Source organism: Convolutriloba macropyga, chromosome 2 (genome assembly GCF_964194025.1).
Source record: "Convolutriloba macropyga chromosome 2, txConMacr16.3, whole genome shotgun sequence".
Taxonomy (NCBI): Eukaryota; Metazoa; Xenacoelomorpha; order Acoela; family Convolutidae; genus Convolutriloba; species Convolutriloba macropyga.
Window position 1 is genome coordinate 48,308,713 of NC_134469.1, and position 72,089 is coordinate 48,380,801.

Consider the following 72,089-nt stretch of genomic DNA (forward strand, 5'->3'; position numbering starts at 1 on the left):
CTTCTAGTAGTTATCTACTGTAAACATTCTGCCATCTCCGCAATTTTTTTTGTATGAGCCTGAAAAAAAAGTGGTTATCAACAAGGAAGACAACTGGAACTGCAATTTGTTTATTGAGCCAAATTCCTGCTAAAAAATGAATGCGAAAAATTCCCAACTGTACAAATTTCTTCTTCTTAAGAGCTTTTTAAAATCCATGGGCAAAATTGATGGGCAAAATAATTGTCAACAATTATAAAGTAGCTTGTCAGTTTTTGAATTCATTCGAATTTACGGTGTTTCACTGGAACAAAACTTCTTCAATTGAAAAAATGTTCAAAAATTTTTTAATTGAAAACCAATTTTTGATTTTGCCTTCACAATCCATGTGATATCTGATTGTGGAATCTACAGCACATCGTCATGGAAAATTACAACACACATGATTCCGTTGAGCGCTGTTTTGATGCAATTCTGGAAATTTGAAAAGGAATTCTTCAATTTTTCTTGTAGTTAGTTCAATTTTCATAATCAGTTTGATGTGTTAATTGAACATATATGTTCCGCTTCTTCGCCAAGCTCAATTTGATAGCAAGTATCTGAGAAAATAATTTCGACAAAGAAAGAGACCTCTTGCAGAATTTGGATTTTATTCTTCGTGTTTTCTATTGGGTAGTCTTCATTCGCGCTCGACTTTGCTATTGATATGAATTTCAAGTGCGCTCAAAGACTCAGTTCTGCTCACTTTTCATTTGTGACTAGATCCGCAGAGGTTCAGCGATGGTCTACTTGATGATCTTTTCCAGGTTCTCTTCGACCAAGTCATGAAGAGATAAAAGTATTTCCTTGGCTTTGCTAATTATTGGCTGTGATCCTAGTATTAAATTAACATTAGCTTTCTAACCCTTAATAGCGCACGCAAATGTTCTGTTCTGGGTCTCCTTACACAAGGCCTGGTTTGAAGTCCGTCCAAATTCTTTATCAGTCTGAATATCTGTTTGTTGCTTTAGTGTATATCGTCTTTGTTCTAATAAATAGGTCACTAAAGGGTGATCCCAGAAGCGTTAATTGATGTCAATCACTATCTCGGAGCTATCCTGTTTTAATATTTAAAAAGTTTACCATATCTATTTCATTATAAAACCATTGTATTATTGTTGAACCCATTTCCCGTTAGAAATGTAACCTATTTTGCCCAATTACACAAATTTGATCGTTTTTAAAGGCTTTGAAAGGCCATCTACCCTTGGGCAAAAAATAATTAGACAATTTCAACTTGTCCTTAGTCAATTTGCGGACTCATTCAAAATTATCGGGTTTCAACGGAACAAAAACTCTTCAACTAAAAAGTTGTTCAGAGGTTTTAAAATTGAAAAATTTTTTGATTTGGCGTTACCTTTCCTCCGATATCTTTTGACGGCCTTTACGGCAGGTTGTGTTGAAACATCAGAACACACATAATACATTTGAGCGTTGATTTGATGCATTTCAGGCCAAGCTAGAAAAAGTTCTTCAACTTTTCATCATCATCATTGAATATGTTTCCGCTGCTTTTTTTGTCAAACGCAGTTTGATAGTAAGCATCTGAGATGTAAATTTCATAAAGATAGAGGCCTTTAGAAACTTTTTGATTGCTGTTGCCATATCTGATATTAGGTAGTTCTCGTCTTGACTTTGCCAGTGATATGCACTTCTGAACCTGCTGGAAAACTCATCTGCCACATCCCTGGTGATTTTTTTGAGATCAATCTGGCTGCAGAAGTTTCAAAATGCTGTTGTTGACTATCTGGACCAAGTGAAGAGGTAAATATTTTTTCCTGGCTGAGCAGATTTTTTCCTGGCGTGATCCTGTTACTCCTAATTTTGCTTGAGTATTGTTCGCATTCATAGAAGGCACATAATTGTTGGCGATGCTCTTCACACAGTGCTTGGGTTGGACTTTTTCCTCCAAAAACTCCAACTTTTCTATGACTGAACAGCTGCTTGTTGTTTTTTGTGTTCCCTCTGCCGTTTCTTTAAACGTCACAAGTACTTGATCCCGGAAGCGTTAATTGATGACTGCCAACAGCTCTGAGATATTCATTGTTAACATCAAAAAGAGATTTACCAAGCGCAGTTTTATTTTAATGTAGTATTACTATGCTGTTTGTATAAAAATCAGACTTTTTGCTTCACAGTTATGTACTCATGTTCTTAGCAAGCTGAAGGTTTGTTCTTCAAGTGTAGAGCATTCCCAACTGAGATCCTGGAGATGTTTACTATAGGAAAGCATTCTGGAGATGCTTGCTCTATTTTTTTCTTCACAAAAGTGAATTTGGTTTTTATAATTCATTGAAATTGGTTGAGTCTCCTTCTTTTCTTTCTTTGAGAAGTGTTTCGTTTTTTTCCTAAAAGTCGTTGTATTCCTCACTTAGTGCTGGAGAAGGAGTACTAAAATGAGGTTTTTCCTCAACATCTAGGGCACAAGGTTTTGCTTTTGTTAGCTGTGTAAATTTGGCTTAAACTTCAATATTTCCTTTTGAGTTTCTACCCAACTTCGCCAGTTTCAGTAAAAAGTTACCAGTTAAAACGTTGATCACAGCTCTCTATTTGATTAACTGCACATGCAACCGAAAACAGTGATTGTAATTTGATAAGTCGAATACTAGATGCGACGTTGCAGAATATGCTGTTGTTAAAAATTTGCCATCTGTGTCCTCTTTTTTGTACAAACAAATTATTCAAAGAAAAATTTTTCTTTGAGCACCAACAGAACTTCAAAATTTATTGCATAACAAAAGACAAGTTATGATTTTTGGGGTATCTTTTTTTTAAAATTGTAAGTTGAATCTCGGGCTTTGCTTTCGATACCGACGGAAATTTTGGTCTCAGTTTAAAAGCAAAAACAGATCTTTTTCGAACAAATCGAATACTGGATGAGAAGTTTCGTAATATGCTGCTGTTAACACTTTGCCTTCTGAGTCATTTTTGCTGTCCGAACAAAAAAATGAACGAAAAGTTTTTTTTTGAATGCCAATAGAACTTCATTTTTACTGCGTAATATTTGAGGCATGGTTTTTGAGGCATGTTTATGAAAAATTGAAAGTTCATTCTCAATTTTTGCTTTCGATACCGACGGAAATTCTGGTCTCAGTTTACAAGCAACAATAGATCTCTTTGGAACAAATCTGTGTATTGGATGGGCTTTATCAATGTCCATAATTTCGACAAAATTGCGTAGATAACTTTTCTTGATATGTTGCATGATAGGTTCAAAATATTATAGTCAATAATGCTAATTCTAACTGTATTTTTTCGACAAATACCCAGTTCTTTAGGAGATATACAGCATAACCGCAACAAATACAAACAATTGGTCACGACATTTGTAACTAGACTTAGATGCAAAAACGAAAATACAATTATTGAATATCTTAGTCTTTTTAGGCGCAAGGAATGCTAAAAACAAATGGTAACTCGTTGTTTCGTGGTTTCACCGAATTTATATGTAACTTGAAGGTAAATTTTCATCAAATATAACAAAGAATTTTGACTTTTTAACTTTTCGTTTTTGCTATATTAGGATCTCCTGTCATGGTAATACTGATTATCAGTTCTTTTGTTTAAGTTTTTCTGAGCATCAGATTAGTTTCTAGAAACATCTCAGAAATAATTCTCAACTTGATTTGCACAATCTTTTCTGCTTACAAAGCCGAGATTTTTAGGTGGATTACTGTCATTGTAGGCAAAGACTTGATACTCAAGTTTAAATGCCACATCCTCTAGTATATGCGGCTTTGTACGCTGAACATGGGCGGATACGAAACAGTGCATTGGGGGACTCTTTAGTCCTATTTAAAAATGTTACCATTGTGATGTTATTGAGCAAAATTCCTGTTAAAGCTATAACCAAACCTTTTTTCAATTTAACAAATTTCATCTTTTTTTAAACGCATGGTAGACAGTTTTATGTTTGGACAGAAAACAAGTAAACAATTTGAACTCATTCACCATTTGAACTTCAATTTGCCGATTCTTTCAAATTTATGGGGTTTCACTGGAACAGAAAGTTTTCAATTCAAAATTGTTTAGAAATTTCTCAATTGAAAGTCCATTTTGGTTTTGCTATTACCAACCCTCTGATATCTTCTGACAATTTTTTCAGCACATCGTCCCAAAATATCAAACACCTATTTCGTTTGAAGGTTGTTATGATGCAATTATGGACGAATGAGAAAAACCTCTTCAATTTTTGAGGTAATTGGTACGTTTTCATCATCCATTTGATTTGTTAACTGAGCATATGTCTTTTGCATCTTCGACAGGCTCAATTTGATAGCAAGCATCTAAGGGATGAATTTAGACCAAGAAGGAGGCCCCTTGCAGAATTTGGATTGTCTACTCTGTGTCTTCTATTGGGTATTCGTCATCCTCGACTTTGCTCTTAATGTGCACTATCGAGTCCACTCAGAAACTCAGTTCTCCACTCTTCCTCTCTGCCTCAACACTGTTGATGTAGTTGTGGCTCAGGCTGCGGAGGCTCCGGGATGGTCTGCTTGATTGTCTTGTCCAGTTTCTCTGCGGCCAAGTCAAAAAGAGATAATGGCATTTCCCTTGTTTTGCTGAACATTGTCTATGATCCAAGGATAAATTTTACATTAGCTTTGTAACCTTTCATAGCAAGCAAGTGTTTAGTTCTTGGTCTCTTCACATAGTGCTTGGTAGGAAGTCTCCTTCAACTAGTCCAAGTTCTTTATCAGACTGAAAGTCTGTTAGTTGCTTTAATGCGTACTTTCTTTCTTCTACTAAAGGTAACCAATTTTTTAAACGCTTTTTAGGACAATTTATCCTCAGACGAAAAGTAGGTTGAACACTTGAACTTGTATTTAGTCAATTTTCGGAGTCATTCAATTTTTTTGAGGATTCTTTGGAACAAAAAGTCTTCATTTAAAAATTTAGTCTTTGGTTTTAAAATTGAAAATCTTTTTTGATTTTGCCGTTACCAATTCTCCGATATCCTTTGACGGCATCTACAGCAGGTTGTGTTGAAATATCAGAACACACATAATACATTTGATTGTTGATTTGATGCATTTCAGGCCAAGCTAGAAAAAGTTCTTCAACTTTTCATCATCTCTTTGAATATGTTTCCGCTGCTTTTTTTGTCAAACGCAGTTTGATAGTAAGCATCTGAGATGTAAATTTCATAAAGATAGAGGCCTTTAGAAACTTTTTGATTGCTGTTGCCATATCTGATATTAGGTAGCTCTCGTCTTGACTTTGCCAGTGATATGCACTTCTGAACCTGCTGGAAAACTCATCTGCCACATCCCTGGTGATTTTTTTGAGATCAATCTGGCTGCAGAAGTTTCAAAATGCTGTTGTTGACTATCTGGACCAAGTGAAGAGGTAAAAATAATTTCCAGGCTGAACAGAAAATTGGCCGTGATCCTGGCGGTTATAACTTTGCTTGAGTGTTGTTCTCGTTCATAGAAGGCACATGCCTGTTAGCGATGCTCTTCACGCCGTTCTTCGGTTGGACGTTTTCCTCCAAATCATACTGAACAACTGCCTGATGTTTCTGTGTGTTCTTTTTTCTGTCTCACTTTACTCCACATGTACTTCATCCGAGAAGCGTTAATTTATGACTGTCGATTGCTCGGAGATATACAATTCTAACATCTAAAATAGATGTGCCACGCTCAGTTTATTTTTAGTGTAATATCACTATGCTATTTGTATATAAATCAGCCTTTTCACTTTGCAACTATCCATTGATAAGTGTTCTCATTTTCCTGACAAGCTGAAATTCTGTTTTTATTTAGTGTAGAGCTTGTCCAACTCAGATTCTGGAGATGCTCACTCTAAGAAAATTTCCTAGAGATGCTTGCTCTTTTTTCTTCTTCACAAAAAGGAATTTGGTGTTTGTACCTAATTGAGTTTGGTTGGGGTTCTCTTCTACACTTTCTTTTAGAAGTTTTCCGTTTTTTTTTCAGAGTCGTTGTATTTCTCACTAAGCGCTGGAGAAGGTATACTAGGATGGGGTCTTTTCTCCTCACCTAGTGCTCAAGGTGTTGTTTTTTAGCTGTAAATTTGGCCTGGACTTCGATATTTGTATCCAATGTGTACCCAATTTCTTCAGTGTCAGTAAGAAGTTACCATTTAAAAAAACGTCAGCATTCTCTATTTGGTTATTTGCACATGCAACCGAAAACAGTAATTGTGACTTGATTAATCGAATACTAGATGCGACGTTGCAGAATATGCTGCTGTTATCAATTTGCCATCTGTGCCCTCTTTTTGTACGATCAAAATTTTGAAAGAAAAATTTTTCTTTGAGTACTAAAAGACCTTAATTCTTTATCGCTTAACAATAGACGAATTATGACTTTTTGGGCATCTTTTTTAAAAAATTGAATGTTTATTCTCGGGTTTTGCTTTCGATACCGAAGGAAGTTTTGGTCTCATTTTACAAGCGAAAACCGATCATTTTTGAACAAATATGTGTATTTGAAGGGCTTTATCAATGTCAATAATTTCGACAAAAATGTGTAGATCACTTTTCTTGACATGTTGCGTGATAGGTTTGAAATAGTCAATAATGCCATTTTTATTGGCCTCTTTGAGACAACCGTACAGTTCGTCAGGAGATATATGGCAGTACCACCGCAAACACTACAACAGTTTATCACGACACTTGTAACTAGCTTTTGATGCAAAAACGAAAGTTCAATTATTGAATATCCTAGTCTTTTTAGGCGTGATGAAAGCTAAATACCACTTGTAATCAGTAGTTTCGGATCTATTCTGTTTCCCCCCCCATTGTTTTTTATGACCCCCAGTTACAAATTGTATCTTGTTATGTAGCACGTTACTATGTAGGAAAATAGCACGTGAGCCTGGGGGTAATAAAAAATTTATGCTCACTAAGCTGGGGGGGGGGGGGGGGGGGCGAAACACAATAGATCCGTTGCTTCACCGAATTCATATGTTATTAAAAGTAAGTTTTCATCAAATATAAAAAATTTTGACTTTTTTTTTTAACTTTTTCCATTTCTGCCAATTTAGGATCTCCTTTCTTGGTAATACTGATAATTAGTTTTTTCGTTTTAGTTTTCTTGAGCATCAGATTAGTTTCTAAAAGCGTCTCACGGATAACTCACAACTTGATCGGCACCATCATAGTTGTTGTTGTTATTGTTGCTGTTGGGGATTTTCAGGTTGTCATGAGAAGATTTTTCCCTGTTGTTGTATTAGAATCTTGACTACTGATCTTTGCACAGATGGCCGTCACATGCCAGCTGCCAAGAACACACGTTTCGCTCTGAGAAGTTGTTTACCAAACCGGGAGTTTGAGGTGGATTATTGTCAGCGTAGGCAGTGACTTGGCACTCAATTTTAAATGTCACATCCTCTAGTATATGCCACTTTGATACGCTGAACATGGGTGGACGCAAAACAGCGCCTTGGGAGACTCCTATGTTGTTTAACTGAGTGCTTGATTTAACACTTTTTAGCATTGTAAAGTCTTGTCGATGAACCAGTCATCAGCCAGAAAAACTGTCTGGATCTGCTATTTTTTTACCGAACCAAGTATCTAATAGGAAATATAAGCAAATATTTTCCACCTGTACAATCTTCAGCAATTTTAAACGCCTCTCCAGATAATTTGTCCATGGGCGAATTACAAGTACAATTAGAACTCGTAGTTAATCATTTTGTGGATTCATTCAAGTTAACGGGGTTTCGTTGGCTCAGGAAATTTTAAACTGAAAATTACTTTGGTTTCGCCTTCAACGACCATCTCATTTTCTTTAACGGGATTTTTCGAATCTCGATTGGATCGCTTCCAAATCTATCTGTTACACACTGGCATTGGGACGATGGCTGGGTGCTAATTTTTCCATGAAAGGTGGACTGTTTGTTGTAATCAGGATTGGCGTACGGATGCGTCTTTTATTATTAGCCGAGTTTCTGAAATTTCCAGGACGTCGAGCTTGCACGAATTTTTGTCTGATTTGAGACCCATGAAACTGATAACTTCATCAAGAAACTTCGTATCAGAATCATTTTGAATTTGCAATTTCCGACCACCGTTAATAAGAATATGCATCGCCTCATTAGCCGTTTTGTTCCCTTTTTACTTTCTTATTCGTTCCCTCAGCATCACCAAATGATGGCAAAGTATTTTTTGGAAATTTTGACTTTTTTAGTTATAGTAACCGTCAATGCAAGCTCTCAGAATTGAAGTACCGATGCTAGCAGACAATGCAGCATTGTTTCGGGACTTAGTCAACTTAGCTTCGGAAAGGAAAACTGATCACTATAAAATGCATCAAAAATCCTTAAAGATTTCATCGTTACGAGCCCTTCCACGTCGCCAACTGATAGAGATACAGATGGAACGTGGAACCGAAGCCCTCGCATAAGACTGCCGATTTGTTTTTGTCTTTGATGTTTGGTTTAGAGACACTGAAGGTGCAAGTGTTCGCCTAGCGTGAAATTGGATGAAACTATTCAATAAAACCATTACACAATAATTCAATAGTAAAACTTATTGCACAACAGTTCAACGGCCTCTCTCTGTCTCATTTCCAACTAACCGTTTCCTTTTCACGTACAAATTTTTATTCTAGATTTTGAAGAACGTTTATTTTTTGATAAAATATTTATACCAAAACATCCATAAGCATGCCCGAAGTTGAAATCAATTGGAAATTCCCAACAATTTGATTAAATGTGTAATGTGCGGACAACACGAAGCTGAAACCCTAATTATAGCCCCCTGATAAATATCAGGAAGAAGTTGAAGTTAAGGTTATGATGAAAAATTTTGTAGCACTCAAAGCGTCTTCCATCTGGAACAAAAGCGTCCTAAGCCTCTTCAAGCGAACCGCCGGAAGAGATTTTGTTTGGAAGCGAACTCCACAGTTTCAAACCAGCTATCCATAATCAACCATGAGCGACGATGTTGACTGCGTGTCTCATTGAACCTGTTGTCTATTGCATCTGATTTTGTACCGATAAATTGGCTTGTCCCTGGCAAAAGGCAGAGACGAAAAATATTGGCAATGGAAGGTCATAAAAACGCGGAAAAATGAAGCAAAGAATCTGATATACAATCCGTTTATTAAAATGTACCAATGTAGTTCACTCAGTAGTAGGGAAGATGAGGTGTTTTTGTCATAAAAAGTTGAGTCTGGCTACTTTGTTTGGGACTCATTGAAGTTGTGGGACTCAATATATAACCCGGAACACCACATAAATTCGAGTTACATTGATCCAATCTGTTTATTAAAAAAATTAGTACGAGCAATATCGTGGCCCTGGATGAAATATGCTTTGGAATTGAATGAATTCTATTGAGATGATAGCAACAGCGTGAACAGACTGATATGACACGAAAAGCCGAGCTGCTTGTCCAATACATAACTAAGCAGTTTCACTTTTTTGACTACGGGAATACTGCAGCTATCAATTGTAATATCCAACCTGTGATTAGAACTGAGAAAGCACTACCGAATTTTGTTTCAGAACCTGCAAATTTCCTACCTTCCGACATTGATTTCTTCGACACGTCAAATTTCAAACAATGACTATTATCTTTCTGGAACTTTTACCACAACATGTATGATTACAGCAATCCCTTCACGTGGCGGTACGCGTGCAACTGTCAGACATGCCGATAACTGGAGCCATTGGAATATATAGGGAGCGATGCTAGCGGCAAATCACTCGAAAGTCATAATTAACAACCAATCAAACGCTACTTCTCAAATCCCGAATTTTTGTATCGAATGTTCGAATTTTCACCTTTTTAATATCACAAATTTTTCGCAATTTTTCGGATAAAACTATCCGAAAACAATCATCAGCGACGATGTTGACTGCTTGTCTCAATGAACCTGCTCTGTTTGTTGCATCTGATTTTGTACCGATCAATTAGCTTGTCCCTGGCAAAAGGCAGAGACGAAAAATATTGGTAATGGAAGATCATAGGAAAGTGACGCATGAAGCAAAGAATCTGATATACAATCCGTTTATTAAAATGTACCAATGTAGTTCACTCAGTAGTAGGGAAGATGAGGTGTTTTTGTCATAAAAAGTTGAGTCTGGCTACTTTGTTTGGGACTCATTGAAGTTGTGGGACTCAATATATAACCCGGAACACCACATAAATTCGAGTTACATTGATCCAATCTGTTTATTAAAAAAAATAGTACGAGCAATATCGTGGCCCTCGATGAAATATGCTTTGGAATTGAATGAATTCTTTTGAGATGATAGCAACAGCGTGAACAGACTGATATGACACGAAAAGCCGAGCTGCTTATCCAATACATAACCAAGCAGTTTCACTTTTTTGACTACGGGAATACTGCAGCTATCAATTGTAATATCCAACCTGTGATTAGAACTGAGAAAGCACTACCGAATTTTGTTTCAGAAACTGCAAATTTCCTACCTTCCGACGTTGATTTCTTCGACACGTCAAATTTAAAACAATGACTATTATCTTTCTGGAACTTTTACCACAACATGTATGATTACAGCAATCTCTTCACGTGGCGGTACGCGTGCAACTGCCAGACATGCCGATAACTGGAGCCATTGGAATATATAGGGAGCGATGCTAGCGGCAAATCTCTTGAAAGTCATAAATAACAACCAATCAAACGCTACTTCTCAAATCCCGAATTTTTGTATCGAATGTTCGAATTTTCAACTTTTTAATATCACAAATTTTAGCAATTTTTCGGATAAAACTATCCGAAAACAATCATCAGCGATGATGTTGACTGCTTGTCTCAATGAACTTGCTCTGTTTGTTGCATCTGATTTTGTACCGATCAATTAGCTTGTCCCTGGCAAAAGGCAGAGACGAAAAATATTGGTAATGGAAGATCATAGGAAAGTGACGCATGAAGCAAAGAATCTGATATACAATCCGTTTATTAAAATGAACCAATGTATTTCACTCAGTAGTAGGAAAGATGAGGTGGTTTTGTCACAAAGAGTTGAGTCTGGCTACTTTGTTTGGGACTAATTGAAGTTGTGGGATTCAGTATATGACCCGGAATACCACATAAATTCGAGTTACATTGATCCAATCTGTTTACAAGAAAAAAATTAGTACCAACAATATCGTGGCCCTCGATGAAATATGCTTTGGAGTTGATTGAATTCTATTGAGATGATAGCAACAGAGTGAACAGACTGATATGACGCGAAGAACTGAACCGCTTATCCAATACATAACCGAGCAGTTTCAGTTTTTCGACTACGGGAATACTGCAGCTATCAATTGTGATATCCAACCCCAACCTGTAATTAGAACTGAGAAAGCACTACCGAATTTTGTTTCAGAAACTGCAAATTTCCTACCTTCCGACGTTGATTTCTTCGACACGTCAAATTTAAAACAATGACTATTATCTTTCTGGAACTTTTACCACAACATGTATGATTACAGCAATCCCTTCACGTGGCGGTACGCGTGCAACTGCCAGACATGCCGATAACTGGAGCCATTGGAATATATAGGGAGCGATGCTAGCGGCAAATCACTGGAAAGTCATAAATAACAACCAATCAAACGCTACTTCTCAAATCCCGAATTTTTGTATCAAATGTTCGAATTTTCAACTTTTTAATATCACAAATTTTAGCAATTTTTCGGATAAAACTATTCGAAAACAATCATCAGCGATGATGTTGACTGCTTGTCTCAATGAACCTGCTCTGTTTGTTGCATCTGATTTTGTACCGATCAATTAGCTTGTCCCTGGCAAAAGGCAGAGACGAAAAATATTGGTAATGGAAGATCATAGGAAAGTGACGCATGAAGCAAAGAATCTGATATACAATCCGTTTATTAAAATGTACCAATGTATTTCACTCAGTAGTAGGAAAGATGAGGTGGTTTTGTCACAAAAAGTTGAGTCTGGCTACTTTGTTTGGGACTAATTGAAGTTGTGGGATTCAGTATATGACCCGGAATACCACATAAATTCGAGTTACATTGATCCAATCTTTATAAGAAAAAAATTAGTACGAGCAATATCGTGGCCCTCGATGAAATATGCTTTGGAATTGATTGAATTCTATTGAGATGATAGCAACAGAGTGAACAGACTGATATGACGCGAAGAACTGAACCGCTTATCCAATACATAAACGAGCAGTTTCAGTTTTTCGACTACGGGAATACTGCAGCTATCAATTGTGATATCCAACCCCAACCTGTAATTAGAACTGAGAAAGCACTACCGAATTTTGTTTCAGAAACTGCAAATTTCCTACCTTCCGACGTTGATTTCTTCGACACGTCAAATTTAAAACAATGACTATTATCTTTCTGGAACTTTTACCACAACATGTATGATTACAGCAATCCCTTCACGTGGCGGTACGCGTGCAACTGCCAGACATGCCGATAACTGGAGCCATTGGAATATATAGGGAGCGATGCTAGCGGCAAATCACTGGAAAGTCATAAATAACAACCAATCAAACGCTACTTCTCAAATCCCGAATTTTTGTATCGAATGTTCGAAATTTCAACTTTTTAATATCACAAATTTTAGCAATTTTTCGGATAAAACTATCCGAAAACAATCATCAGCGATGATGTTGACTGCTTGTCTCAATGAACCTGCTCTGTTTGTTGCATCTGATTTTGTACCGATCAATTAGCTTGTCCCTGGCAAAAGGCAGAGACGAAAAATATTGGTAATGGAAGATCATAGGAAAGTGACGCATGAAGCAAAGAATCTGATATACAATCCGTTTATTAAAATGTACCAATGTATTTCACTCAGTAGTAGGAAAGATGAGGTGGTTTTGTCACAAAGTTGAGTCTGGCTACTTTGTTTGGGACTAATTGAAGTTGTGGGATTCAGTATATGACCCGGAATACCACATAAATTCGAGTTACATTGATCCAATCTTTATAAGAAAAAAATTAGTACGAGCAATATCGTGGCCCTCGATGAAATATGCTTTGGAATTGATTGAATTCTATTGAGATGATAGCAACAGAGTGAACAGACTGATATGACGCGAAGAACTGAACCGCTTATCCAATACATAACCGAGCAGTTTCAGTTTTTCGACTACGGGAATACTGCAGCTATCAATTGTGATATCCAACACCAACCTGTAATTAGAACTGAGAAAGCACTCGAATTTGTTTCAGAACCTGCAAATTTCCTACCTTCCGACGTTGATTTCTTCGACACGTCAAATTTAAAACAATGACTATTATCTTTCTGGAACTTTTACCACAACATGTATGATTACAGCAATCCCTTCACGTGGCGGTACGCGTGCAACTGTCAGACATGCCGATAACTGGAGCCATTGGAATATATAGGGAGCGATGCTAGCGGCAATTCACTCGAAAGTCATAAATAAACACCAATCAAACGCTACTTCTCAAATCCCGAATTTTTGTATCGAATGTTCGAATTTTCAACTTTTTAATATCACAAATTTTAGCAATTTTTCGGATAAAACTATCCGAAAATAATCATCAGCGACGATGTTGACTGCTTGTCTCAATGAACCTGCTCTGTTTGTTGCATCTGATTTTGTAACGATCAATTAGCTTGTCCCTGGCAAAAGGCAGAGACGAAAAATATTGGTAATGGAAGATCATAGGAAAGTGACGCATGAAGCAAAGAATCTGATATACAAACCGTTTATTAAAATGTACCAATGTAGTTCACTCAGTAGTAGGGAAGATGAGGTGTTTTTGTCATAAAAAGTTGAGTCTGGCTACTTTGTTTGGGACTCATTGAAGTTGTGGGACTCAATAGATAACCCGGGACACCACATAAATTCGAGTTACATTGATCCAATCTGTTTATAAAAAAAATTAGTACGAGCAATATCGTGGCCCTCGATGAAATATGCTTTGGAATCGAATGAATTCTATTGAGATGATAGCAACAGCGTGAACAGACTGATATGACACGAAAAGCCGAGCTGCTTATCCAATACATAACTAAGCAGTTTCTTTTTTTGACTACGGGAATACTGCAGCTATCAATTGTGATATCAAACCCCAACCTGTAATTAGAACTGAGAAAGCACTCGAATTTGTTTCAGAACCTGCAAATTTCCTAACTTCCGACATTGATTTCTTCGACACGTCAAATTTGAAGCAACGACTATCATCTTTCTGGAACTTTTACAACGACAAGTATGATTACAGCAATCCCTTCACGTGGCGGGTAGAGTGCGACTGTCAGACATGCCGATAACTGGAGTCATTGGAGTATATAGGGAGCGATGCTAGCGGCAAATCACTCGAAATTCATAAATAACAACAAATCAAACGTACTTCTCAGGTTCCCATTTTTTGTATCGAAAGTTCGAATTTTCTTCTTTTTAATGTCACAAATTTTAACACTTTTCTAGGTAAAACTTGCAATTTTTAATTTTTTCAATGAAAATGTTTGTCATTTTTTATAGGTTTTTTCAGCCTCAAGGGCCCTCCTTTAGGGTATGATATTAGGTTGCTGTATAGTTTTTAGATGTAATGGAATGTTTTTCAAGATTTAAACATCACGAATTTTAGCATTTTTTGACAGAACTTGTAATTTTTTCTCATTTTTTTGACATTTATTGTCTTTTTTAAAGGTTTCTTCAGCTTCAGGGGTCAGAAAATCTCCTTAGGGTTTTGATAATAAATACTGAAAAAATTTTCGGCCATGGAATAGTTTTCAACTTCTAATATTACAAATTTTAGCGTTTTTCTCGAGTAATTATTTCAAGTGTTTTGAATTTTTTCGTTTTTTTGAATGTAATTTCCGACAACTTGGGCGCATGGAGCTCCCTCAAGGTTTGATAGTGAGCTGCTGCATAGTTTATAGTGTTAATTGATTGGTTATCATTTTTAATGACTTGAGATATAGATATTTTTTAACTTTAATTTTTTTTCAAATTTCAAAAGTTATTATCGTCTTTCAATTTTTTGGATCTTTTTGAGCCAATGGAACTATTCAAGGCTTGAAATAGGGATGCTGGATGGTCTCTTGAGACAATGAAATGTTCTGAAGTTTTTAATATGAATATTCGCAAGATTATGTTAAAATTTGCAATTGTTTTTTGAAAATTTTTGAATATTTTTGTACTTTTCTGAGTTTAACGATCGTTACTGGCCGAATCTTTTAAAGCCTTGCAGATGAGTTAAATGACAGAATTCAAGAAACAAAGAATGGTTTTGAACGTTTTCACTGCGAAATGTGGAAACTTTTCACTTTTCAGTTTTTCTTGCTTGTTCACGTTTTGTCGCTCGCAGTCTCTCTTTCTTTCCTTTACTTTTTCATTGGTTCTGGACTTCAGCAGCTATGTGGCGTGATGTCATCATCTATTACTCTCACCTGACGCCCCTTCATTTACCGTGGCTAGCTACTGACGAAGCCAACTGCGCGACGGTCGTTTGAGAGGAATACGCCTGACGGTGGTCGGTTATGTTCATTTCTTTTGGTAGATATTGCAAAACGTAAATTTTTCAATCTTATGTCTTGACATTTTTGGAAAGATTGGAAACGAAATAAAAATTTTTCAGTATAAGGATGTTATTCTAACTCAATTTTTAGAAATAGATAATTTGGCCAAAGACCATATCGTTTTGTTCATTTGTATATCAATTTTAACTTCAACTTACGGGCAAGGAGTACTATCAAAACTTTCTTAAAAACGCAGAGAATTCATTTTTGTTAAGATCTTTCATTAAGTTTAATTTTCCTATTATTCGATTTGCTTTAGAACTTTTAAGAAAAAGAAATTCGGAACGATGATGGAAATTATGTTCGAAAACTCACAGTTTTCAGTAAATTTGTCATTTGAATGTTCACTTTTAGTAAAGTGGGGACCGGGTTCGGAAATATATACATTTTTTAAAATTAGTCGATGCAATTGTTCGATTGACGTGATTTCAACGCGCAATTATATTAGTCTAACTGCTCTTGTTTTATGCACTGTTTTGTACTACTGGTTTTTGGTCTGATGGTTTTCCTGACTTCTGTTCTTGTGAAACAGGATAAACTGGCTATCCACAGCGCATTAAGTCATTGAGCCGGTCTCGTAGAGTCCTAACAGTTAATATGCGAATCAGTGAGACTAAATTAAACTATCGAGGAGGCAGGTTCAGTGTGAGGATCGAAAAGTGACACTCTCCTCCTGTTAATGCCCCCACTGCATATTCTCGCTCCCACCTCACCAGTGAATTTAGGTTCCTCAGCATGAGCTCCCGAATATCAAAGCCAACTCATCGACAATCTTGAGAGCTTTTTGTCGACGTGAGACGGTTTCGTCAATTGATTGAAAATGGATTAATTGGATTGACATAAGTGAACAAAAAGTGGGTCGTTCCCATTACAGTACCCTCTTAGTGGCCATATAACTTATAGCCCCCCCCCCAATCGGGTTAAGTCAACAGCACTTGAACACTGACTTGAGGTTTCGTTCTCTGGAATCATTTGGAAACGAGCAATCAAACAGTACCTTGGCTATGCTTTTCAAAAAAATTTTTAAATTATCAATTAATTAATTTAATTGATTGTTTGAAATCAAATCAATTATTGTCGAAGAAATACCAGTTATTTAGGAATCTATCATTGGTTAACATTGGCAACTCGATGGGGTAGTAAACAAAATGGTAGCTTTACGCACTATTGATTCTATTTTTTTCAGAGACGCTGTGTATTTATCTATTTATTCGTGTACCCTGCGTTCACTGAAGATAGCCACCGAGGAAACAGTTCTTCGTCAATAAATATACACAATCACTGTCATCTAACCAAAGGTTTATGCCGGTTCCGAAAACCAAAATTGGTAAGATGACTACCTTTAATTTTTTTCCTATTATTAATTGTGTATTTAGTTAAGTGTGAGCGTTTATGTACGAGGTGCTGTAACACAACGTGTACTTTTTATGGACTATTTGTTATCTTTTCAAGTAGCACACAAGGGCATATGTCCATCTAAACGAGTTCAATCAAAAGAAAAAAACGAATTCAAGTGTAGTTATTGCTCCAGTTTTAGCCTAAACATCAAATGCTGTGGTTCGATTTTACGTACATTTAATACGCTTAGCTAAATTTCAAGTTACGGCTTCTTGGATTGTCAAAATTTATATAATTCGAGGAATTATATATTTGGGAACGGTAAGAATTTGTACCTTGGAAGAACTCTCGAACTACAGTTAGGTCCAAATTGGAAAAGTTCTATCTTGTGCTCTGCGGTCTACTTATTATTCTCTAACAAAAAAGGAGGCATGATCCACCCAATGGACGGAACATTGGGCGCACACTATGGAGCATCACAGCAGCGTTAATGCTGTTGCGGTGGTGGTTCAGATGAATTTACACGCATTTTTCTCAATATTTGACAATGCTACGCGTTTCTCGAGATGCTGAGCGTGCCAGAACACTCATTTCATTAAAATCCAATAAAGTAAAAATTGAATAAAATAGGATTTGAGAATACAAGCTGTTTAAATCATATTTTAATCATACTTTCCATGTGCATGTGATCTCATGTTTGGTTTTAATAGTTTCAAGGCAAATCCCAACGTCCTTGAGGCATCACTCGTACGAATACATGCTAAATTAATTGGCGTATTTATAATAGTCACGGCTAAAATAAATCCCAAGGATCATACCATTAATATGAATGGTTATCTGTTCTCCAGATCAAAGAGAAGATGAATTTGGCACTTGGTATATCCGCATGTGAGTTTGTCGAATAATTTTATTTGAAGAAATCGTTTTATAGATGAGCTAACTAACATAAATGCGTCCAAAATTCCGAAGCGCACTTTTTAAACCTGAAGCTGAGGCAATTCACATATTTCGGGATGCGTGCTCCCATTATCTGTTATCGAGACATGTGTACGCCTGTCAATATCAAATTTCACCGAACCAATATTAGCGAACAACAAATCCCTCGCAGTTCAAGCTATAACATAGCAGCAACATCCAGGATTGATAAAAGAGTCCTCGTAAGGCTGACTCTGCCTAGAGAAAACAGTTGATGCCTTTTATGCATGAGCTCCAGCAAAGATAGGTCTGCTTTTTGTTCCGACCCACTTTAGTGAGGGGAGGAACTATATACTCAAATAGGATTTTTTGTTCAGTCAATTTTGGCCAATCGATATATTCCTCGCAGAGTTCTGATTGGTAGCATTAGGAAGCCCATACGGCGTAGAATATGGAATTAAAAAGAGTTTTTAATAGCCGCCCTCATCTTCTCAGCCGGCTATTATAGCGCTCCTATTTTTTTTTACAATTCAAAGAATTTGAATTGTATTGGGGAGCTGTCTTTTTTTTTTAAGATCTGTTCACACATTTTCATGATTTTTGAAGTCAAATTGGAGTAGTGATTTTGGTCACGCCGAAAGAGGAAATGGAGCGAAAAAGCGAGTGGTTTTGCGGCGTGAATTTTTTTCGCTCTAATTTTAAAGTAGAGTGCGAAAATGGTGTTTGAACAAAAATTCGGTTTCTCGGTAGTGGTTTTTTGTTCACATGCGGCAATTTCACTCTGATTTTTACTGTTTTTTCGATTTTTTGGATCGGATTTTTTTCTAAATGGTTTTCCCAATCCATTCACAGCTCATTCTAGGCCTAGTTTTTTGTTTCAATTAAATTTTCGTTTCTCGCTAGTGGTTTTTTTGTTCACATGCGGCATTTTGACATTGATTTTTTGTTTTTTTTTTCTTATTTTTTGATCTGATTTTTTTAAAATTGTTTTCTCAATTCACTCATAGTCCATTCTAGGTCTAGTTTTTCTGTTTAGTCAATGAAAATTCTTTGAATTCTACGTCAGGACTTGTCCTGCTATGTTTTTTTACTTCGTCGAATAAAAAAATGTTTCGCTTTACCTCATTTTGCCGCCTTTTCAACATTTTGCGTGAAATCTTTTTGACTTCTCTAGGCTAGTTTCTCTCTTCTCTCATTCTGCTAAAAGTGAATTTGAACATCAGTTGCTCAGCAAAGCAATTCAAAATGAACAGTCAGTATAAAAAATTGAAGTCAGAAATAGAAACGGGATAAACCCATAAAGCCCAATTTTAGATGCCCGCTATTTGAACGTCGGTCCTATAAGTATTAGTTACCTCTCTCTAATGCTTATTGTTATTGATAGTAGCCCCTGTAGCCTCTCTCTAAGAAACAGAAGTATGTTCAACTACGAAATGCCATCAAAATAAATCGGACTTAAAAAAATGTTTTTGTACGAAAATCTTTTTTTTTCAATATCTTCTTTATTTCAATCCCAGTCATGCTTATTGGAATCAACGGCTGCTAATTTCCGGCAATCTGCCGGGTATGTTCTGAGTATCGCCTTTTCTAGGCATTTATCAAGGTTCAAAGATTTGTGAACATTGTAAAGATATCTGTTGTTTTTGTTCGCATTTAAGGAAATTTTTGCTCAATTTTTCGATAATTTTGCTAAAATTTGTTAATGTTGTTAACAATGATGCTATTGGTTTTGCCTAAAGACCCGGAAGAGGGTTTCTGATTCTTTTAATCCGACATTTTTGGCTTAAAAGCTTAAAAATTGATGATTGTTTTTAATCATTATTGCTTTTTTTCTCATCAAAAATGCCCCAAATGATTCTTAGGCCCAATTTTTTTTTCAAATTTGCCAGACGTACAGAACGCAAACTGCTGACAGACGTTTGAGTCAACTCAATGGAAGCTAGTTCTACTTCCGTTTCTTTTAAGAGTGTTCTCAAATAAAAGTTTTGCCGGTTTTTTGCTAACTTAAAACAATCATTATGCAAAATGAATTTTCCAATTTTTATATAGACATTTTGCTGCCAAAACATCTGTTTTATTTACCAATTGCATAATTAGCTATAATAATAGAACGAGTCGTGTTATCTAGGTTAGCTTTGGTATCGTCGTGGGTTTTGAAAATCAAAAATTATGAGTCCATTGAGGATTTCTTAAAAGTAATTTAGTTTTTTTTTTGCGTGTTTATACAGACAAAACTGACCAGACAAAACTGCAATCAAATTTCCACTTTACGCACTGCGTTTTTTGTCAATATGAGGCGCCATAATCATATTATGTTTTAAGAGAGAGTTTCATGGTTTCTATGCCTTCAACAAAGTGTTTTAAATTTGAATGAAATTCTTGTTTTGCCTGCATTTATTGTCCTTTTGCAGTCTCATGACTGAATATCAATAAATAAAGATCAAGTTGGCTTCCCTTAATAGTAAACTTGAACCTATTTATTGATTTCAGTTGACATCTAATGCCTCATATATAAAATATATTTTAAGAAATCTGTTTACTTGCCTCGTATTATTTCGAAATTCTGTCAACCTGTTGTTTAGTCTTAGTAAGCGCAAATGGCATCTTCTGTCTGGTTAGGGAATATAAAGACTTTCTAGAGGTTATTGTTTATTTTTTTTTATTGGCTTCATTGCTACGATACCGCGGGTTCTATTTATTTTTTTTTTTGACTTGGACATTTGCGAATTTTGGAAGTTGTTTTTGTTGCTTTGTACGATTATCATTCCAACAACAGGTTACATTACGTTTGAAAGGAAAGTGAAAATTGGCCTTACGTGAAGTTGATTTTTCAAAACTTAAGTTGAAAATGTAGGTTTTCTAGAGCTTTTGAAAATATCCGGTTTGAAAAAATTAATTTTTGAGTTTCGGCGATTTTTTTAAGAGTCTTAGTTTTGTTTCTCCTCATTTTGTAGACAATTAAATCAAAAATTTGAGCTGGTTTGGAAAATTATGTGCGAACGCACATTATGATTATAATAATAAGCTATTCTAATGGTAATCGTCGTATTTTCTAGGTTAGTTTTGGTATCTTCGTGGTTTTTGAAAATCAAAAATTATGTTTCCCTTGAGGCAATGTCTGAAAAGAAATTTAGCGGTATTTTTTCCTGGTTCCGGAGACCAGAAAAATTTTCAATCAAAATTCCACTACTACGCACTACGTTTTTTGTCAATATGAGGCGCCATGATCATATATTATGCTTTCAGAGAGATTTTCATGGTTTCTATGCCTTCAACAGTTTTAATTTTTAACGAAATTCTTTTTTGCCCGCGTTTATTGTCCTTTTTCAGTCTCATGACTGAGTATAATTTAAAAAAGATCCAGTTTGCTTACCTAAATAGTATACTTGAACCTATACAATGATTTCAGTTGACATCTAATGCCTCTTATTTAAAGTTTATTTTAAGAAATTTGTTTACTTGCCGCGTTTTTCGAAATTTTGTCAATCTGTTGTTTAGTCTCTGTAAGCACAAATAGTACCCTTTTTCTAGTGAGTGAATATAAGGAATTTCTAGAGGTTATTCTCTATTCTTTTTTATTGGCTTCATTGCAAACGATACCGCGGGTTCTAAATATTTTTTTTTACTTTCGACATTTGCCAATTTTGGAAGTTGTCTTTGTTGCTTTGTCCGATTATCATTTCAACAACAGGTCACATTACGTATTGCTACGATACTGCGGGTTCTAAATACTTTCTGTTGACATTTGGACATTTGCCAATTTTAAAGTGGTTTTTGTTGCTTTGTCCGATTATCATTTCAACAACAGGTCTTATTACTTTTGAAAGGAAACGTTAAATTGTACTTCCTTGAAGTTGATTTTTTTAAAACTTAAGTTGAAATTGTAGGTTTTCTATAGTTTTTGAAAATATTTGGTTTTAAAAAATTAATTTTTGAATTTCGGCGATTTAAAAGTCTTAGTTTTGTTTCTCCTCATTTTGTAAACAATGAAGTCAAAAATATAAGCGGGTTTTTAAAATTATGTGCGAACGCACATAATGAATTGAATAATTAGTTATTCTAATGGAAAGCGTAGTATTATCTAGGTTAGTTTTGGTATCTTTGTGGTTTTTGAAAATCAAAAATTATGTTTCCATTGAGGCAATGTCTTAAAAGTAATTTTGCAAATATATTTTTTTCCTGGTTATGGAGACCAGAAAAGTTTACAATCGAAATTCCACTACTACGCACTACGTTTTTTGTCAATATGAGGCGCCTTGATCATATTATGCTTTCAGAGAGATTTTCAAGGTTTCTATTCTTTCAACAAAGTGTTTTAAATTTGAATGAAATATTCGCTCTACCGCATTTGTCTTTTGTGCAGTCTCATGACTGAATATCAATAAAAAAGATGCAGCTGGCTTCCCTAAATAGTATACTTGAACCTATATAATGTTTTCAATTGACATCTAATGCCTCCTTTTTAAAATATATTAAGAAATCTGTTTACTTGCGGTGTAATGTTTCAAAGTCTGTCAACCAGTTGTTTAATCTCAGTAAGCACAAATGGCACCGTTTTTTCTAGTGAGTGAATATAAAGACTTTCTAGAGGTTATTCTTTATTCTTTTTATTGGCTGCATTGCTTCGATACCACGGGTTCTAAATTTTTTTTTTGACTTTTGGACATTTGCCAATTTTGGAAGTTGTTTTTGTTGCTTTGTACGATTAGGATTCCAACAGCAGGTTACATTGCGTTTGAAAGGAAACGTAAAATTGGCCTCCAATGAAGTTAAGTTTTTCTACTTAGGTTGAAAATGAGGTTTTTCTAGAGCTTTTAAAAATATTTGTTTTAAAATATTAATTTTTGAATTTCGGCGATTTTTTTAAAGTCTTAGTTTTGTTTCTCCTCGTTTTGTAAACATTTATGTCAAAATTATGAGCGGGTTTGGAATTTTATGTGCGAATGCGCATTTTAAATTGAATAATTAGCTATTATAATAGAACGCGTCGTATTATCCAGGTTAGTTTTCGTGTCTTCGTGGTTTTAGAAAATCAAATATTATGATTCCATTGAGGCAATGTCTTAAAAGTAATTTAGCAATTTTTTTCCTGTTTATGCAGACCAGAAAAAAATGCAATTGAAATTCCACCACTAAGTTGTACGTTTTTGTCAATATGAGGCGCCATGATCATATTATGTTTTCAGAGAGAATTTCATGGTTTCTATGCCTTCAACAAAGTGTTTCAAATTTGAATGAAATATTCGTTCTACCGCATTTGTCTTTTGTGCAGTCTCATGACTGAATATCAATAAAAAAGATGCAGATGGCTTCCCTAAATAGTATACTTGAACCTATATAATGTTTTCAGTTGACATCTAATGCCTCCTTTTTAAAATATATTACGAAATCTGTTTACTTGCGGTGTAATGTTTCAAATTCTGTCAACCTGTTGTTTAGTCTCAGTAAGCACAAATGCAACCTTTTTTCTAGTGAGTGAATATAAGGACTTTCTAGAGGTTATTCTTTATTCTTTTATTGGCTGCATAGCTTCTATATTGGAATTTTTTTTGTTTCTTTGTCCGATTATTAATTCTTTAATAGGCACGTTACGTTTGAAAGGAAACGTAAAGTTGGACTCCCATAAAGTTAATTTTTTTATTGATTTGATAATGTAGGTTTTCTAGAGCTTTGGAAAATATTTATTTTAAAAAATTAGTTTCTGAATTTTGGCGATTTGTTTAAAGTCTTAGTTTTGTTTCTCCTCATTTTGTAAACCATTAAGTCAAAAATATGAGCGGGTTTGGAATATGCGGGAATGCACATTTTAAATCTATTAATTAGCTATTATAATAGAACGCGTCGTATAATCCAGGTTAGTTTTGGTATCTTCGTGGCTTTAGAAAATCGAAAATAATTAAAGATGCAGTTGGCTTCCCTAAATAGAATGTTTTTGTTGCTTTGTCCTATTATCATTTCCATGATAGGCACATTACGTTTGGAAGGAAACGTAAAGTTGGGCTCCCATGAAGTTGGTTTTTTTTATTTGAGTTGATAATGTAGGTTTTTCTAGAGATTTTGAAAATATTTGGTTTTAGAAATTAGTTTTTGAATTTCGGCGATTTTTTGAAGTCTTAGTTTTGTTTCTCTACATTTCGTAAACAATTGTCAAAAGTATGAGTGGGTTCGGAATATTATATGCGAACGCACATTACCGCGCCTCCTTGTTTAGGCTTCCATTCCGAAGAAGCAGGCGATATGAGGCTTTATGTTCTGACCAATTTAGATTTTCGGAGTTAATGAGTCCTGCATTCTTCATGCAAACATTTTCAAATAATTAGCTGAGGATTTGGAAACATTTATAGTTTTGGATTTGCAGGGAAATATAATCCACACATAGCTTTGCATTATTGTAATTAATGTCAGTTTTGATAGCCATGGATCTTTTGTGTTAACGAGTTTAACAAAAATGCTCTTCCAGCCCTCAATAGAATTGCTTTCGTGGCAAGGCCTTTATGCGCTTGTATCAGTTCAAATGTTCATTTGGATATCGTGGCCAGTAGAATTGTATCGGCTAATTTAATTGTCCTCGAAAATCATTGAAAGTTGGCTCAGTCCTCGGGGCATGTTGACTGCTTATTTTTGCCTGCGTGGATTCCATAGTTTCAATTTGCGTAGATATTATTACCTCAATTGCCCTCTTTAAGCTTGACAATTGAAATAAAAAGTTTTCCTTGTTTCATAACTAGTGTTGCGTCCACTCGTAATAATTTGATAAATTGATTCAGATTAGCTTAATTGTTAAGTTAACTTGTGATAATTAATGCGTTAAGTTGCCGTCTCACTATTTGGGAGTGATCTGTGTTTTTGGACTGTTTTAACTGCTGGAATTGTTCAACACGTTTAGACCAAAATGAAAAAATTCAATTTTTAAGTTCCTCGGGAAGGCGTTCCAAACTGCAAATTCGGAATCGATTTTTGCTCATTTTGTCACTGTTTCCGGAAGCGAACTGAGGAGTTTTTATATACCTATTCTTATCAGGAAATGAAGCATACATGAGAGACGGGTTTACGCTGTCAACCGAAGCGTGAATTGCGTTGACCTGATAACGGAGTTCTTAAGAATGTCTCCTGGCAGAGTCAACCATCTGATTACTCGAGCAAATCAATGGCCGAGATCCGCGAGCTGATTATTTTTTTTCTCATCCAGAGGGTCTGAATCATAATACATGTTTTTGTTTTTCATTGTTCATGAATTAAATGGCTGATCAGTTTTTTTTCAATGTCTGCTGGATCTACTAAATGGCTAATAACTGTAATAACTTGTTCATTGCGATTTATTTATTGCGCAGTCTGTTTCTGCCATTGCATTGTGTAATACAACAGCGTCAAGATGGGCCATTTTCAATTTGACGGTGCCTTATTTAGCCATAGCTTTTAAAAGTGGGCAATTGTTGTTTTTGTCTGTATGAGTTCATAGTATCAATTTGCGTTATATTATTACGCCAATTGGCTTCCTTCATTTGCTTGTCAATTAAAATGAGAATTTTCATTGTATTTCAGAACTAGTTTTGTGTCCACTCCTCACTATCTTTGTTATTTGTTGGTAGTGTTTTGTGTTTTTGGGACTGTTTTAACTGGCGGAATTGTATATACTGAGGTTGTTTTGGCGCATACGGCTCTTTACTACTACTTTTTCAAATAAATAATAGAATAGCACGCGTTTTTCAATTTTTGTGCTCATTGAACTGCATCATATTGCTCTGTAGATTTAAGTTAAGTGCGGTTGTTTGGAGAAAAAGTAGCTGCCCAAATCAAATTGGTTAATTGCTCTTGAAAATGGTTAAGAGCTTGCTTGAAAGTTTGAGAGATTGGTTTAAAACGTTGAGAGCTTTGAGTATTGGCATGCAGATGTTGTACCTAAATATAATTTTTTGTGTGTTTAGGGAATTCTGATATTGAACTTGTTCATTGGCCTGTCCGAGAACGTCACAAGCGTAAATTCAAAAAGTTTCGCTCTATCACGCCACCTGAAGGCACTAAGCAGTCTATGTCGATTACCAAAACAGAACCTGGGGTAAACATAATCGAAGATCTGGGAAAAAACATACAACACTTGCCTTCCGAGCTAACAGCTTCCATTTGCCTTGCTTGCAGTCAATGTTTCTCATTTGAAGAAGAGCTGCAGATCCAAAATACGTTAGGAGACAGTGGATTTGGTTTATTAGAAACTAGAAGGAACATCAGCAGTAGCAGCAGACGTCAATCATCATCAAATCAGCTAAGATGTCTGGAATGGTCAATGTCAACTCGGAGGTCACAGACTCCTTCTATCGATACAAAATGCCTCGCATCATAGCAAAGGTGGAGGGAAAAGGGAATGGGATCAAAACAGTTATTGTGAATATGGTAGACATTGCTAAAGCCCTTACACGACCGCCAGCCTGTAAGTCACCTCAACGAACACTAGCTATGTTAATGAAAAACGTTTTATTGCAAATAAATTGTAAGTTGTTTTACTTACAGCTGATCGCTTAAATGAAAGCTAAAAAGAAAAAACTAATTAAAGTGGAAGTCACAACTATTGATAAATGCGAGTGTAAGAAAGAACCAGGGTGAAAATGGGTAGCTGTTTCTGTTCTTTAATAAGATTGTTTTTTCTTCAGATCCGTGCAAATATTTTGGATGCGAACTGGGTGCTCAAACTCAAATTGACAATAAGAACGAGCGCTATATTGTGAATGGGTCTCACGATGGAGCTAAGCTGCAGGAGTTGCTGGACGGGTTCATCAAGAAGTTCGTGCTGTGCCCGGAGTGTGACAACCCGGAGACGAATCTGATTCCGAACCAGAAGAAGAAGATAATCCAGCAGAGGTGTATGGCGTGTGGGTATGTAAACTCTACGGTTGACATGACGCACAAGGTGTGCACATACATTCTCAACCATCCGCCAGATACAAGCGAATCAGTGGCCAGTAACTATGAAAAGGAAAAGAAAAAGGTTAGCCGAAATTTGGACGCATGAAATTTAATTTTTATATCTGCGCCTGGAAGCAAGGATTTGTAAAGTTGCCTGGTGCTAACAAAGTTTTAGCATAATTAATTGATATGCCGTAATTTAAGCATGTTCAGGTCAAATAAAAACTGCGGCTTTTCTTATCCGATAGATAAGCCTCAATTTCTCAAGTGAAGGTTATGTTGCCTATATCAGATTATTCAAAGAATTTTTGTTGCATATAAAATATAGTTGATCATTTAGTCAGCTTAAGATTTTAGTAATCCAGTCTTTGTAGGTTCTACTGATTTTGATTGTTATATCAATGCCAAATCAGCCGAATTATTTTAGTACCCACTCATTTTGTCAGTATTTTTCAGCAAAATGTAGCCAATGAGGACGAGGAAGGGGGCATGCAGTTACCTGATGATGAATTTGGAGAGGGGGTTGTGTTGACTAACGGGAGTGGAGCGCATGGGGTTGAAGATGACAAGGAGTTTGACGACTGGTCCGAGGACACTAGTGCTGACGCTGTTGCCAGACGTCAACAGGATCTCAGCTCTGGAGTTATGGGTCTCACTATAACTGTGGAACTCGAGAAGACGCCACATGAGCGCCAAGAATTGTTCTACAATTTTATGGAGGTACTAATTATTAAGTTTTAAACCACTGACCTTTATATGATGTTTTCAGTTTCCTGTTTGTTGTGGGCTTTTTTGTTCAATAAATAGAGATGCGCTGGTCGACTAAAACTGAAATTTGAACTGTTCGTTTAATTTTTGACCTCTATACGATTGGTAGTGCCTTACAGGAGGTACGTGATAGCATGGGGAATACTTTTTCGATCTTCACTTATACGCGGATTTCGTCGTTTCTCGGTTTATTCTTATAATAGTTGAAATAGTAATTTTGGTTTCAGTTTGGGTATTGGTAACTACTTTTGTTTTGAAGGATGGAATCTAATTTTTCGCATTTCATCTGCGCTTTATCATTTTTACTTTTCATGAGTTTTTAAAGATGTTCTTTCTTCCTTTGTCGGCGCTTAGGGCTAAGGGTATTAAGGTTTTGTTATGTCAATGACTTAAACGTTCTTAAAATATATCATCGAATTTTTGACTGGCTGTTGCGTGATTTTTTGTTTTGTTACTTTGATGCCTACTGAGATTCCGAAAGGTTGTCTTCTTGCAGCAATCTATTGAGACAAGTTTTTTTAATTGCTCTCAAACGAAGTTTGTGGCAATTATATTAGTCCTGTCGGTCTTTTAATGCGATTTGTCGCCTGACCGATTTTTCGTCTGACGCTTTTGACTTTTCGCCCTCAAAAACGGGATAAACAGGTAGTGCCCAGCGGGCATTAAGTGATCTGAGAGCCTTTCAGCTCTGTTTTAGTTCAAACTGTTTTGGAGACTTATACTTAAGGTTTGAAGGGCGGTTCTAAGAGGTTGAAGACACCCCCGCTGTTGACCCCCCCACTATTGCCCCCACAGCGCGGTTGCTCCCCACCCCAGTGTTGCCCACACCACATCACTTTTGCGCCCCATCAACCCTCGGTACCCCCTCCCCCTCGCTCCCCCTCGTATCTAGCTACTGACGAACAACGGCTCGCTAGAAAAGAATGCAAATTTTGCATTTTTTTCAAGCTTTTTCGAAAGTTTTCGCCTTTTTTTTCAGCCCTAGTATGAAGGAACCTCATCTAAGTTTTAATAATAGGTCACTGCATCGTTTCTAGTGTTAATGGAATGGTTTCAACATTTTAACATCACGAATTTTAATTTTTTTTTGACAAAACGTGCATTTTTTCAAATTTTTTGACATTTTTCCTTATTCAAGTCTTTCCACACCCAGGGGTCAGACAACATCCTAGGGGTTTCATAATAAGTTACTGACAATTTTTTTATTCCCAGGAATAGTTTTTCAGTTTTTTAATGTCAAATTTTAGCAAGTTTTTGATAAAACTTAATTTTCAAGTTTTAATTTTTTTTTCTCGTTTAGGTTTTTTTTGCCGCAAGAGCCAAGGAACCTCCTCTAAGATTTGGAAATATGTTACTGTATAATGTCTAGATGTAATGGAGTGTCCTGCAAGATTTTAACATCACGAATTGTAGCATTTTTTTGACAGTTTTTGCCATTCTTTCAATTTTTTGACATTTATAGTCATTATTCAGGTATTTTGAGCCTCAAGGGTCACAACACCTCCGTCAGGCTTTGATAATAAGTTACTGGAAAACTTTTGTTGGCCATGGATTGATTTTTTTTTTAATATCCCAAATTTTAACAATTTTTTAACATAAATTGCAATTTTAGTTTTTTCTAATTTTTTGTCATTTTTTTTAGGTTTCTCTAGCCTGAAGAGCCAAGGAACTTCCTCTTAGGTTTGATAATATGCTACTGCATAGTTAATAGATGTTATGGATTTTTTTCAAGACTTAACTGTTACTAATTTAAGCAATTTTTAAAAATATTTGCAATTTTTTTATGTTTGATTTTTTTTCGACACCAGGGTAACTGGGACCTCCAAGTTTTGATAAGCTGCTGCATAGTTTCTAGAGATAATGGGTTGGTGATCAATTATTTTATGACTACACTCTCGAAGACGGGTTATTTGACAAAACGTTCTAGACCCAAAAATGGTTTTGAACTTTTTTTACTGCAAAGTCGAAAACTTTAATTTTGCCTTTTTCAGTTTTTCTATATGATTAATTTACTAAGAAGGCTGGAAAACTAGAAGTTGAAGAGTTGAATTCCACCATGGAAAATTTTCCTTTCTCTTTCTCTCTCTGTTGGTTAGGGTTCTTTCCTTCTCTTTCTTGTTCACGTTTTATCTCTCTCGCTGTGTTGATGCCGCACTTAAGCTACTGCTATGTGACCTAATGTCATCATCTCTGATCCTCATTAACAGTGAGTTATAGTCGATATTTTTTAATCATAAGTGTCTTAACAGGCACATTTTAGGAAATTATTGTTAATTGCTTTCGAAAGCAATTTGTAGCAAATATATTAATCCTGTTTGTCTCTTATGGAATTTTTCGCTGGGCCGATTTTTCGTCTGACCCATTTGACTTTCGTCTTCAGAAACAAAATAAAGAGTTAGCTGCCAGTCTGCATTATGTTAACTTAGAGCTGTTTAGCCCACTAGTCTTCAAGTATGCAATTAACAAAAACTTTTTTTTAGACTTACTGTGTCAAGGCGGTTCTTAGAAATTGATCCCACACCCCACCCCATCCACCGCCCCTACATCAGTCCCCCAATCCACTTTTGCACTTCCCCCGCGTTGCACCCCCGCTGCGCTCACCTTACGCCCCTTCAACTAATCTTAAGCTAGCCTCACTAAACAGTGGCTAGCAACTGACGAAGCCAACCGCTCGCCGGTCTTTTAAGTGAGAGCAATTCGTCCGGCGTTAGTCGGTTATGTTTTATAAAGGTTTTATGACAAAAATGCTTTAAATGACATGGTGTCATATCGTTCTAAAGCTGTTGTGTTCTCTTATGATGTATTGTCCTACTTGTTAAAAGATTTTGAAACACTGCTTTTGGTTTTAATGAATTTGACTTCGCATTTTTGTGAACTTTTGGTGTTACCTTCATTTTTAATTGCTCTCACAGGTCTTTTTTCATGCGATTTATCGTCTAGCCCTTTTGAGTTTTCGTCCTCAAAACGGGATGAACAGTCAGCGTTCGGGGGCGTTAAGTTCTCTAAGAGCGTTTCGGCTGACTAGACTAGGTATGCCTCCCCCACACCGCGCTCACCCCACGCCCCTTAAATTAAGCTAAAGCTAGCCTCCTTAAACCGTAGCTAGCTACTGATTAAGCCAACTGCTCGCCAATTGTTTCAGAGCCATTCACACGAAGTTAGTCTTTTATTTTTAATAGCCACACAGCGATAGCTGGGGTTATTATTGGCCTTCTCTTGGTTTTTTTTATTTCGTCGGAAAGATTTTTGTTACGACCATATGACGTCACAACCACTTTTTTCCATTCGTTCATGCAATTTCAACTGAAACGCGTGCGTGACGTCATTTTTTTGCTCTTAGTGTAGCGAGCGAGTTTTTTTGTTCATTCGCGTTATTAAGTTTTTGGTCTGGTCACACGTGACTTACCTCACTCCCGAAAATGACTTCCTCACTTTCAAACTGACTTTTGTTTACTTTAATTCAAAGAAATAAAGTCAAATGGGTGTGTGTCACTCTAAATGAAGGTCATTTAAGGGCAGCTGATAGAGGCAGCTATAACTTGAACAGATTTTTAATCAAAATATAACATCTCAGCCTTCAATGAAAACACTGTTTTGGTCTGTCTCTTTTTGAGACTGCAGATCTACAAAGCTATTGCGGCTATTTTCTGGCAATCTGCCAGTTATGTTTTGTTGTTTTTTACTTTGCTTTTTACCGTGTGTAATGAGAATGTTAATTGAATATTAAAACATTTATTGTGAACGTGTGCGCGCGCGTGTTTTATATATATATATATATATATATATATATATATATATATATATTTGTTTAATAGCCGCCCTCAGCTTCCTAGTCGGCTATTATAGTGCTCCTTTTTTAATTCGTCATACTAAAATTTTTTCGCTTAGTTCACAGCTTGTTCAACATTTCGCGTGAAATCTTTTTGACTTCTCTAGGCTAAATAGTTTCACTCTTCTCTCATTCTGATAAAAAGTGCTTTTAAACAGTAGTTGCTCAACAAGGCAATTCATAATGATCAGATTCAATCTAAAAAACGGAATCAGAAATGGAAACGGAATAAATCCATAGAGCCCAATTTTAGATGCCCGTTACTCGAGCTTTGTTCTTTACTACCATCTCTGATGCTTATTGGTATTGATACTGGCCCCTGTGTTGTGTCACCACGAAATAAGAGTATGTTCAGCTCCAAAATGACAGCAAAATAGTTCGCACCTTAGAATTTTTTGTGTACAAAGATCATTTTTTTCTTTAGTTTTTTTTTCTCTTCATTCCCTCCTAATTTTAATTATGGGTGTCAATGGCGGCTATTTTCCGGCAATCTGCCTGGTATGTTCTTCAATGCAAACTTTTTTGTCAATAGAAACCGAATGAACTAGAAACGCCTGATATTAAGCTCATGAGCAGCGGTCACAGAGCTTTACTAAGCCTACCAGTGTTTTCGTGCTCTTGCTTAAGATTTTATGAATAGCCGCATTCATCATTCATCCTGCTATTTTAGTGGACTTTTTAATTGCCTCAAAGCAATAGCTGGGGCTATTATTGGCCTTCTCTTAGTTTTTAAAACGCAATGCATTTGGATTGCATTGGTGTGCTGTCGTTTTTAAAAGTCTGTTGACATTTTTGGCTTTTTCAGAACAATGAGGAGTCAAATTAGTGTGGTGATTTTTAATATGGAGTGAGAAATTGGTATTTGAACGAGTTTTCAGTTTTTCGGACGGAAATTTTTGTGCGTGTGCGTCAATTTGACTTCCGTTTTCTGCCTACTTGCATTTGATTGAGTTCGTCAATGGGCAGCTATAGATTTTTATGACTTTGACACTATTTTTAATAAAATATTACTAAACAATTGAGTTTTGCCCCTTTTTTAAAGAGTACTTGTGTCCTTTTGCTTAGTATCGTTCATGACAAGTCTTGTGTGTCGATAATTAGACATTATTGAAACTAATTAATTGTGTGAGTCAATAGCTAGTGGTTTTCATGACTGACGCTATTTGTTCTGAAAAATGTTCAGTGTATTTTGAGCTTTTTGTTTATTTTTTGAACTTTTTAATGATTTAATAGCAGTTGGGACAGGTTGCATATGTTCCTTATAGAGAATAAATTGATAGATTTATTTTTTTAGTTTGAAATTATTGAATTCTTTGACTTTGACACTAATTGTTTTCAAGAAATAATGATGTTTTTTAAAGTTTTGCATGTTTATTTTGTCACTACTTTTTTGTATTGTCTCTTAATTGCATTTATGACAGGTCTCATATTTTTCTTTGGATGCTTAATCCAATCGTGTTAATTGTTTCATTGCTTTCCATTAAATTATGCGCTGTTCGTTTTCAAAAAAAAACATTTTTTTTTACTTTTGCGTGTATGTGTTGTACTTTATGCTGTCTCATCACTTAATCTCAGTAGTGATAGAGCTGTGGTTGCTAATAAAAATTTCTTTAATTGATTTATTGCGATTTTCATTGCGTAGCTAATGCTTTCCATGACTTTTTTTATACTATTGTCTTTCAAAAAGTATAATTCAGTTCTTTAATTTTTGAAAATTGTTGTCTTTTTTGTGGTCTTTGTTTTTAGGTTCTTGTATGATAGGTTTCTTTAGTCTTTAAAAGTGCATCTAATTAGCTACTTGAGTTCATAGAAACCGAATCTTTTATATTTACCCTTTTATAAATGAAAGTTGATTTTTTGGTCTCGCAGCTTCTCGTTGTTTTTCTTTTGGTCTTGGCGCTCTCTAAAAAGTACTACTCTTATTGTTCTTGTTGGGCGTGACTTTGCTCAATTTGTTGGCCTCGTTTTTAGATAACCTTTTCAGTGAGTGAGATACTGTTTGTTTTCGAATTGTAAGTTAATTTGTGTATCTAGCTTTCATTTGTAGATCTATTGTCCCTTTTTCAGTCATTAGAGCTGCTAAAAGATATTTTATGGCTTTTAAATTTTTATGTTATGTAGTGGTTAAGCGTTTTTGGAGAGCGGTTATGTTTATTAATAGCTGCAAAGCGATAGCTGGGGCTGTTATTGGACTTCTCCTGGTTTTTTTGTTCCTTCGCGATTTTTGTTACGACCATTTGACGTCACAACCTTTTTGTTCATTCGCTCATGCAATGTCATCTGAAGTGCCTGTGGGACGTCATTTTTTGCTCTTAGTGAAATGTTTTTTGTTCATTTGCGTGATAAATTTTTGGTCACACTTGACTTACCTCACTCACAAAAATGATTTCATCATCACTTGGAAATTGACTTTTATTTACCTTTAATTCAAAGAGATAAGGTCAAATGGGTGTGTGTCTCTCTAAATTAACGTTTTTAGAGAGCAGGTAATAGAGGCAGCAAAAACTTCTACAGATTTTTAATCAAAATATAACATATCATCCTTCAATGAAAAAACGAATTTTTTGGTCTGTCTTTTTTTTGAGACTTCATATCTACAAAACTATTGCCGTTATTTTCTGGCAATCTGCCGGCTATGTTTTGTTGTTTTTTACTCTGCTTTGTACCGTGTGTAATGAGAAGGTTAATTGAATATTAAAACATATATTGTCAACGTGTGTGTGAGTGTGTGTGTGCGTGTGTTGGTGCGCGTGAGTGTGTGTGTGTGTGTGTGTGTGCGTGTGTGTGTGTGAGTGTGTGCGTGTGTGTGTTTGTGTGCGTGCGTGTGTGTGTGCGTGTGTGTGTTTGTGTGCGTGCGTGTGTGTGTGTGCGTGTGTGTGTGTGTGCGTGTGTGTGTGTGTGCCTGTGTGTGTGTGTGTGCGTGCCTGTGTGTGTGTTTGTGTGTGAGGGTGTGGGTGTGATTGTGTGTGTGTGTGTGCGTGTGTGTGTATGTGCGTTTGTGTGTGTATTGTGTGTGTGCGCGCGTGTGTGTTTGTGTGTGGGTGTGTTTGTGTGTGTGTGTGTGTGTGTGTGTGTGTGTGTGTGTGTGTGTGTGTAAGTGTGTAAGTGTGTGCGTGTGTGTGTTTGCGTGCGTGTGTGTGCTTGCGTGTGTGTGTGTGTAAGTGTGTGTGTTTGCGTGTGTGTGTGTTTTTGTTTATTAGCCGCCGTAAGCTTTTATTTACTTTAGTTCAAAGAGATAAGGTCAAATGGGTGTGTGTCACTCTAAATGATGGTTATTAGAGAGCATAGTGTTCTTTTTCACTTAATTTGTGAAACTATTTTCCTCTGTGGCTCGTATTGTTCCGCTGGTCTACTAGTTAGATAAAGAATGTTTACTTCGCCGATCAAAATTTTGTTTCGCTAGGCCTGAGTTCAGCTTGTTTAACTTTGCCGTGAAATATTTTTCACTTCTCAAGGCTAGTTTTACTCTTTTCTCATTCTGCTCAAAGTGCTTTTAAGCAGCAGTTGCTCAGCAAATGTATCTAGATTTAGCAGAGTCAGTATCGAAAAACGAAATCAAAACTAGAATCGGGAAAACCGATAAAGCACAATTTTAGATGACCGCTACATGAACTTTGTTCTTAGTTACCCTTGTATCTTCTCACTAAGAAACAGGAGAATGTTCAACTACAAAAATACATCAAATTAGTTTGCACTTTAAAAATGTTTTTACAAATTTTTTGTTCTATTCTTTCAACAGAAAGTGGTCATGGGGATCAACGGCGGCTATTTTCCGGCATTCTTCCGGGTATGTTTTATATGAGTTTTTTTGGTCCTTTTTAATGGGACTTGCGGATTGGCCAAGTTTTCATTTGAACGCTTGAATTTGTCGTCCTCGAAAACGCGATAAAAATGTAAAGACCGGAGGGCATTAAGTGGCTGAGCAGGTCTCTTAGAGCCTCACGCCTTAGTAGTCTCTAAGAATGTGATTTATGGAAACTTGAAGAGAAAAATAATAGTGTGAGTTTGATAATCTTCAGAAATTGACCCCCTCCCTCAAAAAGTTATGCTTGACCTTTTTCCTTTTACTTATTCTCGAACATTCTGTGCTCTGAAATGATATTTTCACATCTGACTTTAGTTTTGAGTGATCTACTTTGCTCTCTTCCCTAATAAAGTTTGTTGCTAGCATGAAAATGATTGTAAGCAATGACGTACCGAAGAGGTAGGTATAGCTGAGTGGTTTAAGATGCTATTCTGCCATTCGGAGTTCAGGGGTTCAAAACACTCTTTGATCGGGTTTTTCGAAAACCATATAAGATTTCTGAGCTAAATATCTTCTGAATTAATCTGCTCCAACTGTCGTTCGAGAGAAATTCATCAAACGTTTGTCGGTTTGTGTTATAATTTTTTATGCGCAATATTTTTATGTCACTGATTTAAAATCTTTAACTTTTTTAAAACTTTTTTCTGATTTTGGATTTTGAAATTTTTGGTCAGTTTCGTTTTAGACAATTTACCGAATGCCAATTTTTGTTTATTGTTGAATTTACCAAAACTACTATTTAGTAAAATTACATCTAAGGGCCATGGTCATGCCTCAGCGGCCCGTGGGACTTGATATGAAAGTCACAACCGAGCATGGAATTAAATTTTCCGTTTAAGTATGTTAAAACATCCTTGTAATGGCGACCCCTTCTTTGTAATGGAATTATTGAACGAAAAGATTAATGTGTATTTGCCCAATGGCAGTGTAAATTGGTTAAAATGGCAGCATGGGTATAATTGAATTGAGTATAATCGCATTGGGTAAAATGGAATTGGGTAAATTTTTATGTAACCAATTAGAACTGAATAGAGAAAGACTTTTCAAGAACAATTAAGGATACTTAGCAAACAAGGAAAAATATTTTAGGAGAAAAAGCGAGAGGGCAATCTTGAAGAACTTTCTGTGGCGAAGGAGGTGTATGAGAAGGCGACTCAGTTGGACATAACTGATATAGCTCCTCTGATTATGGTGGGAGTGATTTTCACAGAGAATGTTGTGAAGGAGATTGTGCTTTATAAGAGTCTCTTCCTCCGGTTCCTGCACGTGAAAGACGCCAAGAATGGCGCACGCCCCAATGAAAGAGCCCAGAAACAGCTACTTGGTGGTATTGAGAAGTTGATAGAGGCAAACAAAGCCAAGCTTATCAACAAGGTGCAGAATATTCTGTACGTGGCCTATGAAAACGGTCTCATCTCGGAGGAAGTTGTGATTGAATGGAGCAAAAAGGTAAGCAGAGAAGTTTGTGATCCATCAAAGATGCCATTCGAGGTAACGGATCTATTGTTCTACCATACGTGCTTCCGATGTCAAAGCTATTTGTATAGTGGCAAATTGTATGTGACGTATTATTATCCTTCCCTCTAATCTAGACATGGTATTATGCGATCAAGCTAATACAAATTTGACTTCTGTATAACTTCAGCTGACTATGCGCTAAAGTTGCACATAGTCTGAACTGATCAGAATCAGGATACTTATCATTATTGTACGTCAGTAATTAACGTTGACTATGTTACATGGCAACACTTCATCTTAAGGTGGAGGTTCTCCTTTTCAGGCTTATCGGTTAATTGGTGAATTTTTGTTTTCAGGCAACGAAGAAGTTTGTGTCGCGTGAGCTGTCAAAGGAGATCAGAGGGAAGGCTGCTGAGTTCATCGAGTGGCTGCAGAATGCAGAGGAAGATTCGGATGAGGAGGAAGAGGATGAGGAAGATGATGCAGATGGTGTGGTTGAGGTGTGTGTCAATTTTGTACACCAGTTGATTTGTTCAGCAATCGAAAACATTTGTTTGGTGATGTCGTCTGAGTGTTCTTAAGTGAATTTTTTAGTTGATATAGTGGACAGAAAGGAAAATAGATGAAATCATTATCAACTGCAATTGCGATAGCTGAACTTGACTGAGCTTGAGCTATTATCAGTTTTTCTAAAATACCTGCTCTACATAATAATTTAGAGAATTAATATATGTCAAATTAATTTATGTCTTCAGAATTAATTTATGTCAAAGCTTCGCAAGTCTTTGTTTTCAGAATTAATTTATGTCAAAGCTTCGCAAGTCTTTGTTTAAGTTTTAACTGCCATGGGATCAAAATCATTAGAATTTCGATTGATTATAAGGCGCCGCCAGCCTCTCAACGGCTATTATTTAGGCGCTCTCCTTTTTTTACGACTCGAAGAGGAGTTTTGGTGGCGCGTCTTTTTTTGATCGGTAATTTTTATGCGGTGGTCCACCTTCAGTTAATATTGAATGTGTGGTGCTGTGGCCGGAAGTCAGAGAATCAAGCTAATCAGCTTGCTTCACTGACGCCAGTGTTGGTGGTGTTTCAAAAAACCCTGGAGTTATATTTCCTTTGGTACGATATGGCTGGGCTACCCATTGCCCACTGTTGCTCCTTTCGTGCTTCACAAATCTTCTTTTGCTACCGTGAAAAGGTGATCCATTTCCTAACCATTTAATTACATCCCTATAATCAACATTATGACTTGGTGTTTCAAAGTTAGTTTTTTGAGAACGTGCCTCCTGGTACACTCCGCTCCCATTTTTGGGCACCAAAAATCAGAAGGTTGTTGAAGTCTGCTTGAAGTCGCTCTTGTCGCCTTGTCGTGTTCTCTTTTGCTCAGTTGTTGCTTTTAATGTAGCCGAATTGGATGTTCTTGCTTCAGCTGCTGTTGATTCCATTGGAAATGTTGTATGGAGTTGTTTCCTCAATAAGACGCTGATGTTGAAGCTATGGACTCGTCCATATCTAGATTGTCTGCTGTTGAATAATGTTTTGATTGCTGTCTGAATAATTCTGCTGCTTCTGCTGAAGTAATTTTTGATGGTGTTTGTTTTTTTCGTGAAATTTCTGTTAATTTCTTCCGTCTTTGTCTATAGATTGTTGCCGTGTACTCGTTGTCAACGTGCTGCTTGTAGTGTTATATGAAAATTGTATGCTTGACAGTTAAATTGCGTTTCTGCTGATTTCGTTTGATTGTGTACGGTTGTAGTTGTTCTGAATCGACTTTTATTTTGGCTGATTTGCGAATGTCAAATGCTGCATGTCTGGAAATATTGTTGTTGCTGGGCTGCTCCTTGAAAGCTGCTGGCTGACCAACTAGTACTCCCCGTGTTCCCTAAACCTTCCAATACCTTGTACCTATTGCCTACCATTTAAGGCTGTTTAATGTCATTTACCCATACAAAATACTGTTATCTTATCGGTTCAACTCTCTGCTGTAGTGCAATAAACTGATTAATTGTGCATTTGAATTCCAAGCCCTACCTAATGTCTATCCACATTTTGTCTTCTTTTTAAAACTACTTATCTTAATTTTCCCATTTGAATGTATTTTTTAATGTACGATAAGCTTTGCTAATTTGAGTAGCCTTGTGCGTTACTTGAAATCCTGAATTGTACCTGAATAATACCTAAAGTTCCTCTAATTGCAAACTCACTGAATTCAACATTGAAATATTCATCTTTCAACTTACCCTAAATCGAAAACTGTTATCAAGTTTGTTTCAGATTTTTTTAAATTATTGTTCCCTATTTACTATTGATAACCCCTATGTTGATTTGTCGTTGATCAAACTTCGTTTAATAGCTGGTTTAACAAAGTCCCCTCTTGAAGTTTTAACCAGGCAAGACCTTACCACATTATCCTTACCTTTATTTACCTTTGGTACCCTACAAACCGGTCAAATACCCCTTGGTGTGTTGTTTTCTAGTATCATTACCATGTCCCCTACTTCTATCCCGTCTACTTCTGAATGCCATTGTCGACGTTGTCTGAGGGTTGATAGATACTCCTTTAAAAGACGTTTCCAAAACTCGTTCATGAAACTGTTGACATTGTTCCATAGTTTTCCTGTTCCTCTGTGGGGGCTGCTAATTGGAGTATCGGGTGGGAGTCCTGTTGTCATTCCTGTCAAAAATGCCCTTGTCAGGCTTTCGACATCGCGTATGCCACTGCTGACTGATGCTCTTCAGTAGAGCTTCGACTTGGCAAATAAGGGTTGAGTAACTGTCTTCCTGGAGTTTCCTAGATCCGGCGATAATGAAGAATCGGTTGCTCATCCCAATGAGGCTTTCCCATGGTCCACCAAAATGTGGCGCTCCCGGTGGAATGAATTTCCATGCAATAGTTTTCGACTCTGCTTGTTTCGGTATCTCTGTAGTTGTGAAGCTGCTTTTCTTGAAAGTATGTGATGTACTGGTGATATATAAAGCGTTGTCACTGTGAATTCTTTCCGGTAGTCATCGTCGATTGAAGAATCGTTGGAATGTTATTATGATTGGTTCCTTTTGCAAGTTCCTGGTCACTTCGATATGAATGGCTCGTATCGTCAGACAGGTGAACAAGCAACAGTAAGCTCTCATGGCTGTGTAGACCTGGCTAAAGATTTCAACGGGCCCAAAAAAGTTGCTTTGTCTGCATTCATGTTTTAGATCTTCTTTTTTGGTTTGCATTGAAGGACCCAATTGTTCAACTGAATGATGTGTGTTTGCTGTTCAGTTCCAACATGACCATTGATTTTGTGTTGCCACTCTAGAAAAAGACGAATAGTCCTGTTCCTACCGTCTAAGATAATTGGCTTCTTCGTTGCTGTTCAGTCTGGTGCGTTGGCTAGTCTGCTGTTTGAAGGAATGCTACCATCTTCGTCCATTGAAGGTGTCAACTGAAGCAATCTACTCCTTTTTTGAATTGGCTTGTTGTTTGTTAGTTGCTTAACATCCTCATCGAACGATTTTTGCTGAGATCGACGGAAAAGAAAACTCTGCATCTATGATCTGTTGGTCACGTCTTCTCGTTCTGATTCGTAGTTTTTTATTTTGATTATGATGGCTCTGGGTTTCAACCACTGGCTAAACCTGTTGGCATCAATTAGGTCCTTATCAATTGGCTGTCGTCGTGTTCCTGAGACTTCTGTTCTACGCTGTTGAAGGAAACGTTTTCATGTTAGTGTTTGTCTGTTGTCTACTTGTCGCTAGAAGATAGAAATTGTGGTCACTGTAACCAGAGGTTTTTCTGTCATCTCTGTTACTGTAACTCCCCTCGTTACTTGATCTGCTGGGTTGTTTTTGGTGTTGACGTAGTTCCACTGATTAGTGCTTGTGAGATCCCTTATTTCGGCAATTCGGTTTGCGATGTGCATCTTGTTTCAATTTGAAGTTCTTTTTCCAACTGAGAACGGTCGCGCTGTCACTCCATAGCAAATTGAAATCTCTTTCGTCCTCGATTGTTCTCTTCAATCTTGCTGCATAAAGTGCTGCTTGCAGTTCTAGTCTGGGAATTGTTGGTTTTTTTTCCAGAAAACGAGTTTTTGTTTCTTGGTTCCTGGTTGTCTTGATGTATGCTACTGCTGCTGTAGCCTCCAATAATGTGTCGCAGAATACATGAAGTTCCATTGTGTCCCCAAGTGCTCTCCCGCCTAGCAACCTGTTTATCCCTAATGTACCTAACAGTTCCGTTTCCTGTACCCAATCCTTGATGAACTTTCCATTGTCTCCACTGATGGCTTTGTCCCATTCGCGTCCGTGTTTCCACAATTCTTGAAGTAGAATCTTGGCTCGGATGAGGAAAGGAGATTTGATTCCCAGAGGATCGTAGCAAATTTGACACAAAAAGCAGAAACTTGAGCTGTGTCCATGTTGTCCTGTCCAGGTTATTTCTGTCTTTCGCTCTGAACATTATTTTGTCTTCGTCTAAGCTCCAGTGAATTACTCTTTGATGAAAACTTTCACTGAAGAGCTCTTCGACTGGTTTGCATAGATCATCTCGGATCTGCTCACAAAACTCGCGGCTGTTGCTGCATCATTTTGTGAGACTGAATTTTTTTGTTGATTGTATCCTTGACATCCTGGGCTGTAGTGAAAGCTGTGCTGGCGTCGCTGAAAGATGCAACCATTTCATCTGTGTAGAATGCCCGCTGAGTGATCTCCAGAGAATTTGGGTGATCTTAATGTCTTTGGCTGTCTGTTGCAAAACAAAATTTGCGCAAGCTGGTGAGTCCCTGGCTCCGAAGATATGTAGGTATTCGTACACCTCTATTTCTGGGCTGTTGTGTTGTGTCCACATGAATCGCCGATAACGTCGGTCTTGTTGTCTTACTCCAATTTGCATAAACATCGCTTCGATGTCTCCCTGGATGGCAATGGCTCCCTGGATGGCAATGGCTCCCTGGATGGCAATGGCTCCCTGTCGGAATGGTAGCAAAATTCCAAGCATGTTCCCGAGGTGATCAGGTCCAGCTAAGAGTTTGTCATTGAGGCTTATTCCGCTTTGTGGTGCTTTGGGATTGCAGATTCTCCGTATCTTGTCGTGTTTGTTTGGGTTTACATGACCATAGTATGTACCATCCTGTATCTTTCTGTTGATGGAAAGGAACTTTTGCAATGTAGCCTTTTTCCTGGTCTGCTTGAATGCCCTCTTTGTATTTCTTGTACTGCTGAGGTTTCTTCTTTAGTGTGTTGACGAGATGGTGAGTCAAGGCTGGTGACCGGTTTTCTGGTAAACTGCTGTTGTCTTTCCAGAGAAGTCCCGTTTCTTAACGTCCATCTGTTTGTCTTACGCGTTTTGTATGAAGTATTTTGTTGGCTAACAAAAACTCGGGATCTTTCGTTTTGCTTTTGGGTTGCAACGATATTCTCTGCTTTCCACCAATGAGAAACTTCTTCGTTAGCGTCATTGTCTTGTTCGAGGCAATTGATGCAACACAAAGCATTATGATGCATTGAATGTTTTGTTTTGCTGTCATCCAATACTGTATGATGTCCAGAAATAGTCCAAGTTTGAAAATACTTGCGCTTGGTGCTGACGATGGTCCTTGTTCCACTCTGATTGGTGAAATCAGGCTAACGTTGTGTCCAATAATTACTGTGACTTGCAGGTCATCCAGAGTTGGCATGTTGACATATCTAAGATGGTCATACTTCCTGGCAATGTCTCCCAGGTGCTCCATCAACTTTGGCAAATTGATGTTTTCCACAACATAAATCTATTTGAGGTTGTAGAGTTCGGCGTCTTCCATGTTTGAACTTTCTGTTGACGTTGTGTAACGAGGTTTTTTAGCAGGTTTTTGTGTTTTTTCCGTTGGCTCCCTCCAAGACAAGTTGACGTGTTTCTTTCTGAAGGCATAGTTCATCAGCTGTCTCCGAGAGAAGTATGGTCAAGCTGCTTCCTGGGTCGATGAACGCGTATGTCCGAACTTCATTCTCCTGGTTATGTAAAATAACTGGCATGACAGAGAAGATGTGTTGTTTTTTGTCGCCGCTGTTGTGTCTTTGTTGTGGTTGTATCTTTGCTGTTGATGACTGCAAATGAGTTGCCGTTTCCACCCGTGTGAACAAATGAGGTTAGTGTTGTTCCGTATCTGCTGTTGGCAGCGTGTAGCATAGTGTTGTGTTGCTGTCCGCATCCTTGCTCGCTGCAATTAGAGTTTGAAGGACAGTTGTTCGGTCAATGGTTCGATCCCAAACAGTTTCTTCAAAGGTTCTACTGATAAATCGTTTCAAGTCTTTCATTTCTTTTCTGTGCTTTAATCGTTGACCAATAGAATAATTGATGGTTACCATCGTTGAAGACATAGGGCAGAGGCTGGTTGTTGCTATTACTTCTTGTTGCTTGAAACATTTGTTGTGCTCCGCTGATTGTATTGGTTCTTTTTGCTGCTGAAGTGGTTTGTTCTGTGTAGTTTGTTATTGCTGCTGTTGTTCCCTGTTCGGATGGGTTGGTTATGGATGAAACTGTCGGGTTTCAGTTGAGTTGAAATTTCGTTGATGTGTGTCACTGGCTGTGTTGAGGCTAGTGCCGGTTCGTCCTTAATGCGTTGAGCATTCATGTGCTTCGGGTGTTTCTTTAATCAATTGGTTGATGCCGTCGTAAAATAAACTGATTCCATTTGAATTCTTCGCTATACGGCAGTTTGTCAGTTGCATGCTTTAAGGTTGTTGTGCTGCTGAGATCGGCTTCGAAATTGAGTGCCTGAAATGTCTTGTCATGGTGTTTATGAAAGTGTAGAAATTTACAATTGTCCAAGGTAGAGATGTCGTTAGAGGCCGGTAGTTGATGAGTTTCTCCAAGTCGCTGACGATGCCGTTTGGGTTCCCAAAACGCTGTTCCAACTCGTTTATTGCATCTTTGTTTAGGTATCCGTTGCAGGCAAATCCTTCAATTGCTCTTTTTGCTTTTCCAATCACAAGTCCCTGCAGATAGGCGATCTTTTGTCCATCATTGAGTTTAGTGTCTCCAATCATGCGGCTGAAACGGCTGTACCAATCTGACCATTTGCTTGGGTCACCGTTGAACTTCTGAAGATCCATCTTTTGAAGGGCTTCAACATAAGGCTTGTAGGATGGAACTGGCTGTGAAATTGTATTTGACAATTGCTGTGGTTGTACTGTTGGCTGATTGAATGTTTGTGTGCCCTCATTCCAGTTACTCTGTTCTGCTGGTCGTTTAGGCTGCGTGAGTAAGCTAGTCTATCATACCAAAAGCTGTTGAGGTTGTCACGTTGTCAAGATGTTAGAGTTGCTGGTTTCCGGTTGTTCGTTTTGTAAGTTTCTGCTAATGGATGTTTGCTGTTATCCAATTTCTCGGTTGATGTTGTTGTTGGTTGTTGAGTTAACTGCTGTCGAATTGGCTGTTACTGTTGTCTCGTTATTGTCTTGTGTGTTGAAGTTTGTTGTGGCGTTTTCTTGCGAAGGGGGATTCGGAGTTTTAATTTTAATTTTGTCGATGTTCCACGTGTCAGTGATTTTGCCGATGTACTCATGTTGATCTTCTTTAAGCTGTGAAATCAACTTGTAACTTGTTTTCTCGAACTATGACGATGTTTCCGCTGCCTTTTCGTGAACATTCTTTGCTGCACTTATGTTCCCACTGTCCATAAATTGGCTCATGGTTTGCAGTTTCTTCGCAATTTTCTCCCCCATCACCCTGATTTTTGCTTTTAAAACGGGTGGTTGCTTGGTTCTGTTTGCATTGCTGTCAGGTGGCTTGTATTCTGCTTTGTTTTTTGTGTTGTTGAATTGCCTTGAGGTTGCGCGTTTCAACCTGGTTAGGGGGTTACCAGAAAAAACTGTGCGGTGTTCCGACTTCAGTTAATATTGAATGTGTGGTGTGTTGGTGGTGCTGTGGCTGGACGTCAGAGAATCAATCTTATCAGCTTGCGTCACTGACGCCAGTGTTAGTGGTGTTTCAAAGAACTCTGACTTTTATTTCCTTTGGCACGATAGGCGTTTCCGACCATTTGCCCACTGTTGCTCCTTGACAACAGTTGAAACTTTCACGAGATTTGCTTCACAGCTCTTCATTTGCTACGGTAAAAAGTCGTCCATTTCCTAACCATTGAATTACATTTCTATAATCAACATTATGACTTGGTGTTTCAAATTTACAGTTTTTTTTAGCACGTTCGTCTTGGTACAGTTTTGTTGCAGTGTATTTGAAACAGGAAGTGAACTTCATGAAAACAAAGTGTTTTGCCAATTTGCTAAAGAGTAGAGAAGAGAGAGTGGTTTTCTGTTCATGTCGCCTTTTCCAGAGTGAGCGAGAAAGGTAGGCGAAAAAATTTTCACAAGCGAGCCAAATTTTTAATTGTGTGGCTTTTTAAAAGCAGTTTTTCAAGATTTTTTTTTTCAGTCAAAGGTGTTCCTCTCAATTTTTTAAACTGGTGCGTTTTCAAGCATTTTGGACCTTATAAAGCGAATTTTAAACTTTTGGTGCAATTGAAATTCTAATTTTCATCTACCTTAACCAGTTCCATGGTTTTGAGCCTTTTTTTAGCAGTTTTTCCGTTCTTTAATTTTTTATAGCACTGGGGCTATTTGCTGGTTTAAGTTTGTTATTCTAGCAGTTATGTTTGTCTGTCATTTTGATTGGTATTGTATTTGAGTTGTTTTTGTGAATGAATATTGAGTAAATTTTTCTAAGTTTACGCCGATTTTGTTTTGCTTATTTTGCTTATTTTTGCCTATTTTTTGCCTATTTCCTTATTTTTTGTTTATCGGTGCAGTTTTTTTGTGATGATTTCTTAATTAAGAGCTATTCTATAGGTGCTGCTACTGCGAAGCGACATTGGAATGCTAATCATTGCACTTAAATGAAATAAATGATATAAGTTTTTATTTTTCAGGTTTTTTTTGCCTTTTCTAATTGTTGCTTAATAGTTCTTTGACAAGTATTGAGTGAGCGACTGATCCACTTGAACGACAGACAAGGCACTTGTCGCTGAAATGAGTTAGACAATTTTTTCGATTTGTTTGTTCTGCAATTTTTAATTCTTTTTTTGTACATAACTCAATGGCTGAAAGAATTTAAAATTCATTTAATTGAAGCAGCAAGTGAGGCAAGTCAGAAGTCAAATGTGAGAATCGTGACTTGTTTGAAAAAGCAAATAAAAAACAGGAATCTCGGAAGCGACTGGATGGCGAAAATAGAAAAATTTGATAAAAGCAAATGACTGAACATAAAATTTTCAGCTTGAAGTCCTTTGGCATTTAGAGCCCTAAAAAATTTTAAATAATCGAAAAATGTCACCACTATTAGAGCGAGGAACCTTGTGTTCAGGAAACGAAAATCCTCGCTATGGCGAAGCAGTTCTTAAACAGAACATTTTACGTTATCATCTAGTGACTTGCAATGAAATACGGTGGAGGCCTAATTACTATTTTCAGCGAAAATTCAAATCGAAGGAACGAGATAGAAATAACTTTTCCAGAACTAAACTTCGTTTTAATGAATGCTTAATTAAATCCAAACGTTTACACGGGATAACTAAGGCAATTAAATTCAAGTCTGAAAAATCGATCCTGGGAAATTGACAATTTTGACGGAAGAATTGTATGCTTGCAATCATGATCTAAGGAACACCAAGTTCTCTTAGAAGTGAAGATGACAATAAAGCAGTTCGTTAAGCTAAAGAAAGTGTTCGATAGAGCTCTCCCTTTTGATACACCAATCGATTTGGACGTTCAGGACTTCACACATTACGATGAGAGAACATCTTCCTTCTCAAGCATAGATTATTTACAAATCATTGCTATCACTGTGATATTAAAATAGAAATAATTTTTTAGATCACATGCTCTTTAAGCTAGGAAACAAAATCGAAGAAGAACGCGGTCAAAGCTTCTGGAAGATGATTGACACTGTTTTAGTAGAAAACAAAAACTATATGAGGGCAGAACTATACATTTTAATCTTGTCTCTTTGATACAAGAAAATTATCAAGAGTCGATATGTCTAATACAATGTTTTTCAAGCACCATCAATAATCAAAACCAGAGTATTAGGCTCAAAACTGAAGTACAGCTTTACCGAAGAACAAGTATTCAGAGAGAAACTTAGGCAATATAACGCAGATCAAACACCTTTACATTGATATAACGAGTAGTATCTCTGATTAATGAGCAGAACAACCAACGACTGAATTTCCAACACCTTAAAAATATTGATGCAATCATGTGAACTTGGATCTGCCAGAGATCTCAAAATTGGTCAGAAACTAAAAACAAGACCAATAATATTACTTCATTGATAGTTGGCGAAAGTTTGAAAACAATCAGGATGAGATCATTAAAATATTTGAAATCCTTTTCTCAAAGCTGTATAAAAATAAGAAAAAAGCATTTTTTGAAAGCTTGCTTATATCGAACAAATGAAAACGGGAAACGAAATGACCTTGGACGAAGTAAAAAAAAATCTATTGACAAACGAAGTGAAGATCAGGTGGTATTACCTCTGACTTTTACGAAATATTTAAGCTATTTTTTTGCTATTCAACCATAACTCAAGCTCTATTGACAGCTCACCCCATATTAAAGGTTGCATCCAAACAAATACCGTTGTTTATGCTGACGGCATTACATGCCTGGCTCATGAATCATCATTTAGGGTGCTTTCCGATACTCTGAAAGATTTCTGATCTAACTCAACTGGAAATATCAAAAAGAGGAAACTACTATCAACGATTACTCCTTTTTATAAGACCGCGCGACCAACAAAAATTTTTGTTGTAACGTTTCACGCAGAGAAATCACAAACACAAATAGCGATCTATAGTCTTTTTTTTCGCAAGCTAAATCATTGAAAGTCAAAAAAGCAACTTATCGAAACTTTTACTGCAAAAGCAATGTTTGATCAACCTGCCTTTGTAATGTTTAAGTATTGATAGATAGCAACTGTAAATATCGAGTTTTTTCGTTTTTCATTTGCTCACATAAAAAATTGACGTAGAATTTTTTTTGAAGGATCTTCCAATGAAGGCATTTGACTGCATGAGGTCATTTCTTCCTATCTAGCGAAAGGTTTTAAGCCATTTGCTTGATAAATTTGGATCATACACGTCTTACCTCGCTCAAAATGACTTCGCTCTTTAAAAATCAAGCTCAAGGTTAAAGAAGCTACTATATAATGAATGTCGACGATGAAAAGTCTTTAGTCGAATGAAATTGAACAAGCCATAACAATTTATCGTTAAAAGTTCTTTTACTTTTTTAAAGCGGCGTCAATATTTTTTTTATAAAACTCATTTCTGTTTCTGTATTCTACGGCACGCAAGTTTACTTTGCAGCTGTTCGCGTAATCTGCTGTCTCTGTTGTAAGTTGACAAATAAACCCAATCTATGGACGCATTTCATTTCTCAAATATAGTGAACTCTTATTTCTCTGTTTAAGTTCTCGACTTCTACTACTACTCGTACAGTTCCTGCTCCTGCTGGAGCTAATGGTACGGTTGGGGCATCTGCAGGTGGTGGGGATGGTGTCCAGAACTCCGGAGGAGATGAAGATGACGATATTAACATCGATGACATCTGAGTGCATTCAACCTCCCTGCTCCTCCTAGCATTATGGGCCTTGAACAGCAACCAAAACTACATTTTATGACGCAGTCTCTCGTGTCAATTAAGAAGAGCATTGACTCTAGTCTTTGTGAAGTGAACCGATAGAGTTCTTTTTCTTTCTAACACAGTTTAGTTTTGAAACAGAGAACTTACTATGCATATTTCCAGTCAAAGTCTAACCCTAATGCATGCTTTTCTCTTCCTAGTCCCCTAACATTGTTCCTTCTCCTTTCAGACTCATAACTTGTGATCATTTACCCACTATCCTCCCTTGTTTCACTCGATCACGTGCTTAGCTCAGATTTCTTCCACCTGTTTTTCTTAAGTTTGAGGTATTAATTGCTTTCGTTTTATTTTAAATTCTGAGGAAAAACAGGCTCTTAAAGGAAGCACTTTTATCCTTATAGATAAGCCTTATCTTTGAGAGAGCTTTGAACTTGAGTTTTATGGCAAATTGATTTATTTTTAAAGCTCAAAATGATATTTAGCTCTTCCATTTCTGTACATAATCGATATTTCATATTTGAGGTGTTGGTTGCGCTGTTAATGTCAAGAGTCGAAACCATAATTGATCTTTACGATAGTTCAACATCATTACCATCGCCTTTATTGCATTATTCTAACCACCCAAAAATAAGCTTATTTTGACCATAATAATGACGTCACTCAATCAGCATTATGAAAACAAATGGTAGTTGATAAAGTGGTTAAATGCTGTGATTGCGGTTCATGTTAAATCTAACTAAGCTCTCTCTCAATCTTTCTCGCGCACTATTATGATGCTTAAACATATGAAAATAGTCAATGTGGTTATAGCTAACATTCGGTCCACCGAGATATATGCGTACAATTATTGGTGTTTGAATAATGCTTCATTGAATAACTTGATTCTCATTTTTCAATTCCCTCAATGTGTGCTCTGAATGAGCTGAGTGGTATTATACACACACACACACGCTATGATGAAAATGGTGCGATGTTTTCACATGCAAATATAATGAAGATACATGTTAATCTCTTTCAAAAATTCAGCCTTCTGGTCTGCGCTTCAGTTTTTCCTATTCATATCATAAGTGAACGCGATGTCGCAAAACCTCATCTAAACGTGTCCGCTCCCTTTGAAATTCTCATAAAATTTTAGAGGTTGAATTATGCTTGGAGCAATTTGATTTGAGTCTTAAAACGCTTAAAAAACTCGATTAAGTCAGGTAAATTGGCTTCGTAAACGTGTTAAGACACAAGTTGTTTCAAAACAAATAGATGTGAATACAATGCAGCTCAGTAAATCATCATCAAGACGGCTCGAGAACGTGCGTCTACGCTTATTGCGTTCTCTGGCTTCTCATCGAGAAATATTTGCCCTATGAAGACAAGTCCAACCGTCAAATGATCAACAAAATAAAACTCAAATGTTGTCTATACGTTATTCGTTAAGTATTTGAACATAATCAAGCCGGGCTACGTCTGCTTGCTTCCAGAATGATATAGGCCTCAAGTACAGGAAACAATTTGTAAAAAAATTCAAACTAATGTAAACTCTTAACAGGGTTTGACTTGTTTAACTTGGTTAACATGATGGTGGTTATCAATACAACAAATCAACAGTTTATGAATCACATTTCATCGGTCTTTCATTTTTCCACATGGAAAATGTTTATTTCTTTGCTTCCTACTTTGTTCAGGTAAGAATAAAAATGGTAGAATTCCTCATGAATAAGGCTACCGTTTGCTGCAAGTGTTTCAACGGTTCATCACAAAAGGAGCAACCTGGACTCTTCTAATTCTGGACTCGTAAATAAATCTGGTCAAATTGAGCAAGCCAAAATCATTGAGGCAGGCACCTTAATTGTAACTCGACAATGATTGCGACAATATTGTAGGATATTGATAGTGCCACCGAAAAATAACTTTTATATGGTGCATATATGAACAATCTCTTGAGAGTTTTTCAGGATCAACGACAGACCCCCAAAGTTTCTACAGCGAGCGGTACATAAGAAATGCCTTGTTCGTCGCAGTAAGCGTTATGATCATTGAACTTTCGCTCCTCAGCTAATCCGAGCGTCACTCCTGCCTACTCTGCCGCAATAAATTTTTTTGTTAACTGCAGCGGTGAATTCACGGTAACGTGAAAAGCAGTCAGCTTGCCGGCTGTCTAAGATCGAATGAAAATGTCACCTGCTCTTAATTTGCTTTCAGGATTCAAGTTCTCTTCCACTGGTGAAAAATTTGACGCGAAAAATGCAGCAAGGCGACCGCTGATCCAATGAAGTAATGCGATCCCTTCTCCTTGACAGTTGAAAGTGACAGCATGCTCGCCGTTCAGATCTATTTTTTCGGTTTTGCAATGTGGGCATTTTCGTGGATTATCATAGACGGGAATGCCCAGAAGGTATTTTAAATTTACTCGATGTTCATTTGGTTGAAAGTTTGCCTAGCGGCTGTAGGTGGTGCCGAAAGTCATGCTCTTGCTTTTGGAAACGACAGTGACAAAATACGGGCGTTTTTTATGGGTTTACCTGACTAACAGTTCCGTGAATTATTTGCATCTTGGGCTTCTTGAATTTCACTTGGTGTTTAATTTGTAAAGCCCAGATTCAAGATGCTTGAAATTAGATAGAGATGAACATTTAATCTAGCAATTTGTTTTTAGATGATGTCTCAGTGTCTTTTGATGCCAATCAATTCAAAAACTTTTAAGTTTTATTTGCTTTTAAAAGAAGTTCGCAATTATTATAGTCTAGCGGCTTTTCGTCTGAGGCTTTTAATAGCTTTAAAGCTGTACCTTGAGTGGAGCTTTATTGCTGTACTCTTGGGTTTTACGACTTGAAGGCTTTGGTTTTCTAACATTGTCATGTTATAGAAGGTTGACTTCTGTTTTCGAACTTTATTGGACTTTAGCAGTTGCTTATGTCGTCATAAATAGAAGTTAGGAACTGCTGTTAACATTCAAGGTGAAAAGGCCATTATGAGAATTTTTCTCCCCATAACAGTCTTCTCCCTATTCAAACAACAGACAACACCCCTGTATTTTGCTTGCTTGATTTGTTTTTTGAATGACTTAAATTGCTCTCATTCAAAAATTGTTTTTGTTTATTGATTGTAAGATAAGTGGTGCTAAGGGGTTGCTAGCCTAGTGGGTGCAGCTACCCTTTGGCCGACTCCTCAGGCATATAGTCATCAGACCTTAAGAGCAACTTGTTCAAACCATGAAGACCAGAGCATCGGTGCAAAGACCGTCTGCGGTCTAGCTCTTTGAGTTGAGTCCCGTGAGGATCAAGTCTCCTTAAACCATCTTTCGGGACAAAGCAGAGCATGTGTTATCTGGACCAGCCATTCTTTTCTTTTGAGCTCTGCTTTCACATATACAACACTACTCTGTGGTGTTATTTCTGTGACTATCACTACATCTATCTTGTCGGGACATTGCACAGTATTTCCTACTAGAAGATTTTCGTTTCAGATACGAATTATGCGCAGGGATCACACACAGTTCTTATCCACTATTCATCAACTTTTCGTCATACAGTGTAGCAGTAATCCCAAGCTCCCTCACATCCCAACCTTACTAACTCTGCGTTCGTTGCTTACTAGCGGGGCGGTTCTGGCCGATTACAGTTCGCAAAAGACTTTAATTGGTGTCTAGCCAAATCACTGCTAAATGGTCAAACTTCATCTACTAGTCTCGATTTTTTTCATTACTTTGTTGAGTTTAGAGTCACTAAGACCATCTTTCGCTCATTGGAGATATTTCCAATAGGTAGAAGTTGGCAGTAAATGACCACGAGAGCCACTTTTATTCAGTGTCCCTTCGGCAACTCCACTTTTGCTCCCTTCTTCAAGAACACTGTTCAATGCTCTGCCTCAACTTCTTCATCTCAGGGTCATGCCTGCGCTGATGAGTATGGTACCCGCAAGGAACATTTTTTGACATTAAGTCTCTAAGTAGTCGTGATTTGTGAGATCGATCGAGGACTTTTGCCGCTTAGCTAAACTGAAGTCTACCCAGGATGGCACACGTCTAGGTTACGGCGATAGTAAAGACCCCTCCGGCATTTACTCCATCCCAATGCCGGAAGTGCTAGCCTAATGGGTAATGCTTTCAACTATAATGTATTTTTTGGAGATATCATCAGTATAAAAGGATGACAATTGGTTGTTCTGTCGATTGTTTGTCCTGCCGCTACCAATCTGTATTAAAAAAGTAAATGAAAATGTTCAGTTTGATTCACTTTTGGCTGTAAAATTTTGTCTTTGTGGAGAGAGGGATCTAAAGTAAGCGAAATACTGTTTCAATAATAGCATTTTCTATGAAGTGAAAAGACAAAAAATGAAGCACAGAAACGCAATACTGACATTCAAATATCCTTAAGCAAATCTATTGTAGCACTCGTGATGGGAGTTCTCCTCCCAAAGGAGCTAACTTGCTTTGCGCGTTGAAAAGTTACAAAAATTTAAACCACTGGCGCTCCAGCGACGCCTATAGGAACTCTAAATTCCTCAGCATCGTCGGATGCTTTTGCAGCATTTCAAGAGGTACCGCCATTTGTTGCACAAAAAACGGCTATATCAACTACTGGAGAACAATTTCAACCTCAGCTCATGCACCTTCAGGATTCTGCCGTACCCGTCAATCCATTCATCAGATGATAATAGAATTTATAGTGCCGGGTGCCCAGGTTCTGAATTCAACGCGTGGGGTGTGGATGATGCGGTGAGTTCATCAAAAAACTGGTCACATTTTTTTTTGATGAACTCATTTTTTTATGAGAGTTTGATGAGAGTTGCATTTTTGACGACTCGGCAAATGAAGAGGTCAAACAACCTCATCGGTAATTATCGGAAGAAGGGGTCTTTATAATATTAATCCTCATTACAGCAAAAAATGGTCACATTCCGACATGGTCACAACAAATATGGAAGGTTTTTCACCGAAATGACAAAATCGTCTGAATGACAAATGATCCAACCCATTAACGGCATAGCTAGGGCCGGAACCCGCGTTTGGAATCCATTTTGGTAGCGAGGAGGAAACGGGGAGTTCAATTCGTCCAATTGGTCACATTGCTGGGGGCTCCAGCGCTTCACATTGCTCAGGGGATAAAGATAGCATGCCGATTTGAAACCCACCATTGATTTGATTTCGGTTTGGGTAGGGCCGGGGCCCATGCTCAGTAACCATTTCATGGTCGAGGATGTAAATAGCTCAAATTTTCTTTTGATTAACAGTGCTTTTTGTAGTTCTGGGACTCAGACAGAACTGGAGTAACAAACCACGTTAACTGCCTTGTTAGTGCTGCGGGAAAAGATAAGGCGGGGGGCATGTACAGGAAATCCGATGAAAAGATTTGGCTCGCCAGGTTACTAGGGGGAAATAATAGGGACGGTGGCGCAGATACAGCCAATCCTCGGAGAAAATTCAGGTACTTCAGGTTGTAAGGGGAAAGGCAGGGCCCGGGGTCCAGTTGAAAGCAAATTGGGGAAGCAACATGGTTCTGGTTGCACCTATTGACCAGACGACATCAGCCAAAGACGATATCGTGTCAAAGAAAACAGCAGGATGGAAACTCCCAAGAACTAGCAATCCCTACAGTCCTTCGCCTTTCTTTGTCGACGATATACAAGTTTTTCAAGTTGAAGAACGTCTCGCAAACTCGCCCTACAGCATTGACAGAGTTTCCCATTCTCATTCCAAAAAAGTCGCCTATTGCGGAGATTTTGATTCGAGAGGCGAACGAGAAGAATATTTACTGAGGTCTACAACTGACTTTATATACTCTTCGCCGCGCTATTTGGATTCCTGGAGGCCTTTATGTTGTCAAAAGTGCTCTACACAAGTGCAAGCCTCAGATGGAAGGCTTACCACGAGAAAGGTTTTCGCCATTTTTGCCTTCAGTCATTGCGGATTAGACTTTTATGGACGCTTTTACAACAAGGATGCATTGCATCAAGTAGAAAAGCTGTATGTGACGATACTTTATCTGCTCCGCCTCTAGACCAATTCATATGGAGCCAGTGATTTCAATAAAAAATTAGGATTGTCTTGCAGCGCCAAAATGTTTCTTAGCTTGTCGATATCTACCGAAGGAGATATACAGTAATGGTCCAAAAACCTTCTATGGAACTAAAGCAGAACTAGAAATTCCAGTGGCCTTAGCAACGGAGGGATTCGAAAAAACCTATTTCATTTTCAGCCGCAAAAACAACATTACTTGGTTGACAATTCAGTGTAGGGCACCAAACATCTGAGGATTATGAGAGGCAGCAGTCAAATCCCTGAAGCGTCATATATATCGCAGTATTAGAAAGACGGAATTGACGTATGGTGCTTTTGAAACACTCTTGACCCCTGTAGAGGCCGTTTCAAACTCAAGACCCATAGCATCTGTTTCAAATGTCTTAGCGCTCACACTAGGACTGTTTTTGATAGGAAAACCACTTACGGCGTTGCCAGAACCAGCAACAATTAAAGCAAAAGAAACAACGCTGACTCGTCTGAAGAAGAGGTTGAACAACCTCATCGGTAATTATCGGAAGAAAGGGTCTTTATAAAATTTATCCACATTACAGCAAAAAATGGTCAAATTCCGATATGGTCACGACAAATATGGAAGATGTTTAACCGAAATGGCAGAATTGTTCATGTCGGACAGCTTCAAACTGGGATTCTTCATATGACCTGTCAACAAACTCGTTTTGCTGATGAAGGGAGACATAGATATACCGTCAATCAGATTCAATAAAAACGACGTTGAAGATTGGCAAAATGACAAGTTTCAAATGGAATAGAATCAGCAGCCAGACATAGGGTGCACACTGCTCATGATTAAACAAACCTTATTGATGATTCTTCCGAAGCCAAGTGTCGATTTAGTTCAATCGTACGATTTCCAGTCATTTTGAACTAGATTTTTACTTTTAGCAATTTCTGAAAAAGTGATGATTGCAACGACAAATATCCACGCGCTTGAAACCGATCTTCATAATGTCAAACGATATGTTCAAATTCACTTGGTCCTTTTGAGCTTAAGTTTCTTGAGCATAAAGAAAGCATTACAAAGCAACTCAAGCGAGTGATTAATTTAATCTTGCTCCGTAACACGCCGAGCAGGAGGTGTCTCAAACTCTCAGCCACAAACGGCTGAGCAAAGCACAATCGTTGAAACGATTCAAGGCACTGAAAGCCGACTGCTCAACGTTGCAAATAGGGGTCCTGCCCCTTCACAGTGCAATTATCCACGACAGACATCAATTACGTTGTACAAATAAAACATGGCCTGCAAATTCTGATGAACTGGTCTCTCACACTGTATACGATACAAAAAACAAGGAAAATAGCAGTAAGCTGTACTACTAAACAGAAAACATTACTATTACAAACTACTACTTACCATTAACTAATCATAACATTTATTTTGTTACCTATTTAACCGGGCATTAACTATTATTTTTCCGTAAACTTCATAATATTAAAATTCATACACTCGTTTCACTTGAATTGTAAGTTTTTAATTGAAACAAAAATAGTATTTTCATACTTGAGATATTTACTTATTCGTTCGATCCACTAATGTTGATTTTCAAAAAATATAATCAGTTCGCATATTTTACTTCCGAATTAAGTTCCTGATTTACCTTAATTTCACAATCTAGTTTCAATTTTTATTTCCCGCTCCTTGGATTTTTTTGGAAAAAATGTTTTAAACCATTGTTCAACGACTGCTATGAATTAATTTCAGTTTAACTTTAATAAGCCAGTCCTGAAAGAATGAAAAATGAGTAGCTTGAGAGTTTTCAAATTTCTTCAATTGGAGGAGCAGACTTTCAAAAAATGATTATAACTCAAACTCGCTGAATTATATTAGCTGAATGATAATTGTTGATCTGTTTTTCTGATAAGCAGCACTGGTAAACCTAATTTTGCTCTCTGAACACAATATTTTGTACTACTGTTTTCCAATGTTTCGATGAAGATACCCAAACGCTTTTCTGTTTGCTCTTTTTGTCTTTTTAGCTTTGAAGCAATAGCAAGGCTGTTTTGCGACCGGAATAATGTTTTAGATCTCAAATAATAGTAATTGTAATCTTAATTTTATTTACATAGTTTAATTGTCCCTGAAAAATCAGCAAAGAGTAAATGTGGTTTAAGCGTAATCGAAAAGTAACAGCCCTAGTGCCTTGTTCTCAGTTGGCCTTTTGATTTTATCGCTCGCCCACATTTCAGACCTTATTAATGAACGGCATTGCTAATCTTGTGACTATGGCCAATTTTTATTCAAATACTTTAATAGGTAGCCTTACAATTTTGGAACTTTTTTTACAAGCTTAAGTGTGAAGTTGTCTCAATGGTTGCATTAAAATTACACTTTACCTCGGGGAACGTAAAAAATGGTTCAACTTTTCCTTCATTTCAAACGAGCTACCATTTTTGGATTCAAGGTCAATAAAGTTGAGATTAGGAAAACATTTTTTTTTTCAGTTTAAGTGAATTTTGATTATTATTATAGAGTTTTTCATGCTTCTTTTTTTCAGTTGCTTTGATTTAGTTTTGAAAACAAATATATTAACGAAAACATTTTTTTCTGCGAATGAATTGGTGGTTTTTATTTGTACTCTGCACAGTGTTTGTTCAGTTCTTTCTTTTAAACATAATAATTGAAGTTCAGAGATCACAAAAGAGAGTGATGAGTTCTTATTCCATTTTCAAGCCAGTTTTTGATAGCTAGTAGGACTTTTCCGTTTTGCCATTTGCTTTTTTCGAATACTCAATGTATTCAAAAACAAGCCTATGTGTAAATAAGAGGAATAAAAGCAACATGCGGGGAGTCAGCATCACTCAACATTTCCTGTAAATAATTTCAAACTCTATTTTTTTCATCTGAGGACCATTTTTTTAAAAATCAAAAATGCAGTAATTTTTAGTAAGAAAAACGGCTTTGGATAATTGGAGAAACTGCTGAAAAATTTTTTGATACCCAACAGATATATTTTTCCCGAAGTTTACATAGGTTGCTACCGAAGGCAGTATTAGTTTGCCCAAACAGGAACAGTTTTGTAGCTTAAAAACAATTAAACGTTTGTTTCTGTCTGGTTTCCTATAATGACATTGTCATTACTTCTGAGGTAACCAAGTTTTTTAAAATGCTATATTTGAAATTTCTGCTCAAAAGTATCCTTTGTTGATTTTTAAAATTTAATACAATCCCTTCAGATAGATATCCGAGTTGCCAATATCCTGATAACGAGCCAATTATCCAAATATTTAAATAATTTTTTTTTGAAAAATAAGTTGTTTAGAATGCAACAAATATTACAGCAAATAAACCGAAAAAAAAACAATCTCCCAAATAAATTATTCTGCGATCAACGTTTCGAAATAATATTCTTCTTCGCTTGATAGTAGAGTGTTGACATTAAAATTGATTTTGATGTGCACATCATATTTGCCACATTGTTAATTTAATTGCTACACTTAAAGAGGATAACTTAAGGTTCCTTATATTGAAGGACGTAGTCCACGCTGATTTAATTTAGCTGAATGAAAATTGTTGATCTGTTTGTTTTTCTGATCAGCAGCACTGGTAAACCTGTTTTTGCTCTCTGAACACACAATTTTGTACTACTGTTTTTCAATGTTCCGATGAAAATACCCGAATGCTTTTCTTTTTCTGCTCTTTTTTGTCTTTTTAGCTTTAAAGCAATAGCAAGGCTTTTTGGGACCGGAATAATGTTTTAGAACTCAAATAAGAGTAATTGTAATCTTAATTTTATTTACATAGTTTAATTGTCCCTGAAAAATCAGCAAAAAGTAAATTTGGTTTAAGCGTAATCGAAAAGTAATAGCGCTAGTGCCTCGTTCTAAGTTGGCCTTTTGATTTTATCGCCGGCCCACATTTCAGACCTTATTAATGAACGGCATTGCTAATCTGGTGACTATGGCCAATTGTTATTCAAATACTTTAATAGGTAGCCTTACAGTTTTGGAACTTTTGTTACAAGCTTAAGTGTGAAGTTGTCTCAATGGTTGCATTAAAATTACACTTTACCTCGGGGAACGTAAAAAATGGTTCAACTTTTCCTTCATTTCAAACGAGCTACCATTTTTGGATTCAAGGTCAATAAAGTTGAGATTAGGAAACATTTTTTTTTCAGTTTAAGTGAATTTTGATTATTATTATAGAGTTTTTCATGCTTCTTTTTTTCAGTTGCTTTGATTTAGTTTCGAAAACAAATATATTAACGAAAAACATTTTTTTTCTGCGAATGAATTGGTGTTTTTTATTTGTTCTCTGCACAGTGTTTGTTCAGTTCTTTCAAACATAATAATTGAAGTTCAGAGATCACAAAAGAGAGTGATGAGTTCTTATTCCATTTTCAAGCCAGTTTTTGATAGCTAGTAGGACTTTTCCGTTTTGCCATTTGCTTTTTTCGAATACTCAATGTATTCAAAAACAAGCCTATGTGTAAATAAGTGGAATAAAAGCAACATGCGGGGAGTCAGCATCGCTCAACATTTCCTGTAAATAATTTCAAACTCTAAATTTTTTCATCCGGGGACCAATTTTTTTTAAAATTAAAAATGAACTAGGCATTGGATAGTTGGAGAAACTGCTGAAAAGTTTTTTGATACCAAATAGATATTTTTTTCCTTAAGTTTACCTAAGTCGCTACCGAAGTCAGTATTAGTTTGCCAAAACAAGAGCGGTTTTATAGCTCTAGAACAATGAAACATTTGTTTTTGTCTCGTTTCCAATACTAACATTATGCCACTATTTCCGAGGTAACAAAAACTTTTAAAATGCTATATTTAAACTTTCTGCTCAAAATTATCCTTTTTTCAACTTTAAAAATTATTACAATCCCCTCAGATAGGTATCAGAGATGCCAATATCTTGATAACGAGCCAATTATCCAAATACTTAATTGAAAAGATTTACTTTTGAGAGCTAAGTTGATTAGATTGCTACAATTATTACAGCAAATAAACCAAAATAAAATCAGAATCTCCCAAATAAGTTATTCTGCGATCAACGCTATGCAATTGAAATTCTTCTTTGCTTGATGGTAGAATTGACATTAAAGTTGATTTCGCAGTGCACAGCGTATTTGCCACATTGTTAATTTATTTGCAATAATTAAAGAGGATAACCTAAGGTTCTTATATTGAAGGACGTAGTCCACGCTGATTTAAATTAGCTGAATGACAATTGTTGATCTGTTTGTTTTTCTGATAAGCAGCACTGGTAAACCTAATTTTGCTCTCTGAACACAATAATTTGTACTACTGTTTTTCAATGTTTGGGTGAAGATAACCGAACGTTTCTTTTGGTGTTGTTTGTCTTTTTAGCTTTGAAGCAATAGCAAGGCTTCTTTTGGGACTGGAATATTTTTTTTAGGTCTCAAAGAAGAGTAATTATAATCTTACTTAAAGAGGACAACGTAATGTTCTTATATTGAAGGACGTAGTCAACGGTGACTTAAATTAGCTGAATGACAATTGTTGATCTGTTTGTTTTTCTGATGAGCAGCACTGGTTAACTTAATTTTGCTCTCTGAACACAATATTTTGTACTTCTGTTTTTCAATGTTTCGATGAAGTTACCCGAACGCTTTTTTTATTTTTGCTCTTTTTTGTCTTTTTAGCTTTGAAGCAATAGCAAGGCTTCTTTTGGGACCGGAATATTTTTCTAGGTCTCAAAGAGGATTAATTGTAATCTTAATTTTATTTAAACAGTTTAATTGTCATTAAAAAATCAGCGAAAAGTAAGCGTGGTTTAAGCGTAATCGAAAAGTAACAGCCCTGGGCCACAGTCCCTTGTGATTTTATCGCCCACATTTCGGGCCTTTTTAATGAACGGCATTGCTATTCTGGTGATTATGGCCATTTTTAAGTCTGAGTTTTTTCCACTTGTTATTGCCACGTGGAAAAAAAGCGAGTTGCTGTTAATATACTATTCTGAGAGAGGGAGAAAGAGTAATTAATGCAGGTTTAAAAGTACCTTTGCTAAGCGAGCGTAAGTTTTCATTCAGTTGCGGAATTTGTAAAGCAGTTTTTATTTTTATATCAGAAATGTATTAACAAATCAATTTACTTTGGGACTCTTTGACCATTTCAAACATGTACTAGAGTTTTTGTTTCAATTTTGAGCAATATTTATTGTTTTGCCTTTTATAACATTTTTTGCAATGCCTATATTTTTTTTTTATAATCATGAATAATTAACACGGTGGTCTTTTAATTCATTTGGTATTAATTTGATCACCTTTTGAATTGAGTGACGGCAACTTTCGGTTGTTTTTCAAGTTAAATTTATTATTTTTTTAAGGCTTATTAAGGCTTATTTATTATTAAGGCTCATTTTTTTGTTCTTTTGAGTATAGTTTTTTGTTTGTAATTGATTAATGGACCTAATTTATGGTTGCTACTGTTTAGAAAATGCTGAAACGTTTGACAAGCTAGTTATTATCGAAATAAATGAAATGTTTTGTTTTCAACAATTTTGCTTTTGTGTGTGTTTTCATTGTTCTTTAAACTTTTCCGCAGTTGAGTAGTTACGTGGTCTTAACTGAGGTCACAGCGGGCTAGGACCGATATCAAGTTTTAAAATTTTACTTCGAGTCGATTCGGGAGTTTTCCGGCTATGTATTTTAGTTTGTCGTCTTCCCCTTGTTTTAATTTTTATCATTGGATCAAGCGCTCATAAGTTCTACTTTTCGATGACTTCTACATCTCAGCATCTAAATATGCGTCCGTGAAGAAATTTTTTACTGTCGGTTTAAGTTATTACGTCAATCGTGACATTTTATGTTCTTACATGACTTATCTCATTCAAGAAATTGATATTCTCTCTCGTATTATAAATATATATATATATATATATATATATATATATATATATATATATATATTTAATGAAAATGTGAACTGCAACTGAATTTCATTAGAGGTCACTCGATCTATATAATTAGGAGGCTTTAATGATTGAAATACATCATTTTTTCTGAAGTTTCATTTCGGAACTAAGAATAGAAGCTGAATTAAGAATTTTGACCTCTTTGCTTAGTAACTTATTGTCTTTCAGTGATATATTTTAACTTAGGGTCTTTACGCTGAGTTAGTGGCTACTTTCTGGAAATCTGCTGAATATTTTCTATCTTTTTCAGAATATTAACAGTTCAGAATATTAACAGAATATTAGTACTAGCAATTGTTCTCTGCTGAAAAAGAGAACTCTACCAGGCAAAACTTATCTTTACCGAATGACCTACCAGAACAAGAGCTAACAAAGCTTTGTAAGTTTGTTTCCGTCAATTCCTATCTGTTCTGAAAACAGTATATTACAAAGTACGAGTTTGTTGAAAAAAATTGGGAAATTATTTATCTCATGGTAAATTTTAGTTAACTATATTAGCAGTGCTTATAAATGGACGAAAAGGTTCTGACGTTGCTCTTCAATTAGTAGGAAGTATCGTAAAATGTATATCTCGTTTCAAACTTGAATTAATTAGAAATCTGTTTCCTGCTCTTTTAACTCTCGGGGCATCAGATGTTTGCTACTATGTTGTTTGCTTTGTTTGTTTACCTGGAATGAAGGGTTACAAGGCTAAATGTGATATAGCGAATTGTATCTAGCTCCCGTTCCCCAGTGGTACAGTGGGCGCTGGCTATGTAGAGCAAGCACCAGTTGGCCATTTAATGACTTGCACCCCAGAGATTTGTGATGAATTTTTGCCACGGGGCACTAACTTCTACAGCTCTGCTGCTTTTCTATACCAATACTACTACTGCTGCTGCTAAAATTGGTATTGTGCATTGTTGTCACGACTACCCTGTTACTTTACAGCCCCAAAACAAAACTTCAACCAGATTTTAATTTTGTTTATTTTCTTTTCTAGCAATGAGATGTCAACATTTGGAGGCAAAATTGACATATTTAGCCATACTTTTCAAGCAAAAATCCTCCCGAAAATACGGGAATTCCTGTTTCCTTAAATGAACTATTTTCCATAAACACCGGAATAATCAAATCGGATTTTATTTTCTACTTTCTTGCAACAAAATTGTTATAATCGTAGTCGAAGTCCTTCAGCTGGAGTGTCCACGCGTAAAGTAAGCACATCCTGAACAATTTCTTAATTTGATCCTTCGTTTTTGTAGAGGTATAATTTTTTTTGAAAGGAATTCATTGCAGTTTCAAATCGTACCCAAACCTTTAATAGGTCTGTTCATCTTTTAGGTTCTGAAAATGTGAGTAAATATTTTCCCATTAAAAGCAAACTTAAATTATTTATATTGATCTGTCTGTTATTTTGTGCACTTTTTCTTCGTCCATTTCCGTGCCGCCAATTTGTCTTTCAGAATAATTTTCTTAAATTCTTTATTTATTTTTTACTTATATGTTTTTTTTATTAAATTATACAGCTCTCATTGAGAAATTTTAATTAACTGATCTCAATTGCGCACTCCAGTTGCTATAGTATCTATTTGTCTTTTTACAATGTCTGCAATCTGTAAAATTTCGTTTAGAGTCTGTAACTTTTTTCTAGTGCACCAACCCTTAATTTTTTATCCACCCGTGATACACTGTTAACAGCAAAAAGTGAACATCAAATGCTAAAAATGTAATTCTCCAGGCGTTCTTGATCGGTTGGGATTTTTTTCTTCTATGAAATTTTTGATTTGACTTGAGTTTGCTGCTGCACAGTAGTACTTAACATTTGCTTAAGTTATACTGATTAAGCAAATTCATTTCACACCTTTCTAAAATTAACAATAATAAATCAGTGTAGTTTTATATCCGATAAATAGGTTTCTCAAAATAATTACTGTATAATACTGTCTCCTCAAAATATTTTTTCCAAATACTTGAAACGGTGAAAAGATTATAGAAGAGATTTGCTGCTGGTATTATTTTAAAAATTCATAAAACTGAACAAAACTCTTTCCACTGAGAAAAATGAAAAAGTCTGAGTTAATCACATTTAAACTATCAGAATTCCTTTTTTCTCATTTTTGGTTCGACTCACTTTAGTGGAGGAAGAATTATATAATCAAATGGATTTCTTTGTTCAGTCAGTTTTGGCCGATCCATATATTCATTGTAGAGTTCTGAGTAATATCATTAGAAGGTCCGCCCTGAGTAGACTATAGAATTTTTTTTTCGAACTGAGTTTTTTTCCACTGAGATATTGAGTTTTAGAGTTCTCTGAAACATTTGACTGATTTCAGTTGTTTTTGTTCAGATTTTCTGTAATTTTACAGATTTTTTTTGCGAATTTCGCCAAAAATATGTAAAAATTTGCAAAAATACTGTTTTTGATTTTACTTCTGAACACAGAAGCGCGTTGTTGAACTGTTTGATCCTATTTTTTTGGCTACCATAGCGGCTAAATTTTTCAAAATTTTGCTTTTTTCCGTCAAAAATGGCTCGAAATAAGCTTCTCAGTCCACTTTGTTTCGATTTGTTGTATTAGGACACTGCTTTTGACAAAATCTTCTTTAACTCCAAAAAAGGCTAGTTTTCTTTTTGCGTCCTTTGAGAGTGTTCTTGAGTGGAAATTCCCGGATTTTTTTGCTAATATAACTCAAAATTAATGCAAAATACATCATTTATTTTGAAATAATGACTTTTTAAGTCAAATTATCCCTAACCACAATGTTTGGATCAATTACGTCTTCCTAATGAACCAACAGCATAGCAAATCTGGATTTAGTCTAATTGCTCTTTCTTAATGCCCCAAAAAATTCAGATTGAAATCAGTCGATATGAGTTTTTTGCAAAATTTTTTTTCACTTTTTTTGGGTTTTTGGCCGTCCATTACAGAAAAAAACCATTCATATGGAATCTTCTAATTAGAAGTCTACTTAGCAACCGAGGGAGTTCGCAAGGAACCTAACTAGTTTTTCAGTCGAAAGCTTTTGGTCGTTTTGAGTTTTGAAAACACATTTTTTCAAAATAAATAATGGATTATCTTTTTTGGTCAACTTGTAGCCTCAGATCAATAGAGACAAAACCTGTTGACTTTCCATAGGATTAAAATTTAATATGTACGTTTTAATTTTTAATTAATGGTTCTTCTGCTTTGATACTACGACTTTTCGCAAAATTTTTTGTATTTTTGGACAATTTCCCGTCTTCCCGTCTTTGAGGTTCTTTTTCTTCTCTTGTCTTTTTAATGGTAGATCAATGGCAAAATATTGGCGTATCACATCAGTTTTTAGTGAATGGATTTTGGTATTAATTACTTCGACACCGTCTTCTAGCAGAAATTAACGGAATTTTTTTCGTTTGTCTCTTTGTTATTTGCGTAGTCAGGAGACAAACTTTGGATAATTGCAGATCTTTGCAAAATTTTTTTTTGATGAACAGAAGACCTGTTTGCTGATTTCTTTTGATAGTCAAAAACTATCATGACTTTGAATTCAATTGTTTTTTAAGAAATTCATAGACGTGTTTTTCAAACTTGCACTTTTCTGCACTTTTTCTCTGCTTGTTACCTTGTGTCGTTAAAAAATCGCCGCATATTAAATTATTGGTGTTGTCGAAAGGCATAACTCATGGAGTCGAATGTTTTTACTGCCTTGCTGATATTTATAATGGCTTTGATATAAATAATTTTGATTTTTAGTCTGGTCGTTATTTGTCGTTCTTTTCAAAGTTGTAATTTTGGGATAATTGCACGTATTCGCGGCTTTCTGTAAATGAAAAAAGAATTTATTTACGGATTTCAGTTGATACCTAAGGTTTTTCATGTTCTTGGATTACATAATTGAAATAAATATATAGATTTTAAAAATTGCACTTTGCTGTTATTTTTGTCTGCTTGTGACCAATTTTCCTTAATTACAGTTCGCATATCAATTTAATGGTGATAATTAAAAACACAACTGAGAATAACTAAGTATTTGGCGGGTTGTTTTTCGTTTTAACGGTGTCAATACAGGTTTTATACCTGTTTTTCGCAAAAAAAATAATTTTTTGGAATTTGATTTTTGTCTACCTATCGTTCCTTTTGTAGACACATGATATATTGCGAATAATGACAGACCTCAGTGGATGTTTTTGAGAAATAAAAGAAAATATTTTTTTGTTTTGAGTAGGTAGTTTATGTTTTTATGTCTTTGAAAGTAATTGTTTTCGTAATATGAAAAAACATTATTTAACTTTTTGCTTGTTGGTCTTTTCTCAAAACTTGTTACGTAGTTTCTTTTTAAGAGATCATATATCTCATTATTGGTGTCCAGAGAACGCGCAACTGATTATATCTGATGTTGTAAGGAATAGATTGTTGGTTTAGCGGCATCAATACCGTTTTCTTGCAAATTTTAATGGAATTTTCAGTTTCTCGTCCAATTTGTTTGTTTGCTTTTGTAGACGTACAACATATTCTGGATAATGACAGGACTCAATGTTTTTATACTGATGTACGTATGAGCATAAATTTTAAAAGAGATTTCAATCGATATCTTGCTTGTCTCTTTATCTAAATAACAGCACGTCTTATGGGCCCACTAATGTGTCTTGTTTTTACTTTCTAAATGATTGGAGCTGTAATCAATTTTTTTATTGATCGACCAATTATTTTTGATCAATACGTGAGATTTTTTCTTGTTTCTTCCTCATTTGGTAGACAATTGATTAAAACTTGTGGATAAGCGGGGTCAGAACGATATGTGCGAACGCGGTTACAGAGCCTACTTGTTTTTCAATAGCGCTATCGATAAGTCTTCATGTACAGTGGTGGATATAATTCAGTTTTTGTATAAATATAAAAATATCTTTATTAGATTATAACGCCGAAAGCAGTTCAGAGAATTCGGATCCTATGTTATATCCAAAAAATAAAATAATCTTTAATTTATGCAAGAAATTGAACTTTGAATTAAATTGCAGTGTTTTATTTTGTTGTTAACCTTTGGCACCAAAATCAGTTTTCAGTATGTGACATAGTGATACATAAAACGTAAGAACACGCTGTTTCCGTGAATGATTTTTTAAAATCTGTATACATTATTTAAATGTTTGCCTTTTTTCCATTTAAAGTCTTTTTCCATTATAATTTTGCGTCTAAGTCTCAAAGTCTCCATGTGTCGCAAGTTGAAGTGTCTCAATGGCCGCAGATCAAAGCGGATTTCAATGTTTACAATGGCTTGTTCACAAGAAGACTCTCGACCATCTCAGTCAAGTACAAATTTGCTTCTATTTGCACACTATTCAACACCAACACTAGTCTAGTATGTCACCCCCCCCCCCCCCCCCACACTGCTTCTCGCTATCTTCGCGTATCCTCCTTTTCCTGCTGACTTTTGTTCCTAGCAAGAACCTTCTGCTATTTTGATAATCTTTTCTCTCATCAGAGGAGTGCTAATTTTCAGCGGGACACTGTAAGAAGGAAATTTAAAGCAGGGAGCAAATACACATGCATCCTTCCTTCTTGCTCAAGCTACCCAACAAGACTCAAAACACTATCATCATCAGCTAGAAGAAAAGAAATATAAAGAGAATGAGAAAAAAAAGAAGCTAAAAGACATTACATTCTATGTGGCAACAAAATCCCTGCTGTTAATTCATACGACTACTGTCGAAAACTAAATGGTGAAATAGCAATTTAAGCAAGTAGCGCATTGAAAAATCACTGAAATAGGTCTAAAACTGCAGCAAATATCTCATTTTTGTCCATTGTTTTTCCTCAACAACATGCTGTTAGTTTAAAGGCAGAAAACGCAGGCAAAGAGGGAAAAAAAGAAAGAGAAAGAAACATTTTCTTCTGCTATTTTTTTAAAAGTCAAAACAAGATAAGCAAGAATGGGGACAAAATATTCAGAGCTAATCGCGGTCGAACAGCGTGATTAAAAAGTACATTTTGTTTTCATCATCACCGCCTTTAAAGCTTCAATGACTGTCTTTTCTCTCTTATTTTTCTGTGTGCTACCCCTGTTTTGCTCCAGAATATATGCTTGTATACTCACACAACCACCTACTACCCATCTATCTATCAGTGCGTGTGGCGAAATACATTTAATTTGAGATTTGGGAGCATTAAAATGGCATTAATTTCCTGTCCTTAGAGAGCGCAGTAAGTAAGCGCAAAAGTAATTTAGCCCATCTAACAAGGATTCTCAACATAAATACCGAGACGCAATCAATACACCTCTCACCAAATCATTATAATCACCAGTGTAATATTTTCACATAATCTTGACAAAATTTGTTCACCAAAATATGGGGCAACTCTTTTATTCAGGCAATCATAACTACTACTGCAACTCAAATATTTAGCTCATTAATTATTAGCTTCCGGACGCCAAGTGGTTTGAAACGTTAGTATCTTTACACATTTTCACCTAACCAGATTTGCATTAACTTAACTGATTCAATTATTTTTGGATTTTTTGGATTTAGAACTCAGAGGGCAATTTGGGCTTCGGCACATCATTTCCCACACCTCAATTTGAAAATTTCTCTGTTAATAAGTCGATCTAAGGAAAATGGATCTTTCAAAAATGTAGGTTAAAGGTTTTTTTCTGAGATTTCGTTCACGTGTTTGTTGATCAAAATTATTGTGCACCAAAATTACCTTTATAGCATTTAATCTTGCAAGATCTGGCAGGATAACATTTCATGTCGCAAATACTTGTATTCTTGCCAGGTACAATTTTTTTTGTATTTTTGTAGTGTTTGTTAATAATAAAAATTTCAATAAAATTATATTGGAACGAAGAGCCTTATAGATCGCTATAGAAGAACAATATAAGTAGAAATCCAAATTAAGAATTATGGTACAAACAACACTTCTATGAGCTTTGTTTACAAATATTCTTCTAGCCTGAAAAATTTTAAAATTATTATAACTAAATCGTGACATTGAAAACGGGGATCTACTTGTTTTCTTTGTGTCAGAAGAAAAACTGGCTGCATAACCAGACGCTTTATTATAGTTTTTAATTTTTATGTTAGAACAGTAACGATTTGCGAATCACGTGAGGTTTTTTTTAAAAGCTTAGTTGAATATTTTTTACAGCATTTGCTGTCAAACATAGAAAAACAATTAATGAAAAAAGTGAAAGTTTTTCTCTAAAAAAGAAAAATTATTCGCTGGTTGTTCCGAACCCACTTCTGGGTGGAGGGGGGGGGGAGGGAAATATATACCCAAATGGGTTTTTTGTTCACACAACTTTGGCCGATTGATATATTCCTCGTGGAGAAATGTGAGTGGTATCATTGAAAAGCTCATCCAGCGTAGAGTTCGGAAATAGAAAGACTTTTTTGGAATTTCCTGTTTTTCGAAGAGCTATCGAGGTTTAAAGCTTTTTGTGATCACTTGAGGTTTGGCATGATTTGGTTCACTTTTTTGGTCAAATTAGAGTTTTTTTTAAAAAAGTATCAATTAAAAATTACTTTTTACTCTACAAATGGAACAATCTGATGTTTCTAACAGACGAATGGCCATAAAAAAGGGTAGTTTTCGTCTCATAGGGAAGTGCATTATAAAAAAATCGATTTGTATTTGAGAGTTGATATTTTAAAAACCATTTCACATTTTTTCAAGTCATTTAGAGACTAGCCACTTAACAAATACAGGTTCTGTTCATGACGAACCTCATTTAAAAGTGAACCTCAGTCAAATGATGCCCAATGAACAAATAATTCGTTTTAAAGGAATCGCTCAATTTTTTATGGCTCCGCCTCTGAATTTTCCTAATTTTCGTTGAAATTCTGTTTATTAAGATTCAAAAAAATGTAATCCTATTACATAGAATCGATGACTAAAAATGCAATGGGCTTCCTAAAGAGCAGTAAGCAAACCTAGGCAGTAATTTGAGTGGACAGCCAATGGCTGTTGAGACTTTAATAATAGTTTTTTGAAAAAAACTTTTTCGAACATTAACCGATCTTAATCTTGTTTCTGTGTACTTTAAGATATGTGAACTGTATCATAGATAAACTGTGCAGAGAAAATTTTTTAGCTTTAATGGCTTCGACACTGTCTTCTCGCACTTTTTTAATGATATTTTAGGTTTTTGTATGTATTTGTTGTCGTTTTTATAATCATAGGACTCATTGTGATGACTTATTGATGATTTAGGCATGACACAAATTATTGCCTTTTCATCCAAGCATAACTTATTATATCTTATTACTTGTTGACTTCCGTTGAAAACTACTGATTTTATTGGCTTTGGTACTACGGTTTTTCTAAAACATTTTATGGTTCTAATAAATTTTTTATATTTTTTGGGTTTTTGAGGTCATATTGTTACAAGAGAAGTCCACTGTAGTAGAAAAATTAATTGAAAGTTTAAAAGTTTTCGATGGATATTTCATTTTTTAATGGACTCGAGACTTTTCTCTCTCAATTTTTTTCCGATTTGCTGTTTTTGCCTTTTGTTTCTTTATGTAGTTCTAAAGAGCTTAGAACTTTCATAGGCCTCCAACTCAGTGTTACTCAATCAGGTAACTTTATAGCAATAGGCTATAAAGCTTATGATATTATATGTTTTCAAACTTTTTTTAGTTTTTTTTGTTATATTTGTCAACTTTTATCTAATTCTCGTCATTGAAAGGCCGCATCCTCTTTCTTGTTGTTCGATCATTAAAATGGTTTTTGATATTACGTCCTAACTGGTATTTTGTTTGTTGAACAATACGCGTTTTCAAAATAAATTTGTTAGTGGTCAATATTTGGGTTCCTTTTTCTCTTCTTTAAGCGCATCCGCGTAATTATAGATCACAATGATTTTTAACTGAGGCCCAAGCGAACATAATTATTCTTCCAGTATAATTGTTTCTGATTTAGTTTAAATAACTTGAAATTAAAAATATAATATTCAGATTACAGCAAAAGTTTTGAATGGCTTCAATAGTTTGTGTTTTCGCAAATTGTAATTTTTATATTTGTTCTTCATCTTTAGTCCGTTTCTGTGGCTAAGTCTAACCAAAGACCGATTTTATTGGTTTTTTAATTACTTTTTAATAAATTTATCAAGAGTTTATCTTGTTAAAATCTGATGGTTTTTAAGACGTTTGTAAATGTTTGGTTTGAAAGATATTGGTTGATTTTTGAATTTCGCCTCATTATTGCTTCTTTTTGTCAACTTGTTACCTAGTTTCATTAATACAAAGTCCCATCTGCTTTATAGTAACAAAAAAGTCAGATTGTGTTGCTAAGGTTTCTTCTGATTGTATTTTGACGTTGTTGTTAGGTTAGGTGCTTTTAAGTTTAGAAGTTGAAATTTTGCCAAAAATATTTGTTCTTTTTGCTTATTTTGTTGTTTATTTTTTTCTCCCGTAGTCCTATTAATGGTTTCAGATCTCGTGAGCGCTGTAATCAGGCTTGTAGTTATGCAATTCATATAGTAGTTGGTGTAACGATTTTTTTCAAAGATCTTTTTGATTATCTCTTCATTTGGTTGACAGTTATCTCAGTAATATAGATGAGCCCGGGTCGGTTCATCATGTGCAAACACACATTAACGAGCCTCCTTGTTTGATCTAAGGATAGTTGCTAGTGGCCGGAACATTTACATGCTTTATTAAAAATTTCAAACTAAAATGAAAAGTTTGCAATTGTGTGCGCACTACTGACAGATACTCATTAGACTGTGTTTCAAAACTAAAAAAGAACTGTAAAATTTGTTCCAGACCCTTGCATTAATGAGTAGAAAACAAAATTCCCAATTTGAGAATTTTCATTAGCAGAATTTGGAAATTTTGAAGCCATGTCAGCTGACACTTAGTTTCCTAATATGAATATAAAAAAATGTTTACAAAATTAGCATACATCAATACTTGATAAAGAATCAGTTTCAAAAACAACATTTATGGAAGCAGATTTCATAAATTTTGATATGCATACATTTGCTGGGCGTTTTTATAAGACGATCCAGTAAAAGGAGTACCGCGGCTTTTTTATGTTTCTGAAAAAAAATCAAAAATAGTTTAGAGAATGTGGTTTTAACTAAGAGTAGAATAGTTTTCAAAAAAGTTGCAAAAATGAAATTTTTTTTTTTTGACATACATTTTTTTCTGCACAGGTTCAATATTCTTCGAAATGAAAATGTCATTCGGACAAATTTGGAGAATATTTTAAACTGACTTTTCTCTTCTAATTTTTAGTTACAATTCTATAGTTTCAGGACTTTCGGGATACAATAATACTATTTTTGATACATTGTCTTCTAACTGAAATCAGCTGATGATCCACTATTAAATTGAGGTTCCATTTTAATTTGAGTGTTAGTAAAACTGTTGACAGGTTATTTTTGAGCACTATCATCAACAACTTTAAAGATTTTGGATGTCTATGTCTTCAGCAGCCACAAGAATTTTCATTATTTTGGACTCTTTTCGCTCTGATTTTAAAGAAAAATTTTGTTAGTGCAATTGAATGTGTTGAATCCATTTTTTATTTTTACGATATTTGAAAAAAACTAAGATATCGATTGAAACTCACCAGAGGACTTGTAAGCAGCTGACCGTCAGCAGAAAAACATTTCAAAAGTTAATATTTTTAGTATAAACGAAACTTACTTCATATACGAAAACGTAATGGGTTTGAGGTTTTTCATATAACAACGAAAAGGGCTAAAGTCAATTAGCTCAAATTTCAGAAGCAATTAATAGCTTTAGAACAGTGCCAATGGAGGTAAACCTTAATACATTTTTTGAGAAATTAGTTCTTTTAAAATTCAGATAACTTGTATTGCAAATCTGATAAAGTTTTTGTGAAAGCTGATTGTAAAAAAGCAGGGCCGAATGCTGAAACGCTGGAAAAACCAGCAAGAAATGTTCATAAAAGTCTAATCGTTTTATACGGCAATTACATGCTGCCTCAAGCTGGCTTTTTCATAGAAAACTTCCCATTGGGAATGAAATTGTTAAACATTATGCCAAACATTGTCAATTTGATTTTATCGGTGCTTTTTCAAAGTAATTTTGGGCCGAGTTAGTTTGATTGATTCCCATAATTTTGATTTAATTTGAAATAAATTTACATGCGGTTTAGA

The 72,089-nt window shown here is 36.0% G+C and overlaps 2 protein-coding genes across 3 annotated transcripts in view; both read left to right on the forward strand.

Moving 5' to 3' along the window:
* The first annotated feature begins 16,633 nt into the window (after positions 1-16,633).
* On the forward strand, positions 16,634-49,128 carry LOC142358718 (eukaryotic translation initiation factor 5-like). Its single transcript, XM_075410250.1, has 7 exons — positions 16,634-16,803; positions 25,655-26,154; positions 26,375-26,709; positions 27,084-27,347; positions 36,119-36,478; positions 36,844-36,987; positions 47,916-49,128. The coding sequence occupies exons 2-7, from the start codon at positions 25,995-25,997 to the stop codon at positions 48,054-48,056; spliced, it is 1,404 nt and encodes a 467-aa protein (XP_075266365.1). The 5' UTR covers positions 16,634-16,803; positions 25,655-25,994; the 3' UTR covers positions 48,057-49,128.
* Positions 49,129-61,866: 12,738 nt separating this feature from the next.
* LOC142358719 (uncharacterized) overlaps positions 61,867-72,089 on the forward strand; it is a 33,336-nt gene continuing 23,113 nt past the window's right edge. Inside the window, exon 1 of one of the 2 annotated variants that reach the window (XM_075410253.1) lies at positions 61,867-62,192. The gene's annotated coding sequence lies outside the window, so the exon portion shown is untranslated. Of the gene's footprint in view, positions 62,193-66,933; positions 67,404-72,089 lie in introns of those variants that run through there. The other variant, XM_075410252.1, reaches the window with a different exon arrangement.

Excerpts from the sequence above, each read along its gene's own strand:
- LOC142358718 (XM_075410250.1), top strand. The coding sequence starts at position 25,995 with ATGTCTGGAATGGTCAATGTCAACTCGGAGGTCACAGACTCCTTCTAT. Across the intron at positions 26,710-27,083 it reads ATGAAAAGGAAAAGAAAAAG|CAAAATGTAGCCAATGAGGA; the intron begins GTTAGCCGAAAT and ends AGTATTTTTCAG. Across the intron at positions 36,479-36,843 it reads TGATTGAATGGAGCAAAAAG|GCAACGAAGAAGTTTGTGTC; the intron begins GTAAGCAGAGAA and ends TTTTGTTTTCAG.